At 39.3% G+C, this 72,089-nt stretch overlaps 1 protein-coding gene across 1 annotated transcript; it reads right to left on the bottom strand.

Moving 5' to 3' along the window:
- Nucleotides 1–33,428: 33,428 nt before the first annotated feature.
- On the bottom strand, nt 33,429–57,987 carry TMEM47 (transmembrane protein 47). Its single transcript, XM_032679912.1, has 3 exons — nt 57,449–57,987; nt 43,969–44,109; nt 33,429–37,770 (listed from the first exon to the last, which is right to left on the bottom strand). Exons 1-3 carry the CDS (start codon nt 57,672–57,674, stop codon nt 37,592–37,594), a joined length of 546 nt encoding a protein of 181 aa, XP_032535803.1. The 5' UTR covers nt 57,675–57,987; the 3' UTR covers nt 33,429–37,591.
- Between the last annotated feature and the right edge of the window lie 14,102 nt (nt 57,988–72,089).

Here is a 72,089-nt window from a genome sequence, read left to right as displayed (position 1 = left end):
TTGGGTATCTTTCAGATTAAGACTTAAGGCTTCAGTTTCTGGAACAAAAATAGGTAAGGTATTTTAACACTCCACAGTGCAATTCCATGTAGCAAAGGCTCCTGTTGGAAGTTTATGACATTGGAAAAATTGAGAAGCAATCTATTCCGTATGAGCTGGTCACAACTTTATGACTTTCAAATGATAACACCACCTGCTAATTTGAATAGATGGCTTTGAATCTTATGGATCATATGCAGTTCCAGATGGCATCTTGTGCTAGAAAGCACCTAGACCATACAAAAGGTAGGGGTAACAGCATGATACGCTGGCAGCCATGGAGAGAGAAGAGCATCAGGTTGCCATCCTCGATGGAACATCCTGCAAAGCTGGAAAAGGCTGGCTGCGCTTCTGGGCTAGCCATCACTGTTTGCCCAAAAGGAGCTTCTCCCCCAAAAAAGCTTTTTTTCATTTTTTTCTTTCTTTTGCCTAGCAGCCAGTAAGAAAGCACCAACCAGCCCTGCCTCTGAATCCCCACTGAATCCCCAAAAGCATTCCAGGAGCACAGACCACCAGCCCAGGTTGGGCTGTAATGGTTTGTGTGGGCAGTGATGTGGGCTCAAGGCTGGAGATGCCACCTTCTCCCCTCTCCACTCCAGTCAGGGGCAGGGCTGGAGTCAGAGGGCTGCAGACTAGCCCAGGAAAGACTTGTATCCTCAGAGGGTACCTTTTCAAAATTAAAAGGCAAAACACTTTTGTGGTGATATTTTTAAGGCCTGATGATCATATGATAATAACTTTTCCCCATTTCTGTTGGTAAAATTGGGTCCAAGGAACCCTACACCAAATGCAAATGAGCACCGTACAGCTGCACTCTTCTGTCTCTACATGCCTCATGTCTGCTTTGGTGTGACTGATTGGTAAGGAAGGTGGGTAAACAAGCTACATGCCAGCTGAAATTTCCCTTTCATCATGAATATTCCCATCTGGACAGATGCTGCCAGGGGCTGACTGTTTTATGCTGCCTAAGCAAAGTAATGGAACCGATTCAGTGGAAAGGATGCTGCCCTACATATTTGCTATTTAAATAGCTTTCAAATTTAAAAGCAGTCTCTTGATCATTTTTAAAGTGCTCAGTGAATATGAAGTAAGTAATGCAAAAAATAATTTCACGTTATTAGGGAACTTCAGTGTGTGCCAGGCATAGTGGGCATATAGTAAACTCACTTGACAAAGAACATTCAAAAGCAAGACAAATAATAAAATATGGTGCCTGCAATTCCCAGACTTCACTCTAAGACATTGTTTTGATACAGTAGTACTCCTTAGGTAAACTATTGTCTAGTTTAAGTTCAATATATAGCCACAATAGAAGATATTACTGGTATAGATTTATTTTATAAGGGCTTTTTTTTTTTTTTTGTTTAAAAAAGAAGACAGGAAAAGATTGGATTTAATAGAATGCTTTATGGAAATATTCAATGTTCAGACTATTAAGACTAAAGGTATTTTTATGGTTATATTTTTACATATATTTTATGTTTCACTTCTATATTCATTTTCAGAAAATGTCATGGGTCATCTATCCTGATTATAACTGAAAAATTCCATGGCTATCTCTTTCCTCTTTTTATTCAGCAAGTTTGCAATAACTGAGATACTTCTTAAAGCCAGCCTTCCAAAACACATCATACAAATATTCTCAGCACCTAGCAGCTAGTTTTTATTACTGCGTCTTCTCTCAGTATGGCGGCAATTCAGCCCCAACCTCCACAGCTTCTTTGCAAGCACATTGATATAAAAACTTGAACTTGAATTTATCTATCATGTCCTAAAATTAGTAAAGTTCCGTCTAAAACCATCCTAAGCAACGACATCACTTCCAACACTTAGAAGACAGGATCCAACACAGAAAGGTCTATGCGAAATTCTACCAGAAAAGCAAAGGAAACTCATGAATTAGTTGAACCATATTTAGACAATGAGTTGAGGAGGAGAAGATGGAGCTATAATCTAAATATTTATATTAAAGAGAAAATACTGCTTCTAACTTCTGACCTAAATCTTCTTCTTAAAGTCTATCCGCAAGGTTAGGGGCACTACAAGAGAGAGATATATAAGAATACCAAGAGGAACCCACATGTGGGAAAAGGAAGAAAAGGGTTCATTCTGGGATAATTGAACATTGTCCAATTAAAGGGAAACCCCCAGTACACTTATTTTTGGCAAGAAATACGTATTCATTTGTTTCCCAGGGAGGGCTTTCCTCAGTGCCTTTCCCCACACAACCCCTCTCCCCAGGAAGCTCTCTGGGCCAAGCACTCTTCTCTTACACGAGCATGGAAGCACACCTCACATCCCTGTTCCCAGCCAAACCAACTCCATTCATCTGGGAGCTATGTGGATGGGATGAGCTGCAATGGCTGCATTTGGCACATCACACCACCTGGCCCCAGCTCATGCCCACAACCGTCACTGCTGTGTCCCCTGGCCACCCCTGTAACAGTGGCTGCAGCCCTGTCCTAGTGCAGGCACACAGGCTCCTCACAAAAGATAATACTGGGGCTAACGTGGGTGCAAGGCATCCTGGAGTGACTCAGCATAGAAAGCTGCTCTTTCTCCAGCAGTGACAGCAGACTGAAAGGGTTTCCTTACTGAGCCTTCTCAAGTACCACCCAGAGCTGTCTCATGCCTACCAACCCTGTCTGAGCAACAAGCAACACCAGGTGCACTCTGCTTTCACAGGTAATTTAATTAATGAAAAGGGTGAATTCTACTATACTAAATAAAAATAGGAAATAAATAGGAACTGTACCTCTTGTGATCCACATGAATCATTAATTCATTGCTTAGCTCAATTTTGGATGCTTCCTTTATCTTTCTCACATCTCAAGCTTAGCTTAGTTCCATTTATTTCTTACTTTAATTTCTTACTTAACTTTGCTTTTCACATATTTCCTAGCACACTGAGGCATGAGGAAGTGGTTCACTGCAATCAAATATGATTACCTACAGCAGTCAGCACAGTAGGTCCTGAAATTCTGCATTTGCTTGGTTTTTAAAGGATTGAATGAAAGAATCATAGAATAAGACTGACTGGAAGTGACCTCAAAAGTTATCTGGTCCAACCTTTTGTGGAAAAGAAAGCCTAGTTGAGCTTAGCTAGCACCTGTTCCATTTGCCTCTTGAAAAACTCTACCATGTCCCTGCAGGGGTTGTTCTGAATGATTGCTCTCACCGTGAAAAAATTATTTCTCATATTCAGATGAAACCTCTCCCAGTTCAACTTGTACCCATTGTCTTCTCCATGTGGCTTATGGAGAAGAGAGAGCCTCAGTCCTCCTTGTAGATGACCTCATAGTACTGAAAAACTGTGATAAGGTCGCCCTGAGCCTTATCTTCTCCAGACTGAAAAGACCTAATTCCTTCACTCTCTACTCACAGGACAGATCCTGCAGCCCTCCTTTGGACCTTCTGCGGTCTGTCCACATCTTTCGGAACTGTGGGGACCAGAACTGGGTATGGTATTCCAAGTGCAGCCTGACAAGTGCTGAGTAAAGGGGGATGATCACATCTCTATCTGAGTCAGCAGTGCCCTGCGGATGCAACCCAGGATCTGATTTGCCTTCGTTGCTGCAGCATTGCATGGCTGGCTCACGTTCAGCTTGTTGTGCCAGGTTGTACACCAAGACTTCCAGGTCCCTCTCAGCAAGGCTGACTCCCAGGCACACAGACCCTTGCCTATGCTGGGCTCTTTGGTTATGATATCCCAGTCTAGCAGCTTGCACTTGTCTTTGTTAAACTTGATACTGTTATTGCTGGCCCACTTTTCCAGCCTGTCCAGGTCTCTCAGCAATAGGAGGCTGTGCACTGAGAATAGAAAGGTTGCTCTGGCTTACAATACCAGAAGAATGGATTTGAGCTGGGATCAAGCTGTCAGGGTAGTATGGCTTTTGGGAGTAGCTCTTGTTTTACATTGTGGTCAAGCAGCAAGATGAACTGCTGGTGCCCTCCTTCGATGAACCCTACAGGAGTGTGGTATGTTTACAGCCTCAGTCCACATAATGGAAAAGAGATTAATTTATTAAGCAAATAGACAAAATGTAAAACAATGCCTGTATTATTTTAACTCCTTTCATGCTCTGTGAAAGCTCTGTGAGCTCCAAAGGGAGGGTCTTAAACTTCTGCACTTTATTGATCTCTCCCTGACAGGAGATGTTTTTCGGGTAAGATAAGGGTTAAGACTTTTTGCCTCTGCATTATCTGAAGAATAAACAATATTATCTAAAAAAAAAGATTTGATGTTCCTACTGCAAATAAAATAATCCACTCAAAACACTGCCCATCTTAAAACTTCTCTGCTCCTTCCAAATCATAGTTGGATTGAAAAAGAAACAAGTTTCAGATTCTGTAAAATGAAATTCATGGCTTGTTTAATGCTATCTAAAACTTATCAGATTTATGGTTTAAGTCAGAGTTTAGAAAGAATAATGAACATACCATAAGACATACCATCCTCAGAAATAGTACGATTCTTACTTGTCCCAAAAACTGGCAGGGTGTCATCTCATTTTTCCATTCTGGTAGAAGCAGACAGAGGATTAAAACAAGGCAAAAATCATTCTAAAGTAAACCAGATATGGCTCAGGGCTCAAACTGGAGACGGATCAGTTATCTTGTGACTCCATGCTCAAAACACTGGTAAATAGAAGCATGTTAAACCACTGCTTAGTGAAAGAACCTTGAACTTGCAAGAACTGTCTCCAAAAATTTCTGTTTCAGCCTTGTCTTTTCCTTAGAATATAATTTTTTTCTATGCTTATCTTTTTTTAGGCCTATGAAACCAAATAAAAAGCTCAAAAGAAAATTTATAGGACATCAATGTAATCAATATCTTTCATGATCAGTTTATGTACACACACACCCCCCTTCACCTCAACTGGGAAGGCTAAACTCTTCACAGTTACTCAAATGGTTTGCAAGCACTGACATCCTGCTTACTGTTCGAGTCAGTTCAGATGCAGCACTGAATTTTATGATTAAATGCGCCAATTACAGGGGTTGCTGTGGCAACAGCTATGCTTTAAAACCAAAATGTTAGTTTCATTATAGACTCCCTTTTCATTTCCTGGTTGTAGCCAGTAACCATCTCATCATGACAAATGTTTGGAATATGCCCAGAAGACTGATTTAATTTTGGTAGTTTACATAGCATCCACTCAAGCATCCCTAAATTCTGTTCTTTCTTTTGAACACAGCACAGTATAACCCAGGTCTATGCATACCAACCTCATTTGTATTATATATTTTGATATATTTTGTGCAGAGTCCAAAATTTAAGCTCAGCTTGGTTTATAGACCCAAATTCAAGCAGAAAGCCTGGAAAAATTTGAAAAAGAAGAACCAAACAGTTCTGAATCATTTTTTCTTCTGACTGTAATGCTCCAGCTGTTTCAGAGACCTCTGAGAAAAATCAGATAGGCAGCTACTGGTTGGACTTCAAACCCTGCTGATTATCTCTGCTTCTGAATTCACTGCTTTTGCTCCTTGACAATCCCTTTGTATTATTGGCACTCATATCATCAATGTCTCTCCTTTCCCTCCCAAATCACTGAAACGCAAACAACTGTCTTTGGTTTTCAGCTGCTAAGTCAAGCAGCTTGTTTAGAGTGACTAAGCGAAAAATGCCACATTTAGTAGAGTTTAGTAGCATTGAAAACTAGCAAAATCCTGACAAAGAAAACTGCAGCAATTCCGTCAGACCTTCCAAGTAAATGCTGGCACAGTCCACAGCACGCCAGCAGGATTTGGTTATAACTAATTGCCCTGTGTACATTTAGCAGTTCCCATTCTCTCTTTCCTCTCCCTTTCCTCTTTCCTCACTCTCCTACAGAAGTCTGCCAATTACTACAGCTTACTGGCTGCCAGGAAGGCACTGGCTCAGGCCAGTGAGCCCCAACCATCATAGCCAGCTCTGCAGGCTGCTGCAACCACCAGGAGCATTGCAGGGCGAACAGAGGTTTGTCACCTACTAACAGCAAAGAGGCAATGCCTCCGGCATCCTAAGAGCCAATCCAGCTCCATATTTGAGCTCCTGAGACTTTTCTGCCAATGTCTCTGCTGCCAGTACTCATGTTGTTAAGACCTGAGGGAGAGCCAATGACATGCAATGTGTCCCCCAAGAAACGTTCATGTCATTAATTCTTTGTCAATGAAAGGAACATTAAGAAAAATCATCCCACCTAGCTTAATTAATTTGCCAATCTTTGTATTAAATTATTAATCACTCTCATTCCAAGTGTTAGGGGTTTTTTTCGGATTGAACATTATTTTTAAAATGCTGCTGATAAAAATATTACATTGTGCTTCTTCAAGATGACTGGCTACAGCAAATCTATTAATAACTTCTTAATGAAGTGAGAGTTTTTTAATATGTCTTAATCTAAACTGTGCTAACATTTCAGTGTGAGTGGAATTAATTCAGGAACTTCAGATATGGTTTTCATTTAAACAAGATTAAGTGAGTGATCCAAGATTCGTGCACCAACATAGTTTTCTACCTAAAAAGGAATTTTGCAATATCAGATTTCACAATCGCAGATTTCTGTTTTATTGTTTATTTACCTTGAAGAAACAGAAGTTATCTATTAAAAAGATATATTCACATTTTTTTCAGGGGCTTGAACACAATGTTCTCACTCTTCCATTTCCTTCCCCCAAACAATGCCCTAGACTTGTGCTGATACACAGCTAGGGCATTCACAGGCATATTAAAGTTATTTACAAAATTGTTGAAGGCAGAGAAAGTCTGGCGTACATGTCCCAGAACATATTGCCTTTAGAAACTCTAGTTATAAAGTCATTTCCTCTAGTTTAATCAGAGCCCTGAAATGTTTCAAATGGCACTGTATAAACAAAGCAAAATATTAAACAACATCCTCCCTGTTTCCCTCAGCAAGTGAATAACTCTGTATTTCCCGAGGGAGAGAAGCTCCATAAGACCTGAAAGAAAATGAAGTTCAAAGATTACAGTAGGACCTTAAGAGAATAACAGCAATCAGGGTATTGCCACACTGCATTTCAGCTTCAACTAAAAACACCTTGAAAACAGAAAAAAATAAGGCTTGTGGTTCACAGCTGAGTGCTTGCAAGTTAAAAATACTGCTGCATCCCATTTTGACCTGTTCAGTGGAAATATTATGAGCAGAGTCTATTAATTCATATATCTGATCTGTTTTGAGAGAGGAAAAAACAGTTTCCTTTCTCCTTGTAAGAGGGTTTTATCAGATGATAGAACAAATGTCAAGGGAAGAAAAGAAAACTCTACAGATAAATAGAAAGAGCCTTCCAAGAAAGCTCATGTGTAAAAATAGTCTCAGGAAAAAGTAAACGCCACAGGTTTCAGCTCTGTTCAATGGATCCAGCCTGAAACACATCATCACATCAATTCAAAGAAGAAAAAAATAAAAGAAGCCAGCAACAAAAATCTTTAGGTCAGGTGTGACCCATAAGTTCTATTTTTATGACACCAGGATGGCTCCAAAGCCATTTTTCTCATTAAGGAAATCCTGAGTGTGTTACTTTCTTATTCTTGGGCATAATTCAAATGTGTGTCAAAAATAGAAGGGAAGTGACCACATGGTGCAGCATAGCTGACATTAATGCAGCCTCTTAATATATGCTTTTTTATTTCAAATTTATTTTTAAAATATTTTTGTATTAAGGGAAAATCTACCAGAAGATGTTGAGGAAAATTTTAAAGTAAAGTTATCCTTTGCTTTACCCCTTGCCAAAATGTATCTTTTTTTGTAGTTGTGAATAAATTTTCAATGTTGAAGGAGGAAAATAAAGGCAAAATATAAAACCACAATTCCTTGCTATTTTTAGGATTCCCTGCATTTCTTATTTATGACAGAAACAACTCCTAATTTTTCTATATTCAGGCATATAAATTAAATAGTCACTTTTTCAAAGGGAAAAACTAAGAATGGCTTTTTCTGAACATGAGTAAGCACTCAAGAAACAGAAAGAGGAATCTGTGTTGAAGACTCCTGGCTCAGTCAGGCCTGGAGAATGAACTAAATGTTCACTCATTTATGTAATTTAACGAAAAATTAGCTGGGATTCTACAGAGCTGCTCCATCTATTCACATCTGTAGAGGAACCAGTGAGTCACACAGCTATTCCCTACATCACAAAAAGCACCTCACAAAATCATTTAGCCCAGTTACAGGGGAAGTGTTTTCTTTCTGCTTTCTAGGGAGAGGATGGATAACTTATTTCAGTATATTTGCACACATAAAAGGCCTTTTCTGTGCAATCATCTTCCCAAAATCTGTCCAGTGGCAGTTATGCTCTATGTCTTGTAGCGTGACTGCCTGCACATTCACAAGCAGGTAACAGAAAGCACCACTGAAGTGGTATTTACCCAGATAAACCTCTCTATATGGGTTTCAAGGAAACTTACAGTGTGTATGGGAAAGCTGTCTACATCCTCATAGGTATTTACTGGGCTCAGAGCAGCAACACATTGAATGGATGTGAGCAAGGCTACATTCTTAGTGTTAATGAGCTGCCTTAGAAGTTATGCGGTGACAGGTGACTCACTATGTTCACAGGTGGGATGCATCAAATTAAATGTAGGGCTTTACAGGTGAGCTTTTAGGACATTAGTTCTCAAGTAAAAACTTAAAGTAAAGGACAGCAATTGGCCCCCCCAAAGTGTAATTTCTTCCCTTTCACTAGAAAGCGTATCTGTTTCATAAAACTGTAAAATAAGATGAGCCCTGAAGTGATCGCAGTAAGATTGGGATTTTTGGAAGTTCCTATATTTTTATCAACTCATACTTGCCTTAACATTTGCAGATGACCAGAGTGTGATGCTTAGCTGCCTCTGGATACTGTCGTTTGAACACTGGAGACAGAATATATTCATTAGCCTTGCTCACTACTAGAGATAATTAGCCTAGGTGACTCAAAAACACAAACTACAAACATGGCCTTTAGGTCAGCAATTTCAGTTGCTACTTCAGAATCTCAGAAAAACTCAGTCATCTAAGAATTTCATAATGTGGCCTGAAGTAATTTTAAATCCTTCTGGTTACTGCCAGAGTCAAATATTAACTTTTAATACAGCTACCTGAAATGGATGAGGGGAAGAAGTAGCTGCTTTTAGTAAAACACGGAGCCAATTTTTATTAATGTGTTGTCTGTGAAAATTATGATTATGTTGAAATTATCTTCTGCCTGCCTTTGAGGATAATAAAAAGCACTAGAGCAATTGCTGAGTATTTGAGATATTTTCTCTCTGCGATTTTTCATTTCACAGACACTTACGAATTACTACAGTTATTTCACAGCTTCAGTACCTGTCCTCAACAGCATTACAGAAGGAATATAATTTCTAACCCCTCTGTTATCATGGTGGATGTGCACTTAGAGGGAAGAGGATTCTAAGTATTTCTTCATATATTGGTATAGGGTTAACTTGACAGAGTCTGAGAAGCTGTTGGTAATCAATAACATAGCACAACAGTAGGGGATGTCTTTCTCATCAGAAGTGGGCAAGTGTCAGACTCTAAAACAGAAGTAACATGATAAAAACATGTCTTCTCAAATTAACCCAGACAACCAGGTCACTACTGCAGTCTTTTGATGAAATTCTCAGCTGGAATAAATGGTCAGGATCTACCACAATCTGTTTTTGGTTTTTGCCCTCAACAGTGGGCTGGACCCTCACTTCTAGATTAATGTTATATCTGAATCTAGTGGTAGCTGGTTTCTTAGATGAATCCAATATTCAACAAAACATACATTACAACACCATGGAATATGAAGCTAGTAATTTCAGAATGCTTAAATGTTGTTTTGGTTTTTTTTTCTGGTGGACCAGATTTACAGACTTTTCCCCTTAGCTTCACAACATTTGTTCCTGTTATCAGTAATGGAACAGATCTAAAGTTAAATCTTTTCAACAAAGTCTTTTCTTAGTCAATCTTCTCTTAAATTTAGCATAGATGTGTTAAGGTAGTAATTTCTTTTGAAGTAGAACAAAAATATTTCTCAATCTTTATTTTCTCCAGAGCTCACGGTAATTATATTGAAGTTTTTATTTGGTGAGAAATAGTTGTGGGATTTGATAACTTAGAGCACAGTCTTATGTCTTCATTTATCCAGCCCCGGTCACCATAAATCCTGTTTCTACCATCTCAGAAAATCTTTGATTTCAGAGCTACTACTGGCCACAAAAAACGTCTGAAAAAATTGTATATAACTGGCATGATGATACTTTTCTAAGAGATACTGGAATTTCACAGTTGTGTAAAAAGATAAAAGAAAAGAAAAATATCCACAGAAGTCCAGGAAACTTTAAGCAATACACAAATGTGCTAAATGAGTCTCATTGTATAGAGCCAAAATAAGTATTTTTCACCCCCATTGTTTTGAAATATGTTTTACTTAAAAGTCATCAGGACAGAGATTACTAAATCATTAAAGGAATGAGAAGTTTAAAAATTACAAAACCTAAGAAAAAGGCAAAAAATACCTAAAGCAAACAGTAAAATTGATGGAGCAATTAAAGCTTTCCCCCTATGCCAAATTATAGGCCAAGTTGAGAGAATAAGATCTTGTTTGTAATATGGAAAAATGGGCACCCTGGAGCCAGACAATGGATTTTAGTCAGTTAATTGGAGCAATTCCCATACAACATTTTTTATTTCTGGAGATTTCTTTATGAAAATACTCTAGAACTAAAAATGTTCATACAGCATAACAAATTCAACTTTAGTAGGTATTGCCTGAGAATGGGCCCCTTGAGAAACATTTATTCCACATTTAAATGAAACTCGGGAGAACTTTTGTTCATTAAAAGCTCAATTAATTTAGTAAAATATGACATTTGTTTCAAAAGCACAACTACTTGCACTGGAATCAACAAGCTGGCAATTACATACTTACACCTTCATCAGTACAATAATACATTATATTTCAGTTTTCTAACAAAAGGATATTTTCAATAAACATAGAAAAATCATACTAAATGCTATGAGAAAAAATTAGTTCTGGAGAAGATTAGTTAGTAAGTAATTATTGAAGCTAATTTCTTCCCAAATGTGAAATCCACATGCACTTCTAGTTTCAAAAAGACAGCTGATTTGTGCCAAAGTCTGAAAATTTTGAAAGCAAATGTCTTTTGATGATGTAACATCTTTCCATATCAAAGATCTGATGATTTCCTATTGCAAAAGACTGATTTCCCAAAACACTTTGTTAGTGTAGTAAATGTGAAGAATATTAAATCAAAGGCCATGGAAAGGGGATAGGGGAGGAGGTACTCTTCCTCCTTCTCATCCTACTCCACAGCAGCATCACTTTCTGAGCCTCTCAAAAAAAGAACACAGAAAAAATATCATCAGGGAAGCCACGGTGAACAGCTGGCAAAATAAAGAGCAATTATTATATCAGTTATGCACCCTGGCTCGATCTCTACCACCAACCACTAGCCAAAAAAACCACTGAGTAACAGACACAGAGAGGGAAAAATCAAAGTGCAGGCTGGTTCTCTGCTGGTTCTCCGAACAATGTGCGTGTGTTAACCACCTTTCTAGCAGTCTTGTAAAAGAGAACATCAAACTGTGTGCACTAAGGTAGACTCCATGCCTTGTTTAGTGCATTTAAATTACAGAAGCAAAGATGTCTGGGTTGTCACTGGCTGGTGTTTCGTTCAACAGAAAGCTGAACACAAGGACATCTGCTGCCTAAAAACTGGCATCAGCCAGTGAACCTTGCAGACATGCAAAGACATGCAAATGACAGATAAGGCAAAGGAGGAGAAAGTATGGTGGGAACTGGCACCACTTCATGGCACTGACATTGCACATTTTAGGGTAAGAAAAAGCACTCGGCTGCAGAAGCCAAACAGACTCATTTTTCTCCATTTGGATAAAGTCAAAATGACCACCATGGGAAACAGGTGATGTGCCAAAAGAGGGGGAGATAAATGAACAAGTCTGACATTTTCTCCTGCAGACAGCCTCAGGCAGACAAGAAACACAGCAAATTAGAGAGGGACACCCTGGGGCACAGCAACAGCAGATCCCAGGAGCCAGCACCTCACAGTAGTGATTGTCAGTATCCTGCAGAAGTTGGCAGTCTTGGGCCAGTCACACAGTGTCACATGATGCTTCTTTTGTTTTCTTCACAATATCTGGTCATAGCAGATACAGTCAACACTACTACTGCTATTTCATAGGCATGGCCAGAAGAAGGCTGTGTGCTCAGCAGGTGAGAATAATTCTTGTGCTGAGTTCAAGTCAGACACCAAACCACAGAACAGACTCCTTGCTCTGGAATAATGTGTCACTTTGGAATAAACTATTTAATATGGCTCACTTCAAATCCATGTCAACATCTAAATCATTATAGCCCAACTTCCAAAATTAACTAGTGATTTTTCAAGTTTTATAATAAACCCAAGCTCTTTACCAATGACAGCCAACAGTAATTGGTTGAAACAACAGATGCAGTGATTTTTGGGAGAGTAAAACTGAAATGTCTCTTGTTACTAAATAATGAAACTTCACATGTTATAATTTAAATAATTCAGTTCTGTGACAGAAGTTTAATGTAACGAGAGCAGGAAATTTTCTCTTTTCCTTCACTCCCACTAGACTGGATGGCTCTTGTTTTGAGCCCCTAGTGATGTAAGCAGGGCAGGTGAAGAAAAGAGGGAAGTATCTGCAGCAGATAACAGTTGGCTTGTAGGGTGGTTTCAGACCTAAGTGAATTATTTATCAGTGACTTAGCACATCTCTTCTTCAAGAAGGAATAGTGCAGCAATTATAATGGATATTGGCTTTTTTTTTTTTTTGCATCCAGAAAACAAAATTCCTGATTAAGATAATGGTTTGGTTTTAGCTGGGATGGGGTTAATTTCCTTTACAGTAGGTAGGCTGTGGCTGTGTTTTGTTATTATGCTGAAAACAGTGGTGATAACATGGAGTTGTTTTCCTTATTGCTGAGCAGCACTTACACGGCCAAGGCCTTATACTTACAGCAGCAGGGTCAAAGCCTTTTCTGCCCCTTGCTCGACCCCACCACTGAGTGGACTGGGGGTGTACAGGGAGTTGGGAGGGGACACAGACCACTTGACCCCAAATGACCAGAGAGATATTCCATACCATAGGGCATCAGAGGCAGCATATAGCTGAGCATGAGGGGAATCTGGGGGAACTAGAAGGAAGGGGGGGATGTTTAGAGTGATGGCCTTTGTCTTCCCAAATCAGCGTTATGTGTGATGGGGCCCTGTTGTCCTGAAGATGGCTGAACACCTGCCTGCCTGGCAAGCAATGAATTAATTCCTTGTTTTGCTTTGTTTGCCCATGCAGCTTTTGCTTTACCTGTTAAGTTCTCTTTATCTCAGTCCGTGAGTTTTCTCACTTTTCACCCTTTCAGTTCTCTCCCCCATTCCACTGGGTGAGAGCGAGTGAGCGGCTGTGTGGGATGACAGCTGGGGATAAACAAACAAGTAAGAAACAAAGTTACTGCTTATCTCCAAAGCTATAAATAACATCTGCAAATTAATATTTACTGAAATGTTACCAAAATGTTCCTTGAAGATATTTTTGGATGGCTTATACTATCCCATTTATTCTGAAGTGTATCATACTGCAGTCAAGAATATAAAAGGGTTAATATCACTAGCTTTTCTTAAGTTTCCTGATATCATATTTCTATTTCTGGGTAAGGGTATGACAGAGTAGAAATATCCCTTATAATGTTGAATATGTTGTAGAAATATCATGGATAATATCAAAACAAAAGTTATTTTGAATTTTGCTTTGCTTTCCCACATAATACTGAGGCTGTTTAAAGACAGAAGAGCATAGATATATATAGATACTCCAACACAAGTCATTCCTTTCCCAAGTTAAAATGGAATGTCTTGTTATTAAGAATTATGGAGGCTTTTAACCATTGATCATACATGCTTTTATCTTCTATGACCGAGTACAATTATTCCCTTGGTGCTCAGATATAGTATTTGGCCTTCCAGTCCTAGAATTTACATGAGGGTTCCTTACAAATGGGCAAAGCTTCTTCTGTTATATCATTTGCTTCAAGAGAAAAGCAAAAAAAGCTGCATTTTTTTAATTGTGTAACACAGATACAGGACAGTAAAATGAGAACTCAAAGAGACTTTCCTTCTACAGAATGGCAGGTAAGGAAATTGTCTTTGGCCTATGGTGGTCTTTTTCTATGGGTCAGGTAGTCAAGCAATAACTAGGTATGGCTAAGTATGTGAGCCTGTTTCTGTCTTACCTCAGAAGGTGGCCGGATGAATTCACACAGTGGTACAAAAAGAACTGGAATATATTTAGGAATGTTTGCTGGAATCCCAAAGTTGTTTGAAATACTGATTAACAGATGATCTACTATGCTTAAAGGCTGAAGGGCCAACTTCACTCCCCCCACTGGGACGGTGGATGTGGTACTGCCATCACAGCCATCACCATATCTAACTAACACTGTGCTGGTCTCCTGTGACTCCCAGTAACCAGGAACTTTGCACCATCTGCTAAATCTGCTTGGAAAAAAGTGTTAAAAGAAGCAGCAATAAACCTCCTGTTGTCAAGGCAAAGACCATTACTAAATGCAACCAACTCTTTTAAATTTACCTTGTGCATATCAACTGTTGTGATTGCAATATAAACAAGTCTCTGTTTTTTAACCATGCTCAGCAATCCAAGACCAGAAGTTATGCTGTCAGGAGGAAGAAACTTCCAGCAGTGCTTCTGACCACACATCATGATCCCAAGCTGACCATTTGACCAGCACAGACAGAAAATTCACCCTAAAGAGCCAAATGATAGCTGATGCTCTGAGCAATACTTGGATATTTTATATTCCCACCTGGCCTCTGACACCAGCTGCAGACATGAAGAACAAGTTCCTGTTCACAGAGAACCAAATGACAAAGAGGAAAATGTAGTATTGGGAGGTGCCCACATCCTCTATCACCATTCAAGAACAGCATTTCCTTGCGATAGGCTATACAAACACATAGGAAAAGAACACATCTCTTTCCTGAAAAACTTCTGACCTAAAAAACCAAGACAAAGACAGGGAGAATAAAAAGTTACAGAGAGAGGTGAAGTGATTTACACAAGGAAGTAGTATGAGTGTTGTTCCCAACATATTTTAAGCTTGTTTGTTTTGTTTTAGACCCAAGGAAACACTTGCATGCCCATACTTTGCCCCTTTTCTGGTTTAATAAAATCTGTTTGTGTGCATATATGCAGACTTTTCTTCATAAAACTTGCACTAAACTAATTAGTTAAAACAATCCAGTAAGGTCAGGCAGTGTCTAAAAAACTTTTTTGGCTTACACTCTAAGATAGTATCAATAGCTTCCCACACTAATCATGTGGTTTTTAAGACTGTGGACAGATATTACTGGGGGATGAATTTATACTGTGAGTCGGATCTCTTTTTCCAACAAAACTAATTGTTCAGGGGATTCTGGGTAGAGGGCTAAGAGCTGTTTACAAGTGTTAGTATCTGAATTGTAGTGAATTGTACGCCTAAAGCTACCCAAAATAGGAGGACTGAACTTTAGACAGAAGAGAAAGCAGAGCTAAGCTCTCACGTGAGAAACAAATACATTAGTTCAACACTCTCAAAGCAGGCAGTGATTACATCTGTTTGCAGCCCAGGCTTTCTGGCCCTGCTGTAGCTCATGGTGGTCTTGCAGCTACTGTAGCGATGGAGATAATGTAGGCACACTTTAAACTAGACAATCTGGGTACTTGTTGGCATTGTAAACCCAGCAGTACAGAGCTCAGCATGAGCTAATCTCCTTAGCACCTACCCGGCTTCTCAGGTGGGTTTTACACCTAACCCTGTTCCTTGCTCCAGCAGCACAGAGCTATCAGCAGCTGGGAAACTAGTCTAAAGCTGGCTTAGCTATATCCCCTTGTACTGTTCCCTTTGCTTCTGAGAGGTAACTTGAGACAAGCTTGACAGCAAAAGGTGTTCAGCAAAGTACTGTGAAAATCAGAAGCCTTGGAGCTCCAAATCAGCACTCAAATGCCTTAAGTGTTGAAACAAAAACAAGACAGAACCCCAATAAAATTGCTAGTGGGATTTTGTTTAAATTGCAACAGTACCAACCCCCCTCTCATGCAGGACAGACAATAAACTGTAAGCAACAGGAGAGTTGAACCATCCAGATATAAACTATGACATACTACAGAAAAGGCAAGGATTAAACCAATGAATCAGTTACTTAATAGGTTACTTTACGCAGACTACAGAAAAAGTAGATCAAAAGAGGGAAATTACTACATTTTCTTTTAAGTAATACTTGGGGATAGAGCTGGAGAGGCAGGTATCCATATTTAGGCAAGCTTTCTAATTAAGAGCTCATTAAGCCTTGCAAAAGAAATACAAGATTGATAATCTAACACAGTGAATTTTGCAAGAATTTCTGGATAAAAATCAAATTAAGGCAATCAGTGATGAAAAAGAGATTCCAAGGGAAAACATTATTTGAGGATCTTTTTTTCATTGTTGTTGTGTTTTAACTGCAGAAGAACCAACACAGAACAGCGGGAGTTAAAAAAAGCCTATTAAGTGATCACAACAAGTACCTCTGGCTCAGAGGACAACATTGTGTTGATATGCTGTATATCACCTTCTGTTTTAAGAGCCAGTTTAAAAGAAGCTTTGCACAACATGCTTTAGGATCTACACTGAATTAGGATTGATTTCTTTAATGGCCGGAGACAAGTAACAAAAACATAATGACTGGGACAAATGGAGGTCCACACAAACAGAATTACACTTTCAATACCACTTTCTACCTGTAGAGTACTCCAACTTGCAGGCAAAGTCAGTATTAGGTATCAATTGATTTTTATATGCTAAAATACAGCTTAACTACTAAGGGCACCAGACTGCACCGTAGCAGACATAGCCCCCCACTTGAGATTTGTAACCCTCCCAATTCAGTGAATTTACTGCATAGAGAACTTCTGAGGAGTCATCACAAATAACCCATAAAAACTTAAATAGTATAGATCAAGATCATTCACTGTGAGACATTAATTTAAAATAAATCATAATTCTAGCATAACTAAGGAACAAGCATTCAGTAAGGACAAATAATTTACTTCATCAGACCAGCCCCCCAAAAACTACACTGTAATTCTGGAATACATTTCTTCATCCTATCCTAAGTCCTATTAAATATATATGTTTTACAGGATAACTAGAAGATCAAAATATTCAAGGGCACACAAGAACGCATTTATTTTTTAAAAGAGAGAGGTAGAAGAGAGCTTCTCTTTTAAAAGAAGAGGTAGAGAAAAAGGAAGCTGGACAAAGCTGAGTTTACTTTATTGTGTTCCAGAGTCACTGGTTGCAGTGTTTTAACATCATCTCCTCCATTTGGGAATTAAAAGGAAGAAAAAGCGAGCAAGCACATTTCTTTCAGGCAAGTGATGTTTGTTCAGCATTTAGAAAGACTGTATAAGATAGGATCTGGCTTCTATAGATCCAAATAAGGGCCTTAGGAATGAAATTTTATCCCAGCAACCTCATGGCAAAAGCGAAAAAAAAAAACTGTCAAAAGAAAAATGTTCCCTTAAAAAACAAATCTGCCTGGGAATCTTGTTTGAGACAATAAAAGCTTTATCAGAATCACAGAGTATTCTGAGTTGGAAGGGATTCACCACTCTCTTTAGGAAAATTAGGAGAAAATCTGTCCTGTGACAGGGAAACAGGACTCTGTACTACTCTGAGAACATACTGGAAGATCACAGTCAATACATTTCCTTCAACTGAGATGACACAGAGCCTGCTGGAAGGGTTGTAAGGACCATAGTGGAGGAAAGCACAGGGAGGATATGTAATAGAGAAGGGCATAAATAAAAGTTACGCGGAAAGATGTACACAATGGATATTTATACCAGCCAGCAAAGGTTTCTCTACACCTTTGTTAGTCTGCTCACCTTGAAACAAAACAAAACCCAAAAAAGAGCTGGAGATTAGACATTTAAATAAATTTACATTGAGTACTTCATCCAGGTGTCTTATAAGCAGCTACACAGTTTTAATCTGATTGTCCAGATTGTCTTGTGGTTTTAATCTGATTGTCCAGACAAGTCACATCCTTCTAGCAATACATATAAGTATGCCTTACGTAGTTGTGATATTTCAGAAAGGTGCCAGAATTCAGTGTTAAAACACTGCAGAATGACCAGAGGACCTGTGTCACCAGCCATAAATATAATGAAACCTTGTACTTATTGAGGCATCTGTGTAAAACTTTACTTGACATATAGAGAAACTCTAAATGAATAATGGCCAGATGTTTTCATTTTCAGCTCATTAGAGGAGCTTTCCACACTAGAGCTTTGCTAATGATTTGTCAAGCCTGAGTGTTATTCTTGGATGTTACATCATCAGCAGCCCTTCTATATATCACAGCTTCTATAGAATATTTTATATCAAAACAAAGAATTTTCACAGTGACTAGTTCTAACACCATAATGCTATTTTTGATACTCAGTTTGAGATCAGCCAGAGAGTTTCATAGCAAACTATATATTACTTTCTAAAGAATGTAATTTCTGCACATCTCTGCAGGTGGACTTCTAAGCTTTTATACCTGGAGTCACTTATGAAAAATCGTCATCCCAAATTTTCAAGAATGGGTACCTACAGAAAGGATCTACCCGTATTAACAGACCTAGATGAGCAGATCTGGGAACTATGTTGTTAATTCCTTAGACACAAGGAAACTTCACCCTCCTACAGGAGCAGACCATCACACCAGCTAACAGTGAGCCGAGTAACACCACCTGCACATCTGATAGGAGGTTCATGGTCTATAATCCTGGAGTACTCTCTAAAATATCTCTTCTTGCAACAAAAGTGAGGGAAAACCAAGCATTTGCAGTTGTGGAAACATTTTATAATTCAACACCTTTTCACTGGCAATTAGACAGTAGATGTCCTCATTTTACTGAGGTTGCTGTATGCACATCTGAATGTAAAGGTTTTTTTGCCAACTCTAAATTGGGTCTGGTATAAACGATTGGTGTAGAACTGAATGGTTTCACTTTACGTGAACGCACCTTTGAATCATACAGATGCCTCATGTCTGCATTTCCTCTCTCTCAGATTTTCTACCTGGAGATGCTTAGAGAGGCAGTAGCAGAGTTATTTTTACTTAAGAGAAATTCTAGAAATTCTAGAAATACACAGAGAAAAAAAAATCTAAACCAAATCCAATTCCAATAATGAAAGGAAACAATTGCTCCCTAACTACACATGCTGTTCTCATGGAAGAATAGTGAGGCTGTTTGCTGCTATTTTGTAGACAACAATCATATAAACAGAAATAAATCCCACTGAATTCTTGTGAAGTAGCCTTAAAAATAGATTAAACATGAATACAAACCATAGCATAAATCATGCAGTGTAAAACTTAAGGAATGAATAAGGTGTTCTCAGTACTTCTTACTTATAACACTGATATTTAAATAGTACAGATAGTTATAAACAAGGTGAGAAAACCCTACAAATGGGTTTAACTAGAATAATTATGAGGTCTTTTTTTTTTTTTTAAGAGCTAAATATGTGCTAGACAACTTTAATGAGGCAGCACAAACAGGAACTATCTCATAAGACATTCACCCAGAGATAACACAATCCAATTTCTGTTTGGTTCAGAATTTAACTCACAGTAGCAAACACTTATCCTGTTTAATTAAAAGAAACAGTTGTATAAGGAACATGAGGTTCTTGAATATGAATTTAAATATAGCAGTGTAAGAAAGCAGTTAAGATTAAGAATGGACTATAATTACAAATTGAATTATCTGCAATCCCTTCACTTCAGAAAAGTTCAGTAGCTCTACAAATGTATTAAGCCTGTGTGGTCAGACACTGGATCACAGGTCCAGAGAGGCTGTGGGAACTCCATCCTTGCAGTTATTAAAGTCTCAGCTGGGCAACCTTGTCTCACTGACCTTTTTGTGAGTAAAGTATGGACCAACTGGCTTTCAGAAGACCCTCCAAGTCACAAGATAACTATGATTCTATGATTCTAGGAAAGAAAAGAGGTAAATGAGGTGTTTCTACCTAAATAGTCTACAGAACTGTTTTCTGAAATTCTGGTTTGTTTTACCCTTAGAAATGGACTCTGCTGAAATGATCATTGGACTCTCTTTAGTATGTTTATCTGATCCTGTGATGTGTATCTTCTTACCGTTTCCTCCTAACCTAATTGAGTAGCAAGGTACCAAACCATCACGTTATCAAGAGTGAAGAAAACTAATACAGAAAGATTCAGAGACTCTCACAAAACCACACAAGAAATTTTGGGGAGATCTAGGAATTCCACATATGCTCCCTAAATCTTATGGTAACCCTAAACTTTAAGGTGCTCTTTCTTCTTCATGTTGAAGGAGGTGGACATAATTTTACAAAGGTAAAGCAACTTCTGAAAAACCATAGCTCTCCCAAATTACTCAAGAAGAGGTAATTTGCTGGCAGATTATTGCAGGTGACAGTGTGTGACTGCCATGGCCTAGAAAATGAAAGTAGGAATAAAAGTAATGCATAAGCAAAGAGAAGAAATACCATTGACATTGCAAATATGGCAAGTCCCCATCCTACACTTTTACAGAATCAGTTTCCAGAGCCTGGTCTCACTTTAAGCTTTGTATGTTGAATCAGCCAACCAGCCAAGGGTGCCCATAGGCTGAGTGTAACAGTTTTAAAACAGAAGCCATTATTTTTGATTCTGCCTTTCAAAGGATGGCTGGCTCAGCCAAACGCACATTTAGCCCCATGGACAAGGCCACATCCCTGTCACTACACAACGTAATGTGAAAAGCTCTTTAAAGTATAACACAATAAGCTTCTAGCTGTTAACTAGCAATGATAAATGTTTTGAGTGCATTACCTGGAATATATTATCCTCACCCTCTGATTCCCACAATAAATTAAAAACAGGATCTGGTTGCATTGTATGTGTGTGGAGAGAAAGTTCAAAATCAGCAAAGTGTGACTGTATTGTAAAGTTAAATTTGTGGGTAGTTCTCATTTAAAGTTTTATGGGCTTGCAAAGATTGGATAATATGTCAGAACAGTTAGGAGGGGATTGGGAATCCTATTTGCAGTTCTCCAGCAGGCTCACTTCTCAGGCTGATCTGCTAATAAAGGCAACCCCTGGACCATAGAAAGAACTACTGAAGCAGAGCAAGGTGTAATGGCCAGATGCAGTATTAATACCAATTGTGAATTACATATTATTTAGGCCAAGCAGTGATATAAAATAGGATATTTCCAGTGCTGGCTAAATGAGGAGAGAGAGGAGAAAATTGCTAACTTTAATCATGACTTGGTATGCTTGGTTTATCTGTCTGTGAACAACAGAAAAAAAAAATATACATCTCTCACTTAAATATATTGGTATGAAAAAGGCAGACCAACATCTCAATAAATATCAGGATGATACATCAAAGACTGGTGAACTGTTTCAAAAAAAGATGATGTACTACTAGGAATTCAATTAAAGCAAGACAGAGACAAAGAATGGTGAGAAGTGGAACCAGGACAATGAGGACAAAGTTTAAAGCTGTATTATCATTTAAATACATGTAGCATCTGTAAATCCTATGTACCCAGTATGTGTGATGTTAAGGTTAGTCATTAGTGGCTTGTAATGAATCCCTTGGCATTTATAGAGAGACCTGGCCTGTCCAGTCCTTGGTTGGAGACAAAGAAAACATCATAAACTAAGCCAATTCACCTCAGCATAATATACTCTAGTATTTCACTTCACCCAGGACACATAAGGCTCCCCTAAAGAGTATGGACTTTGTAGTGTGTGGTATTAGTAAAGTTATAAGATTCTGCCTGCTTACAAACAGGAATTTGCACCAGACTTTTATAAAAAAATATTTTCAGCTCTAAGCAAGCAAGATAGCAGAAACACTATGGGATAAAGACTTGAAACAGTGCACAAAGTACCAAAGCTATAGAATCCTAGTTAATATACATGAGAAAATAATTAGTATGCATTGAAGACTTGGGAAGAAGGCAGATGCAGTAGCATTTTTACTGTAGATAAACTCAGCGTAGCTGCTGTTGAATGTAAAATACAGAAGACAAGTTTTTTTTTCTTCCTTTGCCATGCTTGATGACCTTGCAGCAGCTTGTGTGGTAATTAAGTAGCAAACTCAGAGAAATGAATGTTTTACCTAGTCCATTTAATCTCGTTTCCAGGATGTGACTGTATGGGATGGAATCAAGTATCCCTCTGGTATCCCTGTTATCTGAAAGATACTGTTGCTATATTCTGAGAAAAGATGCAGACATAATGATTCTCCACATTTAGGATATTAAAAAATTGTGGGAAGGGTGTGAAGAGGTCTGTACTAAAGACAAGTAACTAACTCTGGCAGTCTTCATCATTGTTACAAAAGGCAATAGTTGTAATAAAAGGTAATAATAAGAATAATTTCCTTTGCTTTTCCTGCTTTCCTTGCTTTTACTCCATTGTTCACATGGTTCCTTAGTACTCTTTTGAGGGTAGTTCCAAGATCTCACAGACTTCAAACCTTTTGAAAGAAAAGTGGATAAACACTTTAGCACCATAAAAACCTATGCAGAAGACAATTTTCTTTACTTTTCCCAGAAAATTAATGTGCAGACTACATCAGGGATATTCTGAGAAGCTTCTAATATCTTGGTATTTGAGCTTACTATAGATATTCACAATATATGGGGTCAAATATAATCCTTTCCACTCCTCTTGACTGTAACTATTGGACCTATAACTAAAAAGTGGTTAAGCCGTAATAGCCCTCTTCTCATCAGGTACTTACAGAGCATGATAGTCAGAAGTAGGATTTGGCTTATTTCAAGATTTGAAATGCAAGAAATTCATTGTATGCCATAGTAGTGGGAAATTTTAAAAGTAGATATAGATTCGAAGATGCAGTCTATGGTACATTGAAATATTCAAGAACTATTTAAGGCTGACTTTTCTGATACACAGCATAAATGGAATTAAAGGTTTGGTCTATTCTTTGTCATTGTTGAAGAGACACTAAAGAGAAAGCAAATTTAGGGCCCAACTGGAGCTTACACTGACAATTAAGGTGATTGATTTTATATCGTTTGCAAGTGCTCGTGTTTGAAACCCAAATTAAGTCTTGAGGTGAGGAGCTTTCAGCAACTCTCTTCTTGTTTGATGAGGCTTTCCAGCACTCAGCACACTAAGAGCTCAGCTCTCCCCATGCATGACAGACGGATGGCAGTGCACCAGAAGAAAGGTACAAGCCAGGAGAGACAAAGGGCATTTGCGTGGAGAAAGGAAAGTGATAAAATGCAATTCTGTGACAGCTTGTATAAATTTGACCATCTCTCTAATTTCTTACCAGCCCTGTCAAGGGGAGCAGCATTGGAGTCTGAAGAGGATATTGCCCAGTCTTCCTGTGAAAAGTTTTGCCAGTGCCACTCACAATCCCGCTGAAAACCAGCTCTGAAATGCAATCACTTGCACCCTTTTCTCTGCAGTAGTCCAAACCTTCCTTCACTCCTTGTCATTAAGTGAACACTACAAGCCCATTCAGCACTTTCTATTGTTGCCAGAAGTGTGTTTCTGCTACTGAGTTATCCAGCAGAAGAGGTACAAGTAGCCACATGTTCATCAACCACCTTAATTTACACTTCCTCCAAAAATAGCACATATATGAAACCTCATCAGTTTCTAAAACAAATTACACATCACTTCTGACTTGTATCAAAACTGAAACAAAGCTCAGCAGGACTTACCAATTCTTAGCAAAGACAAAATAGCACAGTGAGAGATTTCTAATGACTGTTTAAAGGGTTTTTTAAAATATGCATAGGGATGCCTTTAACTAGAATATTTCATCATGAGTAACTAAAGGCAACTGCAGTTGTCAAAATCAGAGAACAAAGTAATCCTTGCAATTTTTAACGTTTTATGATACATTTGTTACTAGAACACAGTATATTATATCTATCTTATCTTACCGATATTTTAGGCCACATTATACCATATAGGAGCTGAAATACAGTGTCATTCTTTTTGCCCCTTCAAGTATCAGGACAAATATTGTCCTGCTGCTCTGAGATAAAAAGAATTTACCAATACCTTGAAATAAAAGTGCAAAAAAAAAAAAAAGTGAAAGAGGAAAAGAGCTATCCCATAGTCTTTGTGTACACATTGCAAAGAAGAATCTGCAATTTTGATTCAAGTCAGATTCTGCCTGTCAGAATCAGATGCAACTAGAAGTTCAGTTGCAAACATTATGTATTGTGCATTTGTTCTCAAAAAAAAACCCCCAAAACCAACCAACCAAAAAAAACCCCAAACACCTTACCTCAAAATATCAAAAGGACAAAAAGATAGAGAACACACATTTAAAAACAGTATCTCTGCAAACAGCATCCATTTCTCATTGTCTGCACTTTGACATGGGAGGTCTCTGTTTTCCTTTGGATTTAGGCTTACCTTTAGACTCTTCAAACACTGAAGGAGGAGGCTGAGAAAAAATAATTTATGCCTGTTGGAGGATGTTCCAACCAGACTCAGTCATAGGGACAAAGGAACTCCTTCTGATGTCACTCATGTCTTTCCCAGCATCCTGTGCTGGTCTCCCCAAAAGGATGTTATTTTTCTTCGACTATACTCCTGAGCACTGCCACTCCAAGGCACAGCCCATTTGGTACAATTCAGATTAGCATTTAAGTCTACAGCAATTTTAGGGTTACACTCATAACTGTGAAGTGTCCTTCTAAGATGAAGGACAAAATTCCCATCTAGCATCTAACTGTTTCTGCCCAAAATTTATTTTTTTAAGCCCATATTTTTCAGGCAGCCATGAAAGACAAGGGGGGAGGATACAGGCATGCATGTGCCTCTATTTGCACACACAGACTAGATGCAACCCCCCCTACCTGAGATATTCTCTTAAATTAAAGATTGTAGTTTTGTTCTATGCAATTATGTTCATAGAAGAAAAGGCTAGGAAATAGATACGGTTCATTTGGGCCAGAAAGAGAATATTCTTCACTTTGGTCCAGGACTGTGTAACCAATTTACATCGATTGTGCAACTCACACTTCACAGATGTTAGCTGCTCTAAAACCCCCAAATAAGAAGAAATCTTTTCATTGACTTTAGTGGCTTTGAATCCAGCTCATACTCAACAGCGCAGCCTGTATTTTCCCTTCAGATCAATAAAACACAAAGCAAAATATTCACCATGTAGTGTAATCCATCCCGCTCCAGCCCTGTAGCAGACAAATGAGATGTCCTTTATTGAAGCTCACAATGAATAAATGAGACTTTCTGCAAGTTTTATATGTTCATCAATGTTCATTACTTCTCAATTGATTTTCTAAGGTCTGAGATATTCCTCTACCTGCATTTAATATATGGCCTTACTTTAGTTTTTTTGACTGCAATTGAAAGTCACCTGGCTCTGATTCTAAGCTGAAAGTTCCCTATTTTTTTATGACTAGAAGATGAAATAGTACTACTTGCATCCTCCACTGAAGAAGAGTGGATAACTTGTAACTCATCAAAGTTTTATAGGCAAATGAATGAGTTTACTGAATTTAATATATCTAGCAATGAAAAATTTCAAATTAATATTACAGAATATTCACAGAAAATAAAACTTGAATCCAACCTTAAGGGCTGCATTTTAGAAATTCCTGTTTATTAATTTTGTGTATAGAATCAGAGAACAAAAATGGTGGCACTATGAGTCACACAGATAATTTATCTTGAAATCCTAAACCAAACATTCAGAATGACTGTCTGACTTGCCCTTTTCAGACCAGCATTTAGTTGCAAGAACTATTAATTAATTATTTTGAAATATAAACTAGTTTCCACATTTTCATTCACTACACAGTTTGTTGAGGCCACTGATGCAACAGAATATCAGAAGAATATAAGAAAAATGACAGATTTCCATAAGAAGTGGGTGAACCTTTTGGGAGAGTATGTAGTGGCCTGTTAGGTCAGACTATAGGAAAAGCTGATTCTTGTTTCAGACTGTCTGATTTTTGCTTTATAACATTTTCCAGGGCTTCTGTTTCATCCGGCCTGGAAAGCAGATATTAATTGGGTCTGGCAACAGCAGCAATGAAGGAATATCTGTTCTCTTAAAGTAAGGGGTCACAACACAGAGGCTGAGGGTGTGACAGTGTGGTGCACTGGCTGCAGCAATGCAGCTGGGGCCAGCTCTCTCCTGCCTCTTGCTGGTGCTCACCCCCCCTACTCTGCTGCTGAAACACTCTGGGCTGAGAAAACTCAGTTCCCAACTGCTTCATTGTGTAGTGGATTACTGAAATTACACAAATTTATCATGCAGTCCTGGAAGTAGTATTGGAGCAGTAGAGGCTTTGGACATAGGTATGGTGAGCAGGAACAAGAAGCCAAAAGAAAATATGTCATTATACCCTTGAAAACAAAATCTGCCTCAAGAAATGAAGGAAGACCGGGGGCTCATTTCGCATGTTTTCTCTTTTAGGCTGAAAGGAATTTTTCCCTCCAGATGGTAACTAATTTATACCAAGTAAATGTCAGTAAAGGTAGCTAAAACAGTTTTTGGAGCAGCCATTCCTCACACAAGTCGCCCTTTTCATCCAGCGCTGCCTTACTTACAGAGAAAATCTCACTGCCATTATGAATTAATTATTAATTATGAATTTGACTGGAAACTACAGAGTATAGAGGGACTGAAAATTTTCAGAGGCTCACTTTTGGTGGTGGTTCGATGTTAGCACAACAGAGTCTTAGTCTCAGCGGGAATGCCCAGCTTTGGTGAATATACAAGTAACTATAAAAATATTAATTTCAGTAATAATAGTACCCTTATTCTGATTGACCTCAATCCAAGAATACAAGTCCCAGAGATACCAGAGGAAAATTTAAACACTCTTTTTAAAACAGCGCTGTTTTTTGTCCTGAAAATAGACTCACATAGATACTAAAAATACATTTAGTATAAGGCTGTGGCATAATGGTCAACAGTTTCTAACATTGCTTCGTGAATAAGTTTAGGTATGCTGCTGACTTCTAAAAGTCAAGTTAATTAATTTTAATTTTACTTCATTTTGCTTGGAAAGATTTTTCAATATAGGATTTGGCGTTTTTCTTTTTTTTTCTTTTTTTTTTTTTTTTTTTTAAAAACATTGCTGTTTCAGGTTTTACCGGCAAATAGTGCTGAACTCATTCAGTCTGTTTGCCAGAGTTAAAGTCACTGCAGCTTTAGTTTTACAAAGAACACCATTTCTCTGTTTCTCTGTTAATCTTGGCCTGAAAAGACCACACAGTACCCTTCCCAATTGAACAGTTTAGCCTTTGTTCCTTTGTTTGGGTTATACTATTAATCTGCTAGGTCGATAGCAAAAACGTGTGAACTGCTAGTGTAGCAAATGATTGACAGGCAATTAGCAGCTTCTAGAGAACCCTGCTTTGAATTCCGCAGATATGTGACTGTGTTGGGAGGCAGAGGCTGCTGATCTGACTTTTTTGTAAACTTTTGCTGCAGTACTAAAAATGGGATCTTTGAAAGAACTAGTGTAACTATTCTCAGGAGCTTCAGCTGCATGAGACCCACAAAATTGAATCAGAGGTTTGAAGAGCTTAACTGTAAGCAAATAATTAACCTGTATCTATTCAGATTTCTCAGAAAATAAGGTTTGCAAACATGCAACAGTTTTAGTGGGAAAAAGGTGTGTAGCCCATGAATAATGAAACTTTTACATTTACTAGTTTACATTTATTAGTGCTTATTTTTTCTTCTTGTTTCTAATTTCCTATTAAGATGACCAGCTACTTTGTCTTCTGTTAAACTCTGTTAAAAAGTAATAGTGTGAACAACGTTCTCGAATGGTGTTCCTATACTCTCCACTGACATATATTCTGATTTTTTTAAGTTTATACATTGAAAACATGTACATGTGCTCGAGGATATTCAATTTCTCCGTATGTAGAGTAAGTCTAAGATATAAGAGTTACATATCCTTCATATCCTTCCCTGCCAACATTATAATATATTTTATTTCCTCAGAAGACTTTTTCCTGGGTAAAAAGCTTCATCAACTTCATCAGCTTGCCACATCTGCTGCAAAGACTTCTTTTGTACAGGCACAGAGCAGCCAAACTCTTGGGGTTTAGCTTTTGTCCAAATCACAAGCTGCAAAGAACATCAAATCCACTTTGCCAGGATGAAGGGATGAGCTGAGGTAGTTTGGATTTGCATCTCCGGTTCCCAGGAGAACTGGCATTTTAAAACCTGAGGTCTGAACCACCATGTTGTCACACTCCCACAGCTTTACAAACAGCCATAAAAATAAGAGTGCTAAAATTACAAGATGTTTGGTAGGGAGTATAATGGCATTGCATTTTCATCAGGTAAGGGTTGTTTTCAAACAAATGGAGCACAATCTGTTCACACTTACGCTTCTCAGAATATCTTTGCCTGTTCCTTTTGCAAGTTGCATGATATTTTATGTCAAAATGTCCATGTGTTAAAAGATTCAGAATAACTCAATAGTGTTTCTTTTAAACCAACATCTGCAAAGCTTTTCAGATGTTCCACAGTGAAAATAATTTTCTCCAGCTAAGACTTTCTATTTCATTACCTGAATCCCTTTTGGTTTCCACTCAAGCAAATTTTATTGATGCAATAATTTGTTTCCAATTAGGCCTTATAAATTAGGTATTCTAAACATTTCCATTAGAAATTCCTGATATTAGTTTAGCAACTACTTTGTTATATAGCTTTACAGCAAGCATACTTACTTCAAAAGATAACCAGGACAAATCCTGAAATAAATGTTCCTTTTCTTGTAGCATCAAGGGAAGAAATGGGAACAGATAGAAACAAAACGTGTGCGTGTTTAGGAAAGAGAGGCATTATTTCTCAGTTGCTATTCATTTCACTTTTTTCAGACATTTTCATTACAGACCTATCTGCTCACAGAGCTGAAATTAGTCGCCCCACAGTCCTGTTATTCCAAGATAACTATAAAGTTCAGCCTGCCCTCCTATTCTCTTAACTTCCAACTGGCTCAAACGTTTTAGCTTTCTTTTTCCTATTGATGTGAAAAATAGATAAGCAGTAGAAAGGCAAAAAAAGAAACCAAAATGCAAAACAGATGTTCCAGCTAAGAAATTATTTCAATAGAGTTGAAGCTTCACAACCTGAATACATTTAAGTATTTTAAATAATTCTAATATTATTAAATTTCCTGATAAAAAACCATGACTTGTTCTCAAGGAAAAGAATTTAAGATTTTGTCTCCAGTGACAGCAACTTGGAGACAAAGGTAAGTATTTTAGGCTCACAGCAGCTCTGAGTCAGAAAATACTCCTGTTATTTAGGAGGGCATTTATTAATCCATTCATCATTATTATATACCAAGGCTTCTCTGCTATTGCAGAAATTCTTTTGTACCCCACTGTACTGTTATGATTTATCTCAGTTACAGCTACTTTCACCAAGACACAGCTGTCTGCATCTAATCCTGATCTGTGGCAGGACTGAGGAGCATCCCAAATGCCTTTGTGCCCTGCCCAGCTTTATTGCCACTGCACAGTGGCCCACATCTGCCTTCAGGACAGGTTTTAGTTATGATGCACAGTACAGTACAGAGAGATACTCAGAAGGTGCATAGTGACCAAAGGCACCTATCAGGGTAAAAGCATCATAGGAAGTGGACATCCAGTGGGAATGAGTTCAGGGTTTGATCTCACAGAAGCCTCCAAAGTTGCTTTACAGTCCAGCATCTCCTGGGGAATTGAAACAGTACAGATAATTTGTGTGTCCTGCAGTATTTGTCACCCTTGAAGCTTGGCCCTGGGAGTGTTTCTTCTGCAAGCAGGAAGGTCACTTACTTCTCCCAGATGTCTCTCACCTTGACTTGAGACAGTGGGCTTCCTGTTAAACGCTCACTTGTACTTTCTCTCTGTTCGTTTTACTCTGAACTCCAAAGCTCCATGACTCCATGTCAAGTATGCTTGGCTGATTGCAGGGAAGGGCAGACTCCTTTCAGTAGAGGACTGGATCCCCTCCAAAGTGCAAAAGGTAAGCAGTCGACTCCTCTCCCTGCTGCCCTGTTGTACAGCCTCTCCAGTGTGACAAAACATACATGGTACCACTACAGTAACCACGATAAGATACACAAACCAGTTCAGCTGCCTGTCCCAATGCTCACACTCCGGGTTTTTAAATCATATCACTACTCAGCATCTATGACAGGAAGGTGCTGAATTATTACATTCCCTCTCATAGGAGAGAGGGTGAGGAGGCTGCAAGGCAGAGAATCTGCAGTGCAGTCAGGAACCAAACCTATCTCAGATACCGCTCCTGAAACATGGAAGTGACCATTCCTTTTGTCCTGGGATGTGCTGCTTCCTCCAAGATGAACCCATCAAGAACATGACCCTGCCTCCCGTCCACCATTAACACCTGCTATCTGTGTCCATTTAGATATTTTCTTGCAGTGGTAGGCCTAATATATTCATTCATTTATGTATCAGCTTATAACTCACTATTGTCAGGACACATCTGGAGTGCTGTGTTCAGTTCTGGGCTCCTCAGTACAAGAGGGACATGGAGCTCCTGGAGCAGGTCCATTGGAGGGTGACAAAGATTATTAAGGGACTGGAGCATCTCCCTTATGAGAAAAGGCTGAGGGAGCTGGGCCTGTTCAGCCTCGAGAAGAGACACTGAGGTCATATACAAGCATTTGAAGGGGGGGTGTCAGAACATGGACCAGGCTCTGCTCAGTGGTGCCCAGCAACAGGACAAGAGGCAACGGGCAGAAACTGATGCTCAGGAAGTTCCACCAGAAAATGAGGAAGAACTTCTTTGCTGTGCAGTGACCGAGCACTGGAACAGGTTGCCCAGAGAGGGTGTGGAGTCTCCCTCACTGGAGATATTCCAGAACCATCTGGATGCAATCCTGTGGGGAATGTGCTCAGGGATGACCCTGCTTGAGCAGGTAGGTTGGACGAGATGATCCGCTGTGATCCTTTCCAACCTGACCCATTCTGTGATTCTGTGTAATTCTGAAATAGTATGATATGGGTCTGAAAAAAAATGAAAATGGAGTGAGAAAGGCAGGCAGGAACAAAATAAGTAATAGCTTTTGTGATTCTCTTCTTACAGTTCAGTACTTAGTTGAATACTGGTATTTCACTCACTTTCAATGTAAATATTCTTCATAGAAATTATGAGGTTTCTATATGATGATCAAACCAGTCGCTCTAAGAGCAGGCAATGGCCTACTGGATTGCAGAACCCATTGGTTTATTGTGAGGGAATTATGTACAAACCATGCTCTTAATGAGACACTGAACTACTGTTGTTCTCCTAGTTGTCTGCATCCAGTGTTTCTCCTCACAAATCAAAGAACTTGGTGTAAGTATTAACTGAACAAAAGAAAAAAATCACAAAACTCAGCCTTTCTGTAGGTTGCAGTACTTGTTGCATCAAATTCCAGACAAATACCCAGCTTTCTGGATGCCTAGAAGATTTAAAGTCCTCTTCAAACCTACTGTCCGATAGAAAAGCCCACTGCTTCCAATGAAGAGAGTGCCAAGAAGTCACTAAAACAACAGAAAGGTACAGAAACAAGCAACTCCCTCTCCACAGACAAACTCCCCAAACTATCAACTTAACAAGACTTTGTAAAGTCCCAAAAAATCTTACTGTGGCTATATTTGCCCAAGTTTGTACGCTGGAGTTTTCATCATGACTTGTAGACCTCAAACCATTTGCTTCCACCCAGTGCTCTGCGGCTTGCTCCTGTTCAAACTGCATTTCAGGAGGAGCAAACTTGGGCTTGTACACCATCTTTCACACATTTTCCTCTTGTTTACAACATGCCATGCATCCAGAAACACTTCATCTGGTTCAGCAGCAGAGTGCAGACCTCCTTTTGTGGTGGATGCCAAACACATTGTGAGATGCCACTCAAGACTGCCAAGATTGCTGAGGCATCTTTGGTGCCCTGAGGGTTTGCCAGGGCTTGTCCAGCCAGCATTCCTATCATTCAGTATGTTTGGATAGACAAGGTTTGAGCAAGGCACCCTCACCCTATGCTTCATTTCTTCCCCTGAAGCCAGTGGGCCCCTCTGACCTTGTGCCAACATGTAGGAACACAGATAAATCTGGGCATTAAGGCAAGGTCAGACTCTTGGGCACTGTACACTCTAAAGCCACAACTACAAGAATTTGATGCAGATGTCAAGAAATAAGCCTTCCATCACCTCTAGCTCGCTCCCTCACTCCCAGTGACTGTGGATTCATAGTTCCCTATGAACATCCTCCCTCAGTTCACTTACATTTCAAAAGAAAACAAAGTTTCAGACACCTCCCATCCTTGTCCACGCCCATCACGCTTGCTTCCTGCTCTGAATTCCTTTTCCATCACTTGATTTCCACTCTGTGTACCCCACCCTTGTGCCTGTATTCGCTCAGCACTCGCTCACTGCAATAGTCCACTGAAGCCAACCAAGGATTTTACCTCCCCTTCTCCTATCGCTTTCTGCTGGTACCCTTTGGATACCTTGAGAGGTATCCAGCCATGCAGGGGATCTCAGTGCATTACCCAATAGTAGAAAAAACACAGTATCATGTCTTTAGTATTTTAAACATGCTTTTCCATTTTTGAAACACCACATTTCAGATTCAAAAATAGCACCTGTTTTTTTTGGTTTTTTTTTTCAGGATGAAAAGTAACTCAGGTTTCAGAATCAAAATAGAAAAAAAAGTATTAATTATTGGAAATGTGAAAAAGAAACCTGTATAAAATTAATACATTCCCCCACTGGAACAAGGTGCTCAGTATAGAGGCCCATTTCAACACATGGTCTTGGTTTTTACATTAAAAACATTATGGGTTTCTGATGTTACAATACTTACATTTTTATAAAGGCAGTATGGGCTCTGTGACACCCAGAAACCTGTCCTGTGCTACTGCTGTATGATCAGGTGAGATGCAGGATCTTGCCAATGAAACCCCTCCATCTCTCCCTCTCTCCCCACTGTGTATTTTGATAAGACTCCTTTAGCATGGAAAAACTGAATACCAGGCATATTCATCAGCCTAAGAAGACTGTTCCTTCTCAGCCTGCCCAACAGGAAACCACACCATTTCAGCTGCATATACCTTCTACTCAGAGCAAAACAGGCACATTTTGTCAGTGTAACAATTTTTTTTTTTTTATTTCAGTTACTTTTTCACATAAAACTTTATGTAAGCTACAAAAATCGTGAAATGCAGAAATGGTAATAAAACTGCAAACTTAGAAGTTCAGATAAAAAAACATCCATCTTTCCCTGCTAACAGTGACCATTTAAAACAAACCATATTGTGATGGATTCATTTAATAAACATACCATACACTTCTCAAAAATAAATAAAGAACAACATCAGAAAAACCAATACTATCAACAACATGAAGCATTTAGTAATTTTCTTTTTCCTTGAAAGACATAAATGACATTTCTAGGCACAGTTTTAGGCATTATAGAGGACACAGAGGCAACAGGTTAGTGTGCACTGCGCTGTACAAAAATACAGTCTGAATAAATTACATTGCTAGCCATAAGATTAGACTTCACTTGCCAGTCAGTTCATTGCATGTTTAATAATATACAGTTACATGCTAATCCATATATATCATTTATATTTCAAACACATAGGTCTCTCTATATTTGTTTTTAAAATTTACAAAAGCTAAATGAAGTTGTGCAAGAAATCCAGAAGAGGTGCCAGGTATTTGTCAGCACTGGACGGTATACTTTAAGCTTAAAAAATACAAATAACTAGCCCTGCTTGCAAGTTTGCTATATATATATTTATTCATATATATTTGGAAGAAAAAAAATGGATTTGCTGTGGGAGAGAATCATTTTGCCAGTGAGATAAAGTCCAACAACTGAAATAATGGTGACATGACACAAGCACAACATACAAAATTATTAATTTGTCATACGTACACTCAAGACACAGATATGCATCATTTTTGTGGCTTAAAAAAAAAAAATCAGCATAAAGTTGTATTTGCTTTTAGTTCAGTGCTGAGAAACAGAATGCTTGCCGAAATTTGCAATGGTAAAGGGGAAATAAAGACACTGCAGTAGCACCTAAGCTAAAGGTAGGTACCTATGTCATAGAATCATAGATCATAGAATCAGCTGGGTTGGAAGGGACCTCTGAGATCATCAAGTCCAACCCTTGATCCAACACCGCTGCGGTTACCAGACCGTGGCACTAAGTGCCACATCCAGTCTCTTTTTAAAAATCTCCAGGGATGGAGAATCCACTACTTCCCTGGGCAGCCCATTCCAATGTCTGATCACCCCCTCTGTAACAAAATTCTTTCTAATATCTAACCTAAACCTCCCCTGGCACAACTTGAGACCATGCCCTCTGGTCTTGTTGATAGTTGCCTGGGAAAAGAGACCAACCCCCACCTGGCTCCAACCTCCTTTCAGGGAGTTGTAGAGAGTGATGAGGTCTCCCCTGAGCCTCCTCTTCTCCAGGCTGAACAGCCCTAGCTCCCTCAGCCTCTCCTCACAGGACTTGTGCTTGAGTCCCTTCACCAGCCTAGCTGCCCTCCTCTGGACCTGCTCCAGGACCTCAACGTCCTTCCTGAACTGAGGGGACCAGAACCGGACACAGTACTCCAGGTGTGGCCTCACCAGCGCTGAGTACAGGGGAAAAAAAAAAAGAAATAAAAATTTTTCCTTTGATGAAGCTGATTCCTCAGATGGGCTAGACCCTTCTGAGGACAGCAGCAGTGAAGCAGGAGGAACTCCCCCATAATGAGCAAGGGTTTGGGAAGCCACGTGGATGTTGCCTTTAAAGACCTTTAAAGCCTGTCCACTTACTAGATGCCCAGACACAAAGGGCCTGAGGAGTCAGAGAGGTGTATCCTGATAGATTGCATCATCTTCAAGAGGAAAAGCACATGTTGAAACTGAAAATCAAATTTCTGACTCAAATAAGAATAAAGAACTTTGTCTTTAGGCATTCATGTTTGTAAATTGTTTTGCCTGAACACCTTTCACATTAACAGCCGGTGACTTGCAGAGCACATGCCGTTCATTTGCATTTGCCTTAGGCCTGACAGTTGCTTTCACTCAAACTCTACATACAGAAAAATAATTTGATAAATTAGTGGGTAAGATATCGGTTCAGCATTGTACCTTCCTGTCAGCACAGACCAAGTGCCACTCATTGTCAGCACCAAAACACCATCCTCTTAAGAAAGGTACAGACGTCTTCTCTCAGTGGGCTTCTCTACGCTAACCTAATTCCCATGCCAAACTACAATGTTCTCCATGCTGCTAAATAAAAGCAGAACTACGCAGCTGTTCAGAAAGATACAGAGTTAACTATATACTGAATATCTGCCTTAAGTCAGTCTCAGGAAAAAAAGCAGAGTTACAAACGCTCTCTGGTGCCTGTGAAACAACTGGACATAATTTTTCCTCCCATCCTTTTTGTTCTCCAGGCATTGCCACACAATCCCTTCCATGTCAAGCTATCATTTTGCTCCATCTAATCTAATTAATCACCACTGGTCCTGCAAAGACTGCTGATATGGAATATGCTGCCCTGGTAGTAAAAGACCGAACTCCAGAGAGCCCCAGAGTTTTATAAACCTTCTTCATACGTCAGCAATACTCACACAACAACCTCCTAAAGGCAGCCCTGTGGTCCCACAGTCACTGCAGAACCTCAGCGCCCTGTAAATGGTGGCACAGCACGAACACTATTGATGCGATCTTAACATCCAGGAATCCAGGAGCTTTTTCCATGGAACCAGCAAAACCATTTGTGCAGAGGTGGATGTGCAGCCCCAGCATATCTGCTTGTGCAGAGGTCCACATAGAATATATTTTAATTTTCTCCATTAAAAAAAATAGTTATTTCTGAAGATTACAATTGTATAAAAATATGCTCATAATTAATTGAAAATATCCAAATAAGCAAATTGTAAACAAAAATAAAAGTGATGCAGATTAAATATATGTGAAAGTTCTCCCAACTTTATCTTCCGTTTCATTTCATGAGTACAGTCTCTGGATGTTTTAAGTGGGAAACATACTAAGCAAGGAATAATCGGATGTACATAATCATCAGACAGTCCATTATAAATTCAGCTTTTAAAAACAAGAGATTACCTCCTGTAGTGCTAATGTTTTCATATGGACATGATGGATTCTCGGCTGTATTCTTGATGATCAGAGACATTCAGAACCTAACTAGACTTTTAAAAAATGGCAGTTTTTTAATTTGCAACAGGCTTAGAAAAGAATTTTTAGTAAGTATTAAATTACATACGGAATAGCAAGTAGTTTTTTTGTCCAGTTCTACCTTAACTTGATGTGAACTTTTAAGCATTTCCCATAACACAGAGTCTGTACAAGGGCATATACAGAAGACAAATCATTTTATGTTTATTTTGTAACACCAACCAAAATTGGGGGTACCAATCCAAGACTTTCAAGAATGTGTACAACGTTAGTATTTTAACCACTGCATCACAGCTCATATTATAATTTTAAGACAAATTGTCTCTCTCCCTCTGCATAAATATCTGCATTATATATATTCATTTATACTAACAAATACCTTTCAAAAATATAACTGAACTTGTTCCATATGCATTCTTTTCATGACAATGTTTGGAAGTTAAATGGTTGCTTAGGACAACTGCAATTCATTCATACCTTTCAGATGCCTGAGGGACAGACCAGGTCTTTTCCTACTCCCCCTTACCTCCACCCCTCCAGCAAAATACTCAAGAGCTGAGACAACTTCCAACTACACAGTCAGAAGTCTGGTTTGGACTTCTTTCAACAATCTGCTACAGCTGGCACGGTGATGTCGAATTCATGAAATCCTGTGCGGGTTGGTGGCTTGTTTGGGTTTTCCTTTTTTTTTATTATTCTCCCAGAAGACTGTTGAATGCAGATATTAGACAAGTCATTAACCAGTTACATTCACTTCCCTCAACGCAGTCACTTGCAAACTAATTTCTTAAGAGTGTTTTTGAGCAAGTAACAAGGGGCCAACACAGCCTATTGTACAAGATGCCACTGCCTGCTTATCAGACCTCTGAATCCTCTATGATACAGGGAAACTTCTAAATGGAGCCTATACCAGCTGCTCCCCTGAAGGCAATGGCAGATGCTGGCATTGCATTCTCATTCCAACTCGTTTTCTCACAATGATCGCTGCGTCACGTAGATCCTTTTGCTTGTTGTCAGGAAAAATGAAGCTTACGTATCAGCAGCTCGCAGCATCTGCCTGTGTAAGATCAGTAATCCTAGTGTTTGCAGTTCTTTTAAATGGTTGTAAAAGCTGGTTACAGTGTTCACACCCAAAAGGCAAAGGCTATTTTATCAACAGAGCAGACTGTTTGGTGCTCCACGAGTGTTCTAAAAAAACTGTGAGCTAGAAAAGATGGGGTAATCCTTTTTGTTTTTTTTTTTACTTTTCTTCTCATTAAATGATTCTAGTAATAGTCTTCATAGTTCTTAGGGTTCAGGCAATAAAGAATGGCACCCCCAAATGAAAATATAGTTGCACCCCATGCCAGGCCATAGCCCCAGTTGAACTCATGGTATATTTTCAAGCTGACCGTTTCGATGAACTTGATCGGGTAAAGGACTAAGCTGCAGACCTGGAGAACAACTGAAAGAGAAAAAATAATACAAATGTCAAAAGAAGCCTTAATTTGTTTCCCTAAAACAAGGAAAACATCACATATCTGAAATTTACATATAAAATGCTCCTGGGGAGTTTTTAGCTTGGAAGTACTGCTCTTTTTGAATTACCTTCCTTTCACTCACAGGCAACACAGCAGCTCTTCCATATTCCCTCGTTGATGAACAAATGTTACTGCTATGGTATAATGACAATCCTTCAAATGTCCACAAAATAAACAGCAAAAGGAATATTTTCTGTATTCCTTTCTGTCTCTCTGTTTTAGTTTGTAGTCATTATTCTTTCCATAATAGCAAAACTTGTTCTATTGCCATTATAAATAAGTCAAAACGAGACACAAGAATAAACGAATATTAAGAAATATAGCTGAGAATCAAATAATTTACTTAGCCTAGAAATAATTCACTGTAGTAGGTAATACATATTTATACTCAGTAGACATTCACTAAATTACATATTTCATATGTATTACTGTATAGTATAATCAGAACTAAGGACGTTGCCACACAGAATACCAAGGAATCTATAAAGTTTGATCAGTCACTAAACTTCAAACTGGCAAAACACTGCCTTATCTTACAGATTTAGGGGGTGGGTCAGAAATGTTTTGTGATGAAAAAAAGCTAATAAAATAGATAAAATCCAAGGCAATAAAAACCCTTCAAAATCATTACTTCCAACAGCACTGTCTCAGAGGCCAGATTTGCTGCAGCCCGATCCACACGTTTTCAGGGGAATTCAGCAAAGCTGTTAATTATCGTGCTACATTAAAAAAAAAGCCATATACAGTAACTTGAAAATACAAAGATGAAGAACCTCGATTTTCACAAGATTATCTCATTTTCATGGGCATCCATTCTCTTTTAAATTCAGACTCACTGTTAACAGTGAGTTGGGACAACAGTTTACAAGGTGAGCAGGTGAAAGTCACACTTGTTCTGAAGACAAGAACAAGCTGTATGATGTAGTGATTCTCCAGGCCTTTTGTTCTGCCACCCACAAAAGATCAAACATCACAGAAATCATCCCTTTTACCCTTCAAATACATGATATGTCCCATTGCAGTGCTCCCTTCCATCATTTAACAGTAGCAATTTTAAAGACTTCAGCACAGAACCATCCCTGCAAAACACCCCAGGCCCTGTCTACAGCCAGGCCGGGAATGCACACACAGCTAAACATGTGCTTAAAGTATTTGCAGGCCTGACACATGCTCTGATGACAAAGTTCAGTGGTATGCAATATAATGCCATAGTGACTACTTTCTTTAACATCTCCTGGATCATTTTTTACAGTTTATGAGGTGTTGTAAGAGGAACAGATGCAATTTGAGAAGTGTTACAAAGCCAGCACCAATATAAAATGCTAGCAGATAAAAGGGAGGAAGACTACTTTGGACCACAGAAGCTATTCTGAAATTACACTGAGAAATTACATGAAAATAAAAAAGCAGTAATTATATTCTCCCACTGCTTGAACACCTTGCACACTCAAAATCTCTCATTTGCCTTCTCACTCCCACATGCATCTTCAGTGTTGTCAAACTGGCCCCTTTCATTAGCCCTGGAGACTGAAGCTCACCTGTCCTGTGGACAGGACTCGTATGGGGAGATGATTTCCCATGTTCATTAGACCCTCCATAACACTTTATAAAACACTCATTGGAAATTCCAGCTCTCCCCGCCTCAGCCTACAGACTAATCTTTGGACTCTTACTCGAGACTGACAACCTGAATAATGTTTGCTTAGTGGATTTCCTGATGCGGATACCAAAATCCACAGGATTTTTTTTTAATTCTACAGTTATTGAAGTGTTACTTTATGTTATTCCATTTTAATATAATTTTTTTTGTCTGTCAGCTAACAAAATACGGCGCAACACTGGAGAAACTTTGGCAGGATACACCAGAGAAAGCACCTACTCGTATGAAAAGATTATGCATTCCAATTCTGTATAATGACAGCATCACTATACCCAAAAGCACCTCAACATATGCTCAGCTTTCAACACATCTTTAAGACCATTCAAAGTCAAAAAGGATTTCCAAAGATGTATGGAAACAAACAACTTTTTTTAGTGACTTCCTGGAACTGGGATGCAGCATCTCTGCTGAGTCAATACAGAAACTGCTCCGTCTGTGACTGTGTCAAGTGCAAACCAAGGCAACTCTCCACCTTCCCCAGTGTAACATATGAAGTATGCTTAACTTCAATCTACAGATTGGACTTGTCAAAACACAACAAAAAAGTGATTCTCTTGGAAGACGAACATGCTGCTAAAGCAGCAACACTCACAAAAGGGGTTTTTGACATTTTTAGAGTTCCTGCTTTTGCTACTACTGGTCCAGCTACACCATTGCAAAACTCAAAGGAAGTACTGGCAGCAATTGGCTGGTGGGAACAGCCACACTACAGAGCACTGTCATCACTTTGCACTAATTTTGCCTTCTGTCATTGTTTTTCCCTGTAGAGCAGGAAGGGAACTGTGTAAGCGAGAAACAACAGGCAGTGAAGTTAGGAGAAATGACCAGTATGACCCAAAAAGATGTTGAAACCAACGCCTGCAACTACTGACCTGCTTCTAACGAATTTAAAGGAACCCCATGCTATGTTGACCTGCTTTAGGGAAGCGTGTACCAACTCTCTTCAGAGGCACTAGCCTTTTTCCGTAGAAACAACGGGCTGCAAAGGAAATCTTAAAAAATCTGCTACTCAAATGCTATTCGAGAAAGGCTAATCATCTCAAACTGGACTGCTCACTTCGAATGTAGACCCATTTTTATGACTAGCACTGTGATGCTTGCAATATGGGAACAGGAATATTAGTTTTATTCCATTTACATGAAATATAAGCAATTATATGTTCTCACTGCACTAAACATGCAGAAGTCATAACAAATGCTTTAAAACTAGGAAAATATAATTTCAGTCATCTTTTTTTTTCCTTGTTCAAATGTTTGACTACAACACTTTTGATATAAATCCCCCACACACACACACTCTTATGGTGCGGCTTTCTAATTGATCTGTAATTATGAAAGTGCTGGTTCTGGCTAGTAAGTTCTGTACTTCTGTTCTCTACACCATTCCTCCCATTCCTCCTGATAATTTCACATGAGTAAAGCATTTCTTTAATAACTAATAGGTGTTGCACTTTCAAAGATTACCAGAAAATGTAGCTGCAACAGTGATAGAAAAAAAATCTGTCTTCTTTAGTATCAGGCAACCTGGCAATAATGAAAATGGACACAAATCTGTTTCAGAGATTCTGGATGGACATCAGCCAAAAAAAAAAAAGAAAAAATCATAAGGAGGATAGTATTGGCCAAGGAGAACATGCTTGGAAAGGCTGTGGAATCTTCATGCTTGAATTTTTTCAAAACTGGTCCAGACAATTCTGTCGCTGTTAGTGACTGTTCTGCCTCAACAAGGAGATTGGACTACATGACCTACAGAGTATTTTTCATAATAGTGTTCTTTGATAATATGACTCTTTTTGCTGCCCTGTAGCAACTTGCACTATATCCTACTTAAGTCAGTCCTACTCTTTCAGACCATTTGATCAACTTCTCAAAATCAAATTCTGTCTTCAAATGTATCTGCAACTTTTTCTAGTTTCACTGTAAAATTTGAAAAAAATAAACTTTTATTCTATCTTCCACATTATTATGACAATAGGTAATACCACAGAACTCAGGATTCAATCCAGCTGGACTGTGCTGTGACTCTCTGTCAGAATTAAAAAGTATATCCTCTAAATATTCTCCAAATATTATCTGCCACCATTTTTTATTACTCTGTCACCTGTAATACTTTCCCTTAGCCACTGTTTCCCTAGCTTGCATATAAAACCATCTTGTGAAATGTGTTAAGAGCTTACTAACCTCAACAGGTTATTCTCCCAAACATTGCTATATTTGTTAAGCGCCAGAAGGCAAACTTTTTTTTTTTCTGTTATGAACTTGCAACAGGTAGACTTTCTCTTTCTGACCCAAAATTAAGACTTGGTTAGCGCTTAGTTATCTGGTCATGAAACTCCTATACTGACATGTGAGATGGTGCTTTGAGGATGCAGTTTTCAGAGTCAGTCTGGTTCATGAGCACTAAGATATCCCAGTAAGTACATAAGCTAGTGACTTCTCCTAGACCAAAGAGCTGTCTGAGCCAAGGTGGCTCCAGAACATCCTGTAACTGCCTCTCTGTGCACGCCACATTTTTCCATTACCTGAGGTATTCCTGTTCCTCTCACCATTAAAATACATACTGCCAGTTCTGTGAAAATATATTCACAACTGTTCATTACTTGCTGGCTTATTCCTCAGTGTCTAGGTTGAATTTTTTTTTTGTCCATTTGCTTTCTCATCTCTTCCAGTTCTAGTCAGTTAATCTTCTCCCTCACCTACAGAGTTGCTAACTGAAATCTGAAACTGAGGGGAAAAAAAAAAAAATCAAACCTTGAAGGAAAAAAATATCCCGGAGCCAACTGTTTGGACTCTAAAGCACACTTTTCCATTTTGTCCTTTCTTCCACTCAGAGACATTTTCTACCTGACACCCACACAGATCATTCAGTGTCTCTGGGCAATTCACACTATGTCATTTTTCCAGAGGCAGCTGGTAGACTCCTAACCAGAGTCATATAGAATATTTGGGCTAAACGACCAATACATTTTCCTCTTAGATGCAACTAAGCACTAAACCCCCCCTACCACCAACCTTTTGTAGTAAAGACTAGAACTAATTTTATGCAGAGGAGAACAGATTAAACTTTAAGACAAACAGTAGAATTTGGGGAAATCTTTTTTTAGGGAAAGTTGTTTCTTTTTCTTAGTACAAACTTAACTACATACTAAATGAGCAAGTTGGAAGATAGGCAGCGTATGGCTGAACAATTACCAAGTTACTACACAATGTTATGAGAAATAAAGTCAAAAGCCAAATATGAAACCACTACAGAAATTGAATAATCCCATTTCCTTCAAGGTTAACTGCCCAGCATGCTTTAAAATCTCAGAATTAACACTAAATTTTAAAACAATGGTACCAGTACTTTACTCATTCAACCAAACCAATGTGACACATAGAACAGAACCAGACCATTTCCATCGAGGGAATCTAATCCAAGGTTGCTTTCATTTCCGAAAAGGAAATGTAATCTACAAATACCTCTTCAGCACATAAAAGTGCATCTTGAAGGATTCAGCGGCTCCACCAAGGTAAGGTTAACACCAGGGGGCAGCAGGAGCCTTCCCCGGAGCTCTGCTTCATCCCAAACACCCTGCAGAGTTCTGTGCTCTTCTCCTTTCATATCCTTGTAAGTGGCTTTTTTTAATACATCCCCAAGACTAGGTTCTGTCATCCTCTTCATTATGGGCTATCAGAAGGGGCTTAAGCTGCTGGCTCCAATGCAGATATGAATGACAGGATGAAGGCAGACCATGCTTGGTGAATCTCGGGAGAATCTGAGACATCCTTGCTGATGAAGCCCCAGAACACCAAAATGTATAAAAGGAGATGATCTGATATTGTAATTATACCTCACTGGACCAGTCTTACAGAAAATTCAGATTCACAGGTCTCCCTTAAGATTTTGCGATAGTTTATATAAACTGTTCCATTTTCATGTTTTTTAAACCAAGCAGGGACTACACTGTGACAGCTTGTTAAATTAATCACTAAGTAAGCAAGATGACACTATGAAATTAATTCCTTATGGTACAGGGGCATATATAAACACCTTGCAAGATAATCCTATTTAGAGCTTCCAGGGTTCATCTTTGGGCATTAATTTGCCTATTTTAAAATTGTAAAAGGAAAAACATTAAGATAAAAGTGGTTTTGCATGAAGAATAAAAACGGGGACACCAAACAGAACAAAGTCACAGATTAAAAAGGGTATTTTGAGATTTATCCTCTGTAGTTTCCCCCGCTGCATGAAATTCACAACACAATAAATACAATGCAAATAAATAATTGTTTATGAACTAATAATAGTGCAACTGCAAAAGTGATTTATGCTCTGGAGAACCTATATCCTGCAAAATCTCACCGGAGTTAACACAGAAGTAAACCAAACATCTCTGAATCAGTATGCAGAACAAGGCATGTTTTCTTCACAAAAGAGAAGCTGCTCTCATGAAACCATTTTGGTGGTGCCAGTGCTCACCTGCAGCAAAGAGCATGACTGCAACTGGTCTGTAGAACCGCCTCCGAGAGCCCACGCAGATCGAGATCAACCCAACCAGGAAAGCTATGAGAATAATGGCAGCACCACCCAACAGCAAAGCCAGAGTAGCTATCTGCCAGTCTAGGGGGAAAAAAAAAAAAGAGAAAGGAAAAAAAAAATTAATTTCAGCAAAACAAGCCCACAGACCTGACAGAAACAGCAAAATATTAGGAACACAGAGGCTGCATCAAGGCTCAGGTAAATAAACAGCTGTGCCTTGAATTTCTTTTCCCCTCATTAGTGAATCACCTTTATAAAACAGATGTAACTCAGAAGCAAAGTGCCACAACCTCCCACACTCACTCAAGGCTTAGTTGGCCTCACTGGGATTTTGTCTTGAGTAAAACTGAATAATTTGGTCCCCTGGTTTTTATCCAATTTAGAATGAGAAAGCAAGGCTGGATAAGGATTAGCTAGTGTGTGTTAGCTGACCTTCAGTCTGTTATAACTTTGTCACAAAACAGAGTGAAAGTCAAACCTCTGCTCGAGCTGATTAGGATGACATAGCAAGAGAAATGCACGGAGCCTCACCATACACACCTGTCATTTGGAAAGCACCAAGGCCACTTAATATGAATAATAAAAGTGAGGTAAAGGAACGAGATGCTCAAAGGAATTTTTTAAAAAAATATTCAACACTAAAAAAGAGCTGGAAGTCAAGCCTTTATAAAGGCAGTAACAATCATTAGCTGCAGACCCAGTCAAATCTCAAGCCCATTTTAAAATGTCAGTTATCCTCAAGTGTCACTTCTTCCCCCAAAAGCAACTTCTGCATTTGGCCCAGTGCATTTTTTGGTTATTCTCATACATAATGGATGTGGTTATAAACAACATTCTTGCAGTCTTAAATCACATAAACCAAAATCCATTTGTAAACTGATGACCATGATGGGTCTATACAACATCCAAGATATAACTTAAGAGCTTCTGTGGGATTTTAGAAAGGCACAGGCTTTGTGCTGTCTCTTTTTTGCAGAAGACTATCTAAGACCTTGCCTCTATCCAATAACAGGCATCAAGGAAAAGAATCAGATCATTACTTACTACTTATCACTACTATTTACCAGTTCAAGGAAGATGACATAAAATCAGCTTGTGGGAGAAGGACCTGTGGATCCTATGCATCTCATTACTTTGAAAATACTAGCACTCATGTGATACTCAGGATAAAATGTCCAAACGCATTATATAGTTCAAAGAAAATAAGATTAATTATTTCCAAAATAAATTTAGAGATCTTAAGGTTACTAAAATAACAACAACAACAAAAATGCACATTCTCTTTTGGAAAAGAGTAAAAAGCACTGTTTTAAAAAGCAATGCATCCAGTTTCAAGATCAGTCTAATCTGCTGAAGATACTGACAGTGAAGTTGTGGAGTTTGGGAATGGAATGCTGGCAGTTATCACCAAAAAACCTTCATATATTATATGAAAAAGGATGAAAGAGATTGAAAGAAGAAAGTAAATAGAAGAGCTAGAAAGAAAGTGACTTTAAATGTGTGTTTGTGCAAGTACACACATTTATTTTCATTCTTTTCAGAAATCCAGGCATGTTGTTTACTAATACTTTAATAATTAAGTACTCAACCTTCCAAGCTATTTTACTCCTTCTTTTCTTACTGGACTAAAACCCAAGGCTGGGAACAATCTCTCATTCTCCTACTGTCAGCATGCAATCTCTAATGTCAGTTTGTTATGTGTCCCACTGCTATACTATTATTACTGGGATGAAAATATGATTTTAGTACTGGATAGAAATGTTATGGAGAGTTGTTTTTAATGCTGACATGATCGTTCAGAAACACCAAATGGTTAGTGTACTGATGATTTAGAAAGGATTCTTCCAATATCAGAGTGCATTACAGATATAAAATACAGAAATAAATAAACAGAATTGACCACTTTGGAACAATATGAAAGAAATCCTTGCACTAGAAAATTACACAGATACGAAGACTAGACACATAAATCCATATTGCACCAAAGTTAAAAGCCATACAAAATTGTTGAAATAAATCAAAGTGCCAGATGGGAGAACTCAGAAACTAAGATTTTTGACAGCCACTACAAATAATAAAATACTAAATGTTATCTTTGCATTGATCAGATGCCAAAGTGTAATGCAAAGGGAAGGTGTGCAACACTGGAGTAGCAGCTAAATGGAAAAAGCGTTGAGTATCCTATTACTTTCTAAAACCACATTGGTCAGATCACCAAACAACTGAAAATAACCTAGGCAAAGATAATATAAGCATGGGGCTAAAATATAGTTTGACTTCCAGGACAGATAGACATATATGGATTTTATAAAGGTTAAAAAATAAACAAAGTACCTTACTATAGTACTGATGTGGGAGGTAGAAGGACAAATGAGTGTTGGAAGACACCTACACTGCTAACTAAAAAAGAAATTACTTGGATAAACAAAATTAATTTCTTGAGTAAGGCAACCTACTCAGTGATGCTGACAGTAGCACAAACCCGAGGCTTTTACTGTTTCACACTACCAGCCGAGGATCAGGTAGTGAATGCTGTGCTCTGTTGTGCCTGAACTTGCCCATTTATTTTAGCTCCAGCCTCCCTTCAGAGGAGCATACAACACTACCAGCCTTTGCCTTGAGCTGCAGGTGAGTGGGACTTTGGTTGAAGAACATTGTGAAGGTCAGACACTAGTACACAAAGAATACAGGACTAAACTTTCCTATACTGCCTACCATGGTAACTACATGTTTAAAATTCTTTGTCACCTTGGAAATATCTTAACTTCCAACTCTGAAAGCCGTTTGATCTGGTGACAAAATAAAGCCTATGTTGGATCAAGGAAGTAAACTCTTCTGCCTGGGTCTTCTACTTGACAGCAATTAATTTTTTTTGACGAAAAATCCAGGCCCTTGGACTTTACACAAAATAAAAGAAACATCCAAAGAAAATTGAATCACTACCTCTGAAGGCAGAACACCCTGTAAGTCAGATAGCTACAACAATATAACCACATACAGCAAACACAGTTTTCTACAATAAAAATCATTACCGTTCCTCAGACTACCCAAGAGAGATTTATAACACACAGCATTAAAATGGGATCAGCAGACTGCTCTGTTACATAGTGTTACTGGTACACAGAACATAAACATCATAAGCCTACTTTAAGAATATCCAAAATATGCTTCTACCACTTCTAGGCATGCACCTAGAAGTCTTGCAAATAAGTCACTATACTCAGTTCAGGAGCCTCAGCAGTTCAGTGAGACTGCATGTTCTCACAGATAGAAACATGCATAAACATGAGCAAAATAGCACCTGAGAGATGATAATTATTAGTTTTCTGTATTCAAAACATAACATGGTTACGCTTTAAGAGTGTACATCAGTATTTTTCACTGTAAATTGCTGATTTTCTACATTACACATCTACCTCAGAAAAATATTAGGAACTAGTAACATTTCAGTCACACAAATGTTAATAAACTTTTAAAAAATCTCATAGTCATGCCTCAAATAAGTTGCTTTATTGGTTCAGACTGAAAAGTCTACAGAATGCATAACTTCAGATTTTTTCAGGGTTCTATCTTTTTAGCAATATTTTAAGAATTACACTGATAATACCACCTATCCCATCTGAACAACTAGAATTAAAACATTTTTGACAGTTGTTAAGTAACTCCAGAGATTTCTTAAGAAAAGCCTCACTTTATATATACTATTTTTAGGTCTGCAAATCCCTAAGAAGCATCACAACCACAAGAAATATATACTGCAGTTCTGACAGTGATGACACTGTTTGCACATTTGTAATTATAACAATCTGCCTATTAGTTTAGGGATGTGGGTTTCAATATTTGGAAATATATATATATAAATATGAACCTAGGTACTTAACACATATTTCCAAAACATGTATGGCGTTCATTAAAATTACCATCTTCAGTTAAAAACAAAAAACTCCAAAAACTGAAACAATATCATCATGGTTTTGGGGGCTAATTGCTCATACATCAGTCAGGGCCTTTTTGTAAGGACAGCTTGATCTCCTTGCTCTTTGGAAACTCAGCCTGTTTCTCAGTGATACAGAAGCCCAGTGTCAACTGCACACTGAAATATGTGACTCTCCTCCCTTCTTTCCCTCAAAAGAAATTACCTAAGGCTTTAAGCTGTACAGTAATTTTTAATTAAGAGTAGCTCTATTTGCTCCATTTCTTGGACCAAATAATACGTCAGTACTAGGATAAAATCAGAAAAAAGCCATAAAAGGAGAAGAAAACTCATCAAAGCTCTGAAATTTTTATTTTAATAACTAGGTCATTCTTTAACATGAGAAAGAGCAATGCAAAAAGCAAGCATTGTCACAGATGTTCTGTTTGCAGCAATGTACCCCAAAATTAAATGTTTTATCTGCATGGTATCTACACTAAAAGAAGTGGTGGGCATAGAAATATACTGTGGAATATGTGAAACATTTGTGTATAGGCCTCTTTCAGACAGTGCATGCGAGCTGAATTAACTTCTTACAAAACAATCAAATATTCCTTTCTTTCATACAGTGGCTCTCCACCAAGTCTCCTTCTCATAGAGGTTGAAGTAAGAAAATACATGCAGCTGTTACATGATGAAGGCAATGACTGACCTTCTTCTAGCATCAAGCAAAACCATGGTAGGGAACAAAATGCAACATTCACAGAAGTTTTTCTGATTCATTGCAAAGCTTCTACTTTTCACGCACCTGCCCTCAGCCAATAAATACACTTAGAAATTGTAATATAGCATTTAATATAAAGAATAATGAATTTGAAAGAATGTGTCAAGCAGAGAAAGCTGAGGCACCCACACATAAGAAATTAAATATAACCCACTCAATATCATAACAATCAACTTAGATAAAGAAGATGGCTAGAGATATTCCTAATTGCTTCATATTCAAACTTAGCCATCAAATAGCCAACAGAAGCTTAAAAAGTGCAGTGATTACATAAAACCATAAAGGTAGAATCCAGTTTCTAAAAGTGCACTGCACAACCAGTAAGATTTTCTCTTTCTTCAGCACAATCAGATGCACAAACCTCAGTGGAAGGGGAAGCTCCAGTGAATTTGGTGGAAATGCTGAGGTAAAATAAGAACTTTCAGTGGCCATAAGTTCTCACATCAAATTACTCCACAGAGAAGTCAGTCCTTTGGAGCCTCACCTGAGCCACAATTATGGTTTTTAAGGATAGTCTCAGATGAATTCAGCTGTGGATGAAAGGGATATTGGCTAAAGCTGGGAAGCCCAGTGTCCGTAAGTTACTTGGTCTGTATTCCTCTGCTCTTGTGTAGCCAGCACTGCAAGCAGAGTCTTTTGAGACTCTGTAGCATACACTTCTGCACACTGCAGAGAGAAGCACTTTCTGACAAGATTCATACAAATCCTCCATAAGTTGCTCTAGCTACAGCTTACTACAGTGGAGCCTTGTACAAAAATCACAAGTCTTTTCTGCTTGTTGTTGATTAGTGTACTATGCTTACTACTGCTGGCTGCTGCACGGGCATACTCTCCCTTTTACCTTGTCCTTTTATTTTATAGATTAAGGTTTTTTCTAAAGAATGAAAATTACTTGTGCACGTGGATACTCAGACACTCAAAAGCATTACCAGAGCTATGAAATAGCCAGCTGTGGCTGAATGCATCATTTCCTTAAGAGAGAACTCAAACACTTCACACCAAGGCTTTCTTCTAAAAGCCATAAATTTGAATACATAAAATAGCTATGTGAGGTCACAAATATGTTAAAAATAAGCTTTTTGAAGACATGTCATTTTCTGCTGTTTCAACAGGAAATTTACTTATGCTATTCCCTAAGAAATCAGTCTTCATCCACACATAACACATGGGACAAAGTCCTCAATAACCCAAGTCTCACACAACACCCGTGGGCTTAACAGGAAGACTTTCCCATAGCTCTAAATCACCAGGACATTGACAACACTTGAAGAGAAATTTAAGCATTTTATTCTAGGTGCCAAAATCCCTAAGTGCCTTCTGAGGATAATTCAGACGCTCCACATAAGGCATCACTCATTTTCCATTTACTGTACAAGATGCTTGTAGGTTGATTTAGTGTTCCTGATGCCAAGTGGAGAGTCACTTAGAATCAGTCAAAGAAAAAGAGAACAAGCACAGAGATATCCAAAAAACACCCAACTGGGGCAGACCCAGATATGCCTGTGTCTTACAGAGATGCAGAATGCTAATGGATAATGATGGCAGCCAACCAATGAAAGAGGAAAGGCAAACACCTCCTGCCATATATGAGGGGCTAGAGAGCTTCTCAGAAGCTGCAAGGTCTTTGCTTCCCAGCTCCAGCTCAGACTCGAACCTCTGCTCCCATTTCCCAGAGGGATTTTTTAACTGCTACGGTAGATTGTAACTACTCTCTTCTTCTGTCTGCTAGACCTAAGCCTGAAAAAGACAAGCATGAGATTTATGAGGTCCATGAGCAAACAGATGTGAGGGAATCCAAATCTGAGTCTTGCTTCTGAGTGCCTCTTACTTAACTGGTCCCTTCCCACATTCTGTTGCTATTCATGCACCTTTCCACTGAGGTACAATACTGACTATTACTGTAAGGCAGCCCAGACCCAGGGCTCTCTCATCTTTGAGGAAAAAAGTACTTAGCAGCCATCCACAGAGCTGCATCACTCTTGCTTGGGCTCCTCCTATGGATTTCCTCTTCTCCACAAGAAGATAACTGTGATGAGAGGGGAAGAGGCTGACTCTTTTCCAGGCAAGATAACAGGCTACTAGCAGGATGCTCCGGGCAGTAGGTACTCTGCCAACTACCCTCCTCAGCCTGGGAAGGGCATGCTTGATAGTTTGGGGGAATAATTAGGCAGCCACTATGCAGATTCCGCTCAGTCACTTTGCAATGGAAAGCAGAGTCCCCCGTGCCATTCACCCAAAGATGGCACTGAGAGTGCAGGGGACAGTCTGCTTCCCAGAGAAGTGAGCAGCACACAAAGCAGAAATGGTTCATTTCTCAGGATAGTCCCTAAAGCAGCTTTGCATAAAATACAGACTGCATTAACCTGTCTGATGTCCCCATCTCAGCTGCCATGTTCATCAGACGCGTGGCTCTGAGGCTGCAAGACTCAAAACTTCCTGTGTGCTTCAGCACCGCCCCAAGTTTTATCTCCCCTCTCTACAGGAGATTGGACTGTATAACAAAAGCAATAAAGATATGGTAAGCAACTTTACTGCTGTGTAAAAGTAACAGATTTTGCAAGACAACAAAATGGTCTAGTGCCAGGGGGGTTACAGATGTATGAGCAGTTTGAAACATAGCAGGTGGTTGCTCATCTGCCCACGGACACACATCTCTCTTGAAGAGTAAAGCTTGCATTCCTTATTTATACAAAATATATACAGTTTGCAGAGGGGTAGGGTGTGTTGTACATCTGCTCTGAGCTGTGGCCTGCCTTTTTTTCCAAAATCATGGAGTAAAATCCTTAAAACGCAGCACAACTTCAACTAAAGAATTAAGTGGTGCCATTATATAGAGCTTTATTTTATCATTTAAAAGGCAATATGCATTGTATATCACTTTTGCCAACAAAGGTCTTCAAGACAAGTACAGCATTACAGAAAATCATGTAAGCTATAATTCATTCACAGAATAGTACAGCATGTACTTAGGCATTTCCTCCACTGGATATATGGCATTCTTCTGAGATTAGCTTGCTACTATGCCATTTTAATTATTGGCTATTCATTCATTCAATAAAAATAACAAAAAAAAAAAAAACCAAACCAAACAACTGCACACACCCACAACTCCAAGGACTTCACATAAACCTGGAAATCTTAGAATTATGTCATTAGGAAAGGAGTGTGGGAGATGTGTTATACAAGCTTCTCATGAAAAGCCCAGCTTTTCTGACCTCTTCTGTATATGCTACTACTTTTTAGCAATCTGAAGTAGCGTGCTTTGCAACTGAACAGGAATGTAATTATTTTCCACAGTTACCAGTGTTCTTCAAGCAAACTGGCAATCCTCTGCAATTTTCAAAACTCATTCCATTGTTCCTTAAGAAAAACAATTAGCATTTAAAAGAGTTTCAGGAGTACTTCCCATCAAAATGATGGCCTTCATATTACAGAACTGGAATAAGTGAAACACAAAGAAATACAGCTGGATGGACTTTAACCCTCCTCCTGCTTGTTACCTTGAATCTTATGTGGTCAGCTTGGGCCACAAATTAGTAAGAGAGGCAAGATCACTCTATGCAATTCTAAATAGAAAAATCTCATCAAATATTAAAACTACTTGTATTATTCCTAACAGAAGGAACATCTTATTTAATAAATCTTGACACAGTGGGATCACTATTGATTTTAAAACTGCAATGAACAACAGCAGTAACAATAACCCATTATAGCTACAAGTAGGTTTTTTTTTTTTTAAGAGTATTATCACTGATAAGGTGTTTGTTGCTCTTGACCTGATCAGATAAACTCATACAAACTTCATGTATTACACATAGATGTGTTCTAACCACATCTCAGGTGGTTGGAGAAGGGTGGATGAAGTGGAAGCCTCCATCATACTAAAAGGTCCGGACTGCTGAAGAGGAGTGACAGATCTGCTGCACCCACAGAGTATGGCCTTGGGAAGTCTAAGGCTAAAAAAACTGGTCCATTTGTAAAAGAGAGAGCAGACCTTAAAATATTCTATCAAGGGCTACTGTGAGGGGTAGTTAACCAATTTAAGGCATTCTGCACAAGTTGAAGAAGCCAAGTAGAAATCAGGTATAAACAGAGTATCGGCCATCATAGAATCACAGAATAATTTAGGTTGGGGAGGACCTCTGGAAGTCATCTAGTCAAGCTCCCCACGAAAAGCAGGGCCAATCTCCAAGTTACACTCAACTTCAAAGTTAGGTCAGCTTAATCAGAGTCTTAGAACCTAAGTTTGAAGTAGTATGGCTTTTGATTTTACATCCACCTTCAGATACAGCGTTGGAGATGATTATTAGAGTAATACACAAAATTACAGACTACAGTTTTCAAAACCAGAGGGAATGTTTTATTCATTCCTCTTTACATTGTATGAGCAACTTTTTTCAGGTTAGTAAAATTACATTAGTTCTTCTTAGGTTATTTTACAGCAAACTACCAGCCTTGCTGAGCCTTTTACAAATACATGTCAACATCAAATCTGAGCAATGATCCAGATCTTCTAATGAGGAAGCTGCTTTTGAGCTAGCAATTTCCTCCTATAATTCCAAACAAGGAGATACCATCCAAGACTATTCAGGCATGTCAATTCAGATATCTGGATTTAATGTATAATTAAGGTTAAGCCCCTTGAAGTGCTACTGAATGAACAGCCTCTGATGCTATTTTTATTTTAAGAACAAATTAGAACAAAATTACAAGCATAAAACTAGACTCAAGTTGTTTACTGCACTGTGCTGTAAGCTAAGCTTACCTTCATGGTTTGTTCATCACAAAGTTTAAACACATTCAGAGACCCTGTTGCTTGAGAGTGTTTTGTCTTTCAAACGCTCATGGACAGTTCTAAAAGAGCACAATATTCTTAAAGAAAACTGAATGCTGCATAAGGAAATACACAGGTTGTAAAGTAACAAAGCCATTTACCCCCACATTCACCAGAATGAATACAGTTAATCAGTACAAAACCATTCAAACGTATTTTTATATATGCTGTTTTCACAATAAACTGAAATGCTGCAAAGGAGCCACTGTTTTCTATGAATAGCATATAAATGTACTGAAGTCAAAATACACAATCTTTACCTGCAGATCAGATTCTATGGAGCCATTTATTTCTTCCACATCATATATGTGTATTTTTGATTTAAAGAGCTATAATGGTTGTAGTCTATTGCACAAATTCAAATTTACTGTTATTAATTCTGCAGGAAGAAGAGGAGTACCTGTACAGGTAGAGACACACCAAGCAGTTGTAAATGGGATGCATTCAATTTTAATGCCGTGAAAGACAAATATTCCTAACATAACTCTTGATAAATCTGTAAATGAGCCATCATGAATTAGATATAATGCATTTCAAATAAGATCTAAAAAAAAAATAAAATTGTTTAAAGACACACGAGTTTAAAATAGAGCTGACCTAAAGACAACTTGTGCATTAGCCAAGTTAAGCTTTGATCACAGAAAATAGTTTTATGCCCAGACAGCTGGTGAAACTTTACAGCTGCATTTCTGGATCTCAAGATTTTATCACAAAGCTTTCCACATAGGCAACTTTGCTAGTTTTTCAGCTCCTGAAGCTGCTGATAGAGGGAATTTTAGAATTTCATCTAGGGAAGAGGAAGACAAGAATATGCAAGAATACCTTTCTAGCTCCTGCACTTAAAAAAAAAAAATTGCTTGCAAGTTATAAAAAAAGCCATTGGAACAGTGAAAGAATGAATGTGAGAATACATGCTCCAAACACTAGCAATGCTCACGGAAAAATGAGGGATTATTTCTGGCTATAACAGCCAATGCAACTGTGCTCTGTACATTTCCTTCTGCTCTCCACTACCAAGTTGCCCTTTTGACAGCAGTCAGGGGTCCTACATCTAATTACAACAAAAGGTTTTAATTAAACCTCAAATATGCTTTAACAGCTTCTAGCAGGAGCTTGCCCTTGATGATGCCACTTGAGGTGCTCTCCTTCAAGGGATGATGAAGTAAATCTCTTAAAACCATGGGTGAAGATGCCTTTTTTCCTGTGTGTATTACTGCTTTTCACAGCTAGCTAGCTGCAAAGCTGCCTGCACCGGTATCAAACTAAAAGAGCTTTTCCCTGTGGGAACTCTCCACTATCTCCAAAATACACTGCTTGCTAGATTCTCAATGTAAGAGGAAAGTGCACCTAAAATATGAAGGCAAGCACACAAAATGGTCTCAAATGTGAGCCCAATCCAACTTGGTGAACTTAGTGGGAGTCTTCCTATTGACTTTAATGGCATTGCAACACACCAGCAGAAGGCAAAGGGAGAACGGTGCAGTTTCTCATATTTCAGGTCTGCTCAGAATGCAGCATTGTGTGCCAAACATGAGGAAAGTGAAGGGCTTGTTCCAGGCACCTCAAGTAAAACAATCATTCACTTCTTCACCAGTAGCTTGTGAAACCTGCCTCCACTAGACTGGAAAGTATCTGAGAAAAATGGGTAAAGCTCATTCAAGGAGCTTGAATAAAACTGGACAGGCAAGAATCTGTGCACACGACAGCAGAAAGCACCAGGAAAGGACAGATTTTCAACACGTAGCATCCAACAAAACTATGTTTCATTCCTATCCGTCCTCACCCACTCATCTTCCACTTTCCCACAAACAGACAGGTGAACCAATAGAGGAACACGAGAGATTACTGACTGTCCTTTTATGCTGTTCCATGAGCTGTCCTGCTTTTCTTAACGTCCCACTTTTGTGTGTATGTGTGTCTACACACGCATGCGTGACAGGGAGATGGATCGAGGGGGGAGCCCAATAAAAGTGTGTGCGGAGTCGGCGGGGAGGGGGGGGGGGGGGAGGGATTTGAAGCAGGTTCTCATTCAAGCCATTTGAAAAGTCTTTCTGCAATCAAGGGGATACTATTTCAGGAGACAGGGAGAAGGGGCAAAGGATTCACGTTGCTAAGGAGACACGTAGAAGCTGACATTCCTACATAAATTTCCATTTATACCAGGGGAGAAAAAGAAAGCACTCCAAACTTTTTGTAGATGCCCTGGTAACTGATTGAAACCGACATTTCTTTACAATACATTTTGGTGTTATGTGATTTAAAACAAAATCCCAAACAACATTCAAACCCCTCAAATATTACTGCACACGACAGAAAAAAAAAAAATAAGCCCAGCAGTAAAGGAACTTGTGCAATTCCTACTCAAGCAGAAATCAGTTATTTCCCAGGACCTATACACAGACGTCAGAAGAGAGAGGAAAATAGAACACATCTAGAATATAGTCAGTCCCTTGTCTTCCTTCCCAAGATAAACATCTTGTCCCTGCACGATTTACCCAACCAGAGAGCACAGCCATCCAAATGGATGATTTAGCGAGGCAAGTGTGTGTGTGTGTGGAGGACAGGGATGGGGATGAAAACGACGCGGGGAGGGAGGCTGGCTGCATTTGTCAGTGTTTCTACTGGGGCTCCAGAAGTAGCTATCAGGAATAAAGTAAATAAAACCGCCCATGAAAACCAAAACAATTACCATACTACAAAAGAATTTACTGAAAAATATTCAACAGGCAGCTTGGTTTTATCATTCACAACCTGTTTTTGAAGTACTCCAAGCAATAGTGAAATGACATGAAAAAAAATAACAAGCTATGATCAAAGAACTAGAACGGTGAAGAGCGAATGAGCGTCAAGAAATCACAACGGGGAGTGTGGCATGAACGCAAAGGAGCATGAAAGACGATGGGAAGATCACTACCTGCTAGAGAAAGACACACACAAGCAAACCCGAGTTGATGGAGAGAGTCAGAGCCCAGGCGTCTCCACTCTGGACAAACAACCAGTTTTGGTTTAGGAAGCCCCAACTTTCCAAGACCAGTGACTTCAGGGGATGGGGGCGGAGGGGAATTACAAGATACTCGATCCCAAACAGCTTCTCACTGTATAGGAAAGCCGCCACACGGAAAAATAAACAAAACTAGTCCAAACTCGGGATCTTTTGTGACAACATCGAGTCAGATACGGAACCATTCATCCCTTTCGCTCACAGAAGCCAGCCCCGCATCTCTCCTGCCCTCTGGGCCATCTCGCGTGCAGAGGGACGAGCCGAGCGCGGCGCTCCCCCTCCAGCACACGCCGCTCGCAGGGACCGCCGCCGCCTCCGCCCCAGCCCGCGGCCGGCGAGATGCGGGCTCGGAGTCGCGCAGCCCGGGGAGGGCAAGCGCCGGGACCAGGCAGGCAGGGAGAAGGAGGAGGAGGATGGGGACGGACGAAAAGGCTCGGGAAGGGAAGGGAAGGGGAGGGGTGCGGAGGGCGGGAGGACAAAGGTGCCGGTGACTTTTCCCGGCGCGGGGAGCAAGGGCGGCAGCGGGCGAGGCGGAGAACCAGCAGGGGCAGCGGGGGTGGCGGGGCAGGTCCTCGGGCACTGCTCCCGTCCGGGGAGGGAGGTGGCTGCCCCTGGGAAGGGGCTGCGATACAGTCCAGAAGGAGGCAAGGGTGAAGGAGAGGCATCTTAGGAGATGCTGGTGGGGCAGCCAGGGCAGCGGGAGGGGGATTAATTCTCAGTGGCCGGGGAGCGGGAGGCGGCCGAGAAGGGGGGAAAGGCAGCAAGGACCGAAGGAGGGCCGGGCAGGGGCCGCAGAGAGAGGACAGCACGCGGCCGGGGCGCCGAAGGCGGAGGGGAGCGGAGCGGGGCCGGGGGTACCCGGGGGGGTCCAGGGCAGCCGTATCTCACCGCTGTGCAGCGTCGACTCGCAGAGCCAGCTGTCCAAGTTGCCGGGCTTGCGGCAGGACTCCCAGAGGGACAGGTAGTACTGGTGGTCCGCGGTCACCCAGGCGGGGCTCAGCACCGCTCCCAGGTCCAGGCACAGCGCCAGAAAGATGCACACCAGCCCCACTAGCTTCAGCGGGGTTAGCACCGAGACGCGCACCTCCTCCATGCCGCTGCCGGCCGAAGCCATGGGGGCCCGGGGGAAACGAGGAGGAGGAGGAGGAGGTGGACGCGCTGCCGCCGGCCCCGAGGGGAACAGGAGCGAGAGCCCAGCTCCGCGCAGAAGAGGCGGGCGGAGGGAGAGGCAGCGAGACCAGCGCTGACTAACGGCGGGGAGAGGCTCTCGCAGGCGGCGGGCAGGGCAGCGCCGCTCCCTCCCTCCCTGCGCTCCCGCCCCCCCTGCGCTCCCGCCCCGGTGTATCAGGTGCAGCAGCTCCCCCCAGTCCCTCCAGCGCCGCCCGCCCCGGCCCGGCCCGACGCGCTCCTCCCCCTGCCCGCCCCTGCCGGGGCGGCCCGGCCCGGGCTCCGCCGGGGAAGGGGCGGGAGCGGCCGCGCCGGGAGCGGGGCGGGGGCGCTGCGGGCTCCGCTCCGCCCCGCCGGGGCCAACTTTGGGCAACTTTCCCCCGCCACAGGGAAGCGCTCGGCTCGGTTTGCCCGGAGTCCAGCCGCCCCCGAGCGGCCTCCCCCGTCCCCGCTGGGACCTCGGGGTGTCCCGGGCTCGGCAGCCCCGGCCCCGCCGCCCCCTCTTGCCGCCGCGGCGAGAGACTATGGGAAAGGAAAGGCTGCCTCGGATGCGGGATTAGCGGTGCCTGACCTTGATTCTTCTTCTGAAGTGACCTTTAAATCACAAGTTATTAGCGGAGGCTTTAAAAAAAAAAATTCAGCGTTTCATTATTCGTGTGCGAACTTACCTGCAATTCCCGCTTCCCTCTCCCCTCAGCAGCGTTGCTGATCCCAAATTAAATCTTTGAGCCAAGGATAAGTACTTCACCCACTTTCCATTTAGTCTCTGTTTATTTTGCTTAATTAGCACTGAAGTGCTGAGAATGTCAAGGGCAAATGTTTAGGTTAGTTATTAAACAAGGTACTAGTATAATTCACTGTCTAAAGCAGCTCTTCCTCATAAGATAGAAACACACATAGGCACCAAGGTAGAGTATGATGTCCATTAAGGATTATTAAAAAAGGAAGAGGAGGGAGGTTCAACCCGCAGATTTTAAAGAGAATGCTGCTACTTACATTTGAGGACGAACTATGAAGTGGGAAGAGAAAAATCAAACCAGAATAGCCATCATCTAGTGAAGAAACAGGAAAAATATTTTCCATAAGTGCTAATTACTGTTTCCCTATTAATATTATTTAGGTTGTGGGTTTGAATTTATTTTTTTCCCCTCAAAAAATCTGTTTTCTTTCTAAGCTCCTGATCTTTCTTTCTTCTAGTTATAGGAATGTTCACGTCAATTTCAAAAGGTATGGGATTAAATCCTAATGGTTTGCACAACTTTGTTCCAAGTTTCATTCCGCCTCGATCACAGTTCAAGGCTGAAACACAAAGAAAGAGTATTATTTACATGGCAAACTTCTCGGAGCACAAACAGCTTTGCTCTTACAGCTGCTCATAGGAGTTAGTGTACAAGGTCTAGTCCTGGTTTCCCAGCGGTGTTATGTTAGAGAACACTTGCACATATTGCAACAATTTCTCCTTTTCTCTTTAGGTGCCTCCTCTGTTAAAAGCACAAGAACCAAAGCTCAGTACCCTGATACTATAGTAGGTGTCTGGGAGTACATGAACAGAATGTGTGATGTTAGCAAAAGCTGGGCTTTTGGTCATAGGTATCTGTGAATCAACTAACACCCGTCTGTCACTAATCCTGAATAAGAAATGCATTTCCTTGACCTGTTCCTACTAGAACTTGGAAGGAAAATAGAAATTTGGGGTTGAGGTTTTGTGGAGTTTGTTGGGGTTTGTTTTGTTGTGGTTTTTTTTTTTATTGTTGTTTTTTTAATGTCTGATATTACTTCAGTAGGTCTATACCAGACATTAATACATTAGCCAATTTGTTTGTTTGAGTCGTGTTTCTATTGCCTCCCAGTAATTAATGTTAATTACTGGAAGAACATTGCAAGTACGATTTAAAGAAAAATGAGACAGGATTTTAAAAAATTGATAAAGAGCATAGGTGTGCCATGCTCAAGACACCTATTTCAAAACTGCATGAAGTGCAGCATCACAGTTCTGTTCTAGTATTTCATAAAAATGTAAACAGTTTACTTGAATATATGAAAACTTGTGATAATATATGCAGAAATAACACTGGCATCTATAGTTAATGTTGCCAGTACTTTCTGGCAACAAAGGCTCAATTTTACTTTTTTAAACCTTTGCAGTTTGGGATGGAGTTGCCTCTATCAGATACCTACCTCGGGTTGATTTTTTTTGTTTGTTTGTTTGTTTAAAAGTTCCAGCTAAAGTTCAGTCATATGTAGTCTGAAAAATAGACATTTTCACTGTCCACAAAAAAACCCCTCTGAAGACTTCAACATTTTTCCTGGTGAGAAGCAGAAGATTGGCATACAGCCCCCCCAAACACAACCACAACGTGCACACTGCAGTACTGTGTGCTATGCTCAGGAGAGATGTGTTTATATCTTACATTCTCCAGAGTTCATCTGTAGTGAGTGTGCTGCATCCATTTACAGCTTCTGTGACTGAATGAACAATGTACCAGCAAATGGATGCTCCGTGATTCTCCAGCCTCCATCTTCTGGCCACCCACTGTTCCCAAAGGACCTGGGAGAGCGTGCTAGAGCCCGCTCTGGGAGTGAAAAAGAACAGGGAGATGTCTGCCCATCCCAAAGATATTGTGCTCAAGGAGTATAGGGAAAACAGCCCACGTGGCAGGACTGCTCAGTCTTAAGGCACCATCTGGGGGTTCAAGGGTTAGCAAGGCAGCCTGGGCTTCACGGGGAGCTGGAAAGAAGGCAGAGACAGCATGAATGTACAAGCAAGATTAAGTGCATAGAGGCAAAATGGGAAGAGACAGCAAGCAAAAGCCGAAATAGCAGAGTTCATAACAAAGTAACAAGCACCATTGCCTTGGAAATCTGTCTGTGACTTAAGAAGTATTGTGACTATCTCTTTTCCTATGGTGACTGGATATGAAATCAAGTGGAAGAATCTGCCCTGCCTCCATGGGCAGTCAGTCCACAGAAGGAACAGCTACTGAAGCTATTAGTTCAAGTGATAAGGATCCTCTGTGTCGCTATGAAGACCTGACCTTTGCTGATGGCATGAGTTGTGGTTCAGTGCAATTTCACACACTGTGCTTTCCTCTGTACAAATAAGTAATTTTTTGAAATGTCTGAATGACTTGCCTGGATTCAGGTTGGGAATTCATACTGGAAAATTAATTACAAGGATATTTTTAACATCTAATCAAAAGCTCCTTAAAGGCAGATGCCAGATGCAAAGCACCCCAAATATCTCTTACCATCAGTGGGCAGTTTTGATGGATATCAATCAGTCTGTGAAATCTCTCTTAAAAAATGAGAAAAAATATATAATCTCTAAATCTAACAGAGATGTTCATTACTGTTTATGAGAAATCATGTGCTAAAGTCACAAAGACCATAGAAGTATCCCAAGAGGATTAATACTGTTATATTCAATAAAAAGTCAGTATAGAGGTAAAATGCAATAAATGTATAGTAAAGGTTCTAAGAATTACTGTCTGCCTGCTTTATTTCCTTGGAGAAGTAAGGATCCTCTGGAAGCATAGCTCATGCTCCTGTATTAATTAGCATGCCACCATTTACATTATTCAGAAATATGTAGAAACACCTGAATTAAATCAGTCTAAATCTTGTCATTTCCAGATTTCTAAGTGTCACACTTTGGAACAACAGTATCTTTTAAAGTACAATATATTATTCTACATATAGAAATAAAATAGAGGAATTATATATTAAAGCATTTCCAATAAGTAGTATTCTTCCAAGATACTTAAAGATGGTATAAAAGTGAGCCTTGTAGTAGTTAATTTCTGAAATGACATCCCATATCTAAGCAAAGGTATTCTTAGAATAACACTTCAGCATCAGCATTTATCCTTTCTCTGTTGGTTTTTTTCCTCTAATTTGTGTTTTGACTATTATAACTTTTTTCCCCCTTTTTTTCCTATCTGACTTCTCTATTTTTTTTTGTCAATTTCTTCCTCATCCATTGTACCACTACATCCATAGACCAAAGACTCAAAGAACACTTTAGTCTGAAAGTATAACTTTAGTGGTCATCCAGTCCAATCTGCTGCTCCAAACCAAATCTAATGAGATCAGATTGGTTAGGGCCATGTCCACTTAAGGCTTGAGTGTCTCCAAGGATGGAAATCTCACAATCTCTCTGCTGCCCTGGTACCAGAGTGTTTGAATGCACTTCTGGTAATGGAAGCTTCTAATCTCTAATCAGAATTTACTCTGTTCCAACTTTTCCCTGTTATCTCATGTCCCAAAACCATGCATCTCTATAAAGCTTCTGGCACCACCATTTTTGTGTCTTCTGGTCTGGAAGTAGTAATATCCTCTTGACCCTTTAGTTCTCTGGACTCAATAATCCCATCTCTCTCAGCTTCTTATACACAAGAGTGCTCTGACGACCCTTATTACCCTGTGCAGGACTCACTGAGGTGTGTCTGTTCCTTTCCTGCATTGGGGAGCCAAAATTCTGGACAGGACACTCCAGAAATGGCCTCAAAAATCCTGAATAGAGGTGGTGGATGACTCTCCTGGACCTGCTGGCTGCATTTTCGCTAAGGCAAGCCAAGATGTTGTTGGCCTTCTTTGCTGCCAGGGCACATTACTGGTGCTTGTTCAGCTTGCTGCCCGCCTTGATCACCAGGTCGTTTTTATTCAGAGCTGTTTCCTAGCTGGTCATTCCTCAGCCTGTACTGGGGCATGGGATAATCCCCTTCAAGGTGCAAGGTTTTCATTTGCACTCTTGACTTAGTGAGGTTCCTGCCTGGCCAGGTCCTTCAGACTCACAGTCCTGCCCTCCAGCACACTGGCTGCTCCCTCTCCAGCTCAGTGCCATCTGCAAATTTGTGGAGAGAGCTCCTCATGCTGCCGTAACTCACAGCTACAACACCATAAACACAGGTAAGGGATCCTTCCGAGTCAAAGAGCTGAAGAAACCGACCTGAATATGAGACACCAAGTCTCTTACACGAGAGCAGGAACAAGCAGACAAAGCCCAGTACCACATGTACCAAGCTGACGGCTACCTCTATTGTTAATTTTTTTCCGAGTCAACAGGAAAAGCTGTGTTACAGAGGTCCTCTCAGAAGGTTCCTGCCTTGCAACCTTTAAACAATATCCAAGCAAGCAAGATGTTGATTTCTGTGGGGCTTCTTCTATTACACATACTGTCTTAGGACCAGATCCTGTGATAATATTAGTAGTACTGAGGCAGCAGTTCACTTATGTTTCCCTGAAGTGGGGTAGGGTCTGAATTATGCATGGGCTGAGGTCACTGCTGCTAACATGCTTGGTTTTAAATTAGATTCTAAAGCCAAATAGCACCCAAACTGGGAAGTACAGCACCATCTAAGAGCTACTGCATTTCCATTACCCATGGTGAACTCGTCACTATGCAGCAGAAGAAAACCTTTGGTGGTTTAGTACTGGCTGTGATGTAAAGTGCACCATCACTATGAAAAAAATCGAGGCAGATACCAAAAAAGCATGTGAAAAGTTTATATTAGTAGGAATAGAAAATAGTATTATGTCTGTACAAGAAAAGAAAATGTGTTTTGAAAACTGTGATGAAACTGAATATGACATATTAAAGAAAATAAAAGAGGTAAGTAGAAACTACTCTTTGCAACAGGTGGTAGACACATACCAAGGGGAAATATGTGGTTAAGCTAGTGACAAACAGAAAATTCAATATGACTGATTCATCCAAAACCAAGAAAAGAAGCATCATTGCTACAAATTTTAATATCCTTTATCCTTTTCCTTTTTTTTTTTTTTTCTGCGGAGGCTGGGATTGTAGAAACATTATCTCCTGATATATCATCACCTCATATGGCCAAATGAGCTACTGTGAAACCTCCCAGACATCATGTCTGAGAAAGTATATTTGTTCTGCTTGTTGATGCCTGTTGGAATTTCTTTCACAATGTTTTGAATCTTTCCCCAAATCGTTGTCATTTGTACATCTGACTGAGTGCATTTCCTCACTCATATATTTTAACACTTTTCATATGCCCTCGAGCATCAACAGAGATGTATTTTTCATTGGCTGAATTGATGTTGCTGTTTTTTCATTGCATTTGTAACGTGACATTCATTTTTGTTTTGTTCTGTGGGTTTTTTTTCCTCCTGGTACTCCACTTAAAATGACAAAGTATTTAGAGAGAGCAAGCTGGTTCATTTTCTTCTGCTATATTAAGAGAATGTTTCTAACTGCAATGTTAGAGCTAATCTAATTAAAATTAATGACAATACTCAACATTTGAAAAAGGGGATATATGGGAATTTACAAAACACAGCAAGAAGTCAGGATTTGCACTATAGCTGTGCTCCTTTACTTACTTTGGTTAACATGAAGGTTACCCAGAAAACCATTCCTACCCAGCATCCATATCGTGGTTCTAGCTCTTCTGCTAGTGGGAAGGACAGTCATGCCTAAAATTTAGCTGCTGTGCCAGGTGTGACCCATCCCAGGTCTGTTCTCCCTTCTGTTTTACCTTCTGGCATCTGACAAAGGCACCAGGCCTGTCATTCCACAGCAGTCCTGCAGTTCTCTCTTCCTAGGCTCCAGCCCTTTTGTCTCCTTACATTTCCTCTCTTTCTGTATTGCCCTTAAGTAGAAATGCAGATGAGGAAGGGGAAGGCTGATTGTTGAGGACAATCCTATTAGTAGTCTAGCAAGGCTATTGTATTATTTTAATATGGGATAATTGCAGCCTTTGTGCTGCCTTCAAGCAAATTGTTCAGATCTTTCTCCTAAATGAGGGAAAGGACAGTCACCTGGTGTTTTTTTTCCTGAAACCCTGGCTGGCTTTTTTTTTTTTTTGATATCCTGAGGATCTATAACACGTTTTAGACCCATCCTATTACTTGTAATCTCCTCTTCTGTCAGATTACCTTCATTCATGTTTGACGTTTCAGAAAAAGAAAATTGAGACCTAGCAGTTCCCTTTCCTCCTGCTCTTTCCTCCACTGCTTGTTTTTAACCAAGAAGTGGTGCTTTACAGCTCCAGTTGCTTTGTTGTTCATATTAAGACTGCCAGTAAAAGAGTTTAATTTGGCTCCTGTCAGTCATACAAGAAGTAGTGAAAATAAAAGTGAAGGGAAGCTTGCAGTGAGCACAGACAAGAAAGGTTTGCAGTGAGAAATCCTAAGAGCTTTAATTCTTAAGAGAATAAAATACAAAGCTTTGGCAAATAAGGCATTTTTTTTTGGAAGATTGAGAAAATAATTTATATTAATTAGGACTTTTCTCTAGATCTATTTTTAAGAGTTTTGTTCATCAAAGTCCTTTGCTTTCATAGAGAAAAAATACACACAAAATTAAGTTTCAAAATTAAACCAGAAAAAAATTACTTTAAGTTTGATTAAAAAAAAAAAATCAGTTTGAGACCAAAAATATCTCTAGCGGAAGATGATTGCTAATTTTCTTGCTTCTCTCTGCTTGCTGGTTACATAAATTGCTCAATCCCCTAGTCCACTTAATCTAAGCAATGAAAATCCACTGTTAACATCACTGAAAAAAATGGTGAGTCACTATCCCTAAGTCTGTTTACCACAGTCCCGTGTTTCTTCCTTCACTGGATGTCTCCACATTAAGAAATATGGAGAATGAAAGAGTCTGTCATGGTCTATTGAGGGATGTCAAGGCACCTTTGATGTTTTCAGGATTCTTGTTCACTTGAAGTAAAACATTAGTTATGAAATGATGGACCAAAGAGCTGGTGAAGAATGTGAAATTAGTAGAAACAATGGTACAATGCAGCTTACAAAAATTAAATTTGTCATTCAAAAGACAAAAATAGCTCATTCCGATGTCCAGTGTATTAAATCTCCCTTCACTGGAGTACAAAGCATGTACCAGCCAATTACTGATTGAGGGAAAAGCCATATGTCAAATACAGTATATGATAGATTGAAGAAAAATCACTTTGACTAGCATGAAAATTAAACCCAGTCCCAGATTCTTTGCATACCCCAATCTCTTATTGAGTTGAGTAGGTGAATATGTTAGGAACGCAGACTAGTTTAGAACAAGCATTGGTAATAAATAACCTATATCTTCTGCAATATCATTTTACTCCCCTTTCTCCCCCTCACAGTCCCTTGAAACGTTTGTGTTTGGTGTTGCTTTTTATAAATCAATAAATTTAAAAAATTCAAGTCCTTTTTCAATTTTGAGAGTGCAGAGGTGCACTGAGGTTTTTCCCTTTTCTTTTATCACTTACAGAAACATTATATTATCCCCCAAAGCTTTATGTCCTTATGGGACCACAATGGGATGACAGCCAGCTGCTGGCAGCAGCATGGCTGGTGTTGCCCTGCTGCTGGAGTCTTGGCTGTGAGCAGGAACACACAGAACAGATGTCTGGGATACGCTGCTCATTTTGAGATGAACCATTATAGACCTTTTGCACTGTGCATCCCTCAGTCTCCAAAAAGTGGGTTAGAAATTGCCCTTCTGTTTTGAATAGGATTCATCTGTTTGAAGAGCCCCATTGGTGTGAAGAATGAAGGAATCAATTCACAAACGGATGCAGCCTGAATGTACAAGGAGCATTAGGAAGCAGGGGAGCCGAGAGCTGGGTGCTTGCCTCTGCATGAAGACAGCTGCAGCTTGGCAGTGCAGGTCTGGGGTCTGAGAAGAACAGATTCCTTGGCCCTGGTACATCTTATGCCTGGCTCTCTAAAAATGGCATTTGGGATCCAAAAACTGACTAGAAATAGTGACACTATATTGAAAACAAATCAGTTCCCAGCACTGTGGAAGAAGGGTGTGAGATGAGAGTTGATTGGAAGAAGTTGATCTTCTTTTCAGCCTACACCAGCCCTTATCCCGCTGCCCTGCCTCCCCACTGAAATAGTGTGCCTGACAGGGAAGTTCTCTCTGTGAATGCCAATGATTTTACATCAATGTTGGGTCACCCTCTTATCTATGAAAATTCGCTTTACATTGCTTTGATAGAAAATACTGTCTAGCTTCTATTGTGCTCTACAGCACCAGTTCCCACTCTGGAAGGAGTATTCACATACTTCAGGTTAGATGTGTCTTCAGTGCCTCCCTGGCAGACGGAGGCAGATGTTTCCCTCCTTGTGCTCCATCTGGCAGAGAACAGGGCAGGAACCAGTCTCACAGGCTGCCAAAAGAAAGTTAGCAGAGAGCAGAAACTTTTAAAAACTGCAGATTTTGGCTTGACTATTACCAAAGAAAACAGAAATTAATGTCAAAGTATTTGCCCATAATTTTCCATTCCTTGCTATTTTAAGTGAGTTACTCAGTTTTGTTGTCTGTGACCACCCAACGTTTTAAATTTATGGGGTTGTTTTTTGGGTTTTTTTTAATAAGTTACAGCTTTATGGAAATTGTGTGACATCCTTGAAGGTCGGGATCAGATCCAAACTGTCTGCCATAATTATTTTCAAAACTTGCTGAATTTTGTGTCAACTTTAACTCAACGCCAATATTTCTGTTTCTCGCAAAAGCATCAGATGGTGCTGTGTATGAGCAAGCGCATGTGGACATGATAAACTAGCATCTCCATAATGACTTGGAGTGACTCCATGTCCCTGGCTTCAAAACTGTGCAAATTTGGGTTTGTCATAGTGAATTTTTCTCCTCTTCCCACTACAAGAAAGAAGCAAGAAGAATGTGAATTTCAAAATGTAGTAGCAAAATAATGTGTTGTTTCTTTAAATTCACTTCTTAGTTAAAATTGATGAATTCTGTGGCGATAATAGTACTTCCCCATGTGGGGAGGACACAAAGGACTGTTGTGTGAACTAGAAATAGCCATGCAATTTGCAGATAATAATTTCTCTCCAATATTCAAATCTTCCAATCTCCCATCCCTTTGAAATGATGACTGACTTTTGCTCTATGAATTGGTTTATTTCTCATAATAATGAGCCATATGGGTTTGTTCTAGCTTTTGGTAGCTGTTATATTTACATTTGGGAACTTTAAAAAACAATCTAATGTGTAGCAGGGGTTTTGTAATATTTTCTGAAAGCTCCTGGATCAGACTGACCTTTCATATTTTAAGTGTCTGGGAACTCTGCCTTTCTGTGATTTGGAATTATGTGTCTTTTCTTTGGAAAGAGAGTACAGAGAATTTAAAAGAAAATACAACAGCCTTCGAAATGTCTTTGCACTTCTAACTATGAGGAAAGCCAATGAAATGTTGGGGAGTTGAGAGGGAGAAATGTAATGGAAAGTTAAGAAGCCTGGAGTGGAAGCTGAAGAAGGGTGGGGACTAAATGTCAAGGATACTGGGCAGAAATTGTAAAAATAAGAAAAAAATGGAGCACCAGGAATACCTACAAAGTGATGAAAAGAATTATTATGTTCAAGGAGGTATTCAGAATGTGCAAGAATCAGCAGCAAGGTTGGAGTGCTACCTTGAAACTGCGAAAATGTCACTGCAATACAATGGGATTTGTAATCCCCATCACAATGGTAAGAGTAGTCAGCTGTGGAAACTCAGATACACTCAGGTATTACTGAACTCAAAGGTTTAGATGACTCATAGTCTATATGCTATCTATGACTGACATGGAAAATATGGACTACACATGAAGATGCAAAAATTGGCGCTCATTTAATAGGCATATCATATTAAAAAAGTAACATTCAAAGGAGAATGGAACGAGCAAAAGAAAATACATGGAGGTTTTTTGTGATGCAGTTCTTAGTGGGATTGAACTGTGAGTATAGGGCTTTAGGAAGAATAAAGGCTAGAATAGATAATAGATGCAAGTTATCCTAAGTTGTCAGAGTAAAGTCTAACACTAGTGAAAACTGTAATTCAATTCAAGGCATAAAATAAACCAAAACAACATAAAAAATACAGCACTAGATTTTATATGCTAGCATCAGAGGAGATACCACATCTGATAGCACCGATACTGTAAATATGAGAATGACAAAACTGAGAGAAGCAATGGGACTGAGCTCATATCAAGGCAATGAAAAGCCATAAAGTGGGAGGACAAAGAATATTTATAGGAGGAAAGACATCGAAAACTGCAAAAGATATGGGAAGACAGCAGCTTACATTTTAAATAATATATATGTCATGCAAAAGAGCCAGAATGAAGGAGATGAAATATCATGCAATAAGGCACCCGGGTCACCCAGAAACCCACTGAACAGTCGTGAATAAAATGCCATTACTGGTGGATTATTCCATATTTCTTGATGTGGTATCAGCAATAAAGAAGAATGACAAAATTGAGTCTCCGTTTAGGTAAAGGTGATTAAATTTGATTTAAAATATAAAAATGCAACTGAACAGCTGTTAACCACTATTAAAAAACCCAGCACACAAGGAAGAAAATATGTAAAACCCCAATGTGACTATTCTCTGGCCCATTAACACATTAAATTTTTTGTCAAGCTTTCAGAATACTAGGCAATGTGGCATTGTCTGTTGGATTATCAGCCATATAAATTCTTCACGTATCCCCCAAAGAATCTACAAGACAGTGTAAAGCAAAATATCCAAGTGATATATGTGCAAATCTTTCAAGGCTTTGAAAGAAGGAGTACAAAACAGAGGTGATGCTACCAGCACTGTCTTTAAACTTCCCTAATGTTTATAATAAAGGTGCTTGGAATAGAAGTTTAGTACTAAGAAATTAATTTTTTAAAAATGTTTTGTTAAAAATTGAACACATTTATTGCATTTGCATAATGGAGGACTTTAAAAAAAAGGTAAAAATATTTGTAGGATTAAAAAGAAATTATAAAATTTAGGGATTTTTAGGTTCTTGAAAGATAATTTAGGATTGATAGACATTGACAGAATGAGGAACAGGAATGAACCCTTTACCAAAATAGAAAGTTTCTTTCTCAGGAGAATAACAGCTTCTGACTGTTTCCAGGAACTTCTTATAAGAATGAGGCCAAAAAATAAAGACTAACCTCTTACCAGAATACTCATCTCACTGTTTGAAGCAGCCAAAGAAGGAAAAAAGGGAGTACAACAATAGGAAGTGAGGAATATAAGTGTTGGTGTTCTGTATGTTGCACATGCCAAATTTCTGGAAGGCATATTTAGGCTCCCTTTCTATGTGCTGGAGAGATCAATGTAATGAATAATTTATTTCCTTTCAGAGGGACTATGAAGTCTAAATGACATTTTTAGCCATCATATCTCAGGCTCATAAAGTTTCTGACAATAGCCATCTAGAAGACGATGAATTGATAGATTCCAAAATATTTTAATTGAAACCGTGTGCATCTTATACAGCCAGAGACGAGGATAATGCATCAGAAGCTTTTATTAGGATTAGTTTATATTGTATTAACAACTTGGTTGAATAATTATGAGTTCTTATATTTCATAAAATGAGGCTGCTATATTATCCATATTCTGCTGTATTATGCAGTGATAATACAGGGACAATAACCAGTGCTGATTTGTTTGTCCAAAGCCTTTCCACAGCAGATCATGATGCACTCTTCCTAAGAGCTGGATGTTGACTCTGCTCTGAAAACAGACTTGTGAAAATCCTCAGTAAATAGGTATTTCTTCTATTGACTGTATGCCCTAAGAAGCTTGTGTTTGTTATTTACTGCTACCTGCATGCTGAATAATTACACTCGATAAATTCTTTCCTGCTATGCCTTTCTCAGATGGTTGGATAAGGTTAGTCATAGCAGAAGGTATCTTCATAGTTTTAAAAAGGCAATCTATTTTTTTTCCAGAAATATAGGCATTCATTTAGGTGAGGGAACTGCTTGATAATCTATTTTAAATTACAGTGGGTTTTTAATCACCTTTTCACATACTTATTTGTTGTGGAAAACAGTGTAAATAGAGGGAAAATTTCTTATTTCATGGTTTACTTTACTTTTTAAAGTATGTATACACATGCATACAAAATACATCATACATGTATTATGTTTATAATCTGTCTGTAAATACACATGTATACCACACATTTTAAGTGGAGGAAAAAAAGAGTAACTGAGAGAAATTCATGTCCTTCTGTCTGCATATATACATGATACATATATATCATGTATATATGCATAATGTAGAAATAATATAAATAGCATTGATCCCCACTATTGCCTTCAATTTACTTTATTGTGGTTCAAAATCAAACATTTAATTTAAGCACTGGTAAAAATGAATGTCTGCACTTCAGCAGGGAGGTTCTAATATAGCAACATGTATCCAGCAGCAGGATCTGCTAAAGGCTCCTGTTTAACTACATGTCAAATTTTTGGTAATTCCATTCACAGGCAATGGGATTTAGGTTAACTCTATTAACATTGATATAGCTCAAGATAAATAAATCAGAAGATATGGACCTGTATATAAATGGCAAAACTTTCCACAAATTGACTATCAAATATGTAACTTTATGTATTATTATGGAACTCCTAAACCAAGCAAGATCAGATACCTTAAGCACTCTAAAAAGATCACTTTGAAATGAAAGTATACTTTAGTTTTCTTGCAAATGGGATTATCATTGAGTTGCTACTATTCCTGCACATTTTTAAAGGGGTGGGATGGAAAGCATATCCCATGGGACAAGCTGAGAGGAACTTCAGTGCTTTAAATGAATCATTATTAGTATCTCTTCTCGTGACCACCTTGGTACTCTAATCCAACTCAGATAAATTTAGCCACAGGAAGTACAATTATTACCAGGAATCCTTGTATTGTTATCGTCTGTCAGACTTTGTCAGCCAAACCTCGTTTATACTAGTTGAACTAATAATTTTAGACTTGAACATTGTGCATAGATTGCTATCAAATGCTTGCAATAAAGAAATAGATTGCTGTGTTTAACTATGATATTTGGCATAGAAAAAATTAATTGCCATTTTTGTTTGCATCAGTCTCTCTGAAACGGTTGTGGCTCTCAGATCAGAGTCCTTTTTAAGTGCATTTCCCAGTGTTAGAATTCAGTAAACCAGAGATATAACAAAAAATACTTTGATCACAGATGAAGAGGATCACGATATTGTCTCATCTGGACTTGTTTTTTAATGGCAGTAATTTTGTGCAGGTAATAGGGTATGCATATATTTTTATGTACCAGTGGTAGTTATGTATAGTACCAAAGGTAGGCTTATTAATATATCTTTTCAAGATTTGTAATGTTCTAAATATTTTTGCATCTTCACACATTTGCTATTTAATTAAAAAACACCACTTAACAGAGGCTTAGGAGGTCTCTGTGTATCTCACTTCAAAATCATTTGATTGGGTGTTAGATAATAATTTATATAGCTGGAGAGGCTTAAAAATATTACTTACTTAAATGCTTTCTTGCAGATATGTACAATTAGACTCATTATAATTAGGGGTCTAAGTCTGCTCAAGCTAATTTTAAT

The sequence above is a fragment of the Chiroxiphia lanceolata genome, chromosome 2 (genome assembly GCF_009829145.1).
Source record: "Chiroxiphia lanceolata isolate bChiLan1 chromosome 2, bChiLan1.pri, whole genome shotgun sequence".
Lineage (NCBI taxonomy): Eukaryota > Metazoa > Chordata > Aves > Passeriformes > Pipridae > Chiroxiphia > Chiroxiphia lanceolata.
Note: the sequence above shows the minus strand (reverse complement) of the source record. Positions and strands in the feature narration are given on the sequence as shown.

Bases quoted from the DNA above. Each gene is read 5' to 3' on its own strand.
- TMEM47 (XM_032679912.1), bottom strand. From the start codon at position 57,674: ATGGCTTCGGCCGGCAGCGGCATGGAGGAGGTGCGCGTCTCGGTGCTA. The intron at 44,110-57,448 runs GTGAGATACGGC...TTTTCCCCCTAG, and splicing joins CGAGTCGACGCTGCACAGCG to ACTGGCAGATAGCTACTCTG. The intron at 37,771-43,968 runs GTGAGCACTGGC...TTTCTCTTTCAG, and splicing joins AGTCATGCTCTTTGCTGCAG to TTGTTCTCCAGGTCTGCAGC.